Genomic DNA, 72089 nt, shown 5'->3' with positions numbered 1-72089 from the left:
CTGGGAAGATGAGTTTGCCCAAGACTAGATTGTGCTGTTTGGGGGAAACTGAAATGAGAGTGATGATTGCCTTCCACTGACCGGCTTTACAAATGGAGAGGCTGAGGCCAGAAAGGTTAACACCTGAGGGAGGTGGGAATGGTGGCCCAAGACTGGAACCAGGCCACCTGGCAATGGCTGCAGTGCCCTGCCTCCTCCTCACACACCTTCACAGCACCTTTTCTCCAAGCCATATTGTAAGTGAGAAGCGGAAGTTCATTTTTCCTTGGTCACAATCAAAATTGTACAAATATAACGAGCACTTTCAAGCACAGATGCTATTTCAACAAGTAATGAAAGACGGGGCTCCTGCCCTAGAAATTCTGACAGTGTAGTGGGGAAGCTATTGTAAAATTGTGAAGCTAGGATGCTATTATTCAACAGAGGAAGAAAGAATGATACGGGAGGAAACATGATTTACGCCCATTGAATAGCTAATTGGAGGAAGAGCTAAGACTAAACGCCAGGTCTCCTGACTCCCAGGCTGCTGTGTGTTCCATAGGATCCAACCGGCGCTATGTAACTACAATTGCAACAAGGAGAGACTGTCTATAGGGAAACATGGGTAGGGGCTTTGTGATGCTTCACCTCCGCTATCCCTAAAAGAAAAAGGTCTAAAATATGGCAAGCATCAGTGCAGATCCCAGGAGGAGGCAAGTCCTGAACAAGGATTTATAGGTCGGTTACATTCGGGGAGGGGAGGAGAGAGAGAGAGAGAGAGAGAGAGAGAGAGAGAGAGAGAATATGAAAAGACTTTAAGTGGCTGCTAAGGAGACTCACAAACCAGGAGTGGAAAAGCTTTGGAAGAGCAGACAAGTTGCCAAGAACTGTTGAGATCATCTCAGTAGTTCAACATGCACAACTGAACACCCACTGCCAGGCACTGTGCTAGTCATACTGCAGTATTCTTCCCACTCTGGCCACTAGATTCTTGTTTCTAGAAACCAAATAAAGTTTGTCAAGTCTATCCATAGAAATAAAACCCAATGGGAACTTTAACTAGGAATTTTATGAAGAAGACAGGAGGGTGTGATGAAAATAGCCGAAACCATGTTTTGTTTTAAAAAATGAGATACTTCTTGATCCATACATGGGAACATGGACCTCTTAAATATGTACTCTGATGCTGATGTTAGGTAGTGGCTCCTCCTAACCTAAGAGGAGGCAATCATCCTCGGCCCATAGAATTCAGGGAACATTAGAGCTAGCCATAACCAGTCTCTGTTCTGGGTCCCCTTGGCTCTGATCAGATCTGAGTGAAGATATTTGCTTCTTGTTTCAGAAACATGATTTCTAAGAGGTATTTTGCCCTTTAAAAATATGCATAACCCATGGACACAGACAATAATGTGGTGAAGGCCTGGGGGGGGGGGGGAGGTGAGTACGGGGTAGATAGGATCAATGGGGAAAGAGGAGACATCTGTAATACTTTCAACAATAAAGATAAAAAATGTTTTAAATGCATTTAAATGTTTATCAGTTGAATCCCTTCTCCCCAGATAGTCTGCACACTCTGGTTGTGTGTGTGGTATTGTAGTCATCCAACAGTATGTCTGTGCTCCTTCCTTAAGATACACCTTTTGTCCTGGAAGCCAGGGACTTCTTGAAGGAGTCTTGGGACTATCTGCTTCCTGGTAGGAGGGTTTTTGTTTGTTAATATTCTTTTTTAAATTTTAAATTCACTTCCTATCAGAGGATGAGATGGAAATGAATGCCATCATAGCCTTTTGCATCACCATTTAGCACCCACTTATGCCCAATAATATGTGGTGGACATTAGAAAACTCAGTTGAACCAGATAATTTGTTGGATGTGAGTGAGGGAGAAAAGATTGAAGTGATGGAAGAACTAAAAGTATATCTCCTGCTAGGTCCCCACACCATGCATATACTGAGTAGCATGACTTTCCTCTCCTCTTGCAAGCTCCACTTTCAAAAGCATTGGACATGTGCTACCTGAAGCCTGTCGGTAGCCACTCTGCACTCCCTTAGAAAGTGGCTGCCTTTGAGCTTATAAAAGTGCCCTCCTCAGGAACTCACAGCAGATGTTTTAGGTGATTATCTGAGCTCTCTACTTTCAAGTTAGAAAACTAAGGGTGCACCATAAGACAATCTATAAGGAGCAGAAACAGAAAATGTTTATTTTTAATATTTTTCTTTCCCTTTTTTTATTATAGAAAAATTGAAATATACAAAAAATTAACAGACTGGTCAAATGAACCCCATGTATACAAATATATTTTATTTTTATTTCACCATTTTGGTTCTATTTCATGAATTTTTATAATATAAATAATACATTGAGTAGCCCATGTATATAATATATAATATATGAATATGAACATAAATGTGAACATAAAACATAAATTTTGGGGAAGCATGCTTAAAAATGTTTTACAAGTAAGGATAGTACATCAAAAATGTTTGGAGATACTTCTGTTAATGATAGTCACAAGCCACTCCTAGGAATAATAATGAGAGTTAATATGGATTAATGCTTACCTGCTTCAGGCACAGTGCTAATGGCTACCCTATAAGAAATTTACACAGGGCCCATATTATACACTCTTCCTGTAATAACCATAACTGGAGTAGAAAATCTAAAACTGGTGGACCTCAAATCACACATTTGATTCTACCTCCAAAAAAAAAAAAAAAGGATCTTTCTAAAAACAAGTACCAAACCTTCCCAATATATTTTTAAATTTATGTTTATGTAGCATCTATTTTAAATAAGTACATATGCCCTTGGGGAAGTTGATATATTTTTTAGAAACTTTTATCATCTATAAATGTAAAGAAGTTAGAGGTTTGTGGTCTCTAATATTCCTTCTAGCCCAAACATTTTATGAGCCCTTTCTTTGAGGCTATAAATTGCTGAAATCAAAATCCAATCCAATTCATTATTTATGTGATGTCTGTTTTGATAGCTAGAGGGACACACGTTCAGCAGACTGTTATCTTTATCACAATCAACATTTATCAAGGACCTCTGCTCTGTGACAAATGTCATGGAGCGTTACAAGAAATGAATGTGAAGGAGGCCCACATTTTGCAGATTCCATTCATAACTCCATGACAATCTCAGATCTCACACAGTCTGCCAGTGCCTGATCATGTCACTGTCCTTCTGTCACCCTCTCCCCTTAGGAGATATCGCCTTGGTGTCTGGGAGTTGGCACCCAGCTCAGCTGGCCGCAGGGATACTTGTAGCCTTGCAGGGATGGGCGTGTGGAATTCCTTTCAGGAAAGTGATAGGCACGTCACATGCTGGTGTTCAGGCTCTGACATGCCACAGATTAGCAGGCATGCCTCTGTTAAAACGCATGTGGCCGGCCTTTCACTCTGTGTCCTCAAACCCTCGGATCCTCTCCTACATTCTGTACAAGTCGTTTCCACCCTGTTAGAGCCTATCTAGCTATTTTATTTTTAAAGATTCAAGTGCAAAAGAATGAAGCAGCAGTGAGTATGGCTCGCTTACTTTTATGGCTCACTGTTTTTCTACTTTTCTGTCAAAGATGGCTTGGAGAAGAGAAGCTATAGGGACTAGGAACCCTTAAGAAAATGAAAGGGTTCAACATGCTCACCTTAGAAGATATTAGAGTATAGTGATTTTTTTTAAAAAGTGCTTTGGTATCAGACAGACATGGACTTAATTCTCTTGTTTCTACCACCCCACTGGCCATATAACACAGGGCAAGCTTATTTATCATAAAATTAGATAAATACTTATGTTATAAGGATAATGACAGAATAATACATGTAAGTTGCTTGGGAGAGTATCTGGTATCTAGTAACACTAAAGAATTAGAATCAATTACTACTTCATTGGTAATGTCTTTACTGAGTTATAAAGCTAAAGAGCCCCCTGAATTTTTCAGTGGCCAGTTCATCTTCAAAACTAATTGATACAGCCCAGTCGGAGTGGTTCAGTTGGTTGAGTGTCATCCCAGACACCAAGAGATGGCCGGTTGATTCCCGGTCAGGTCACATGCCTGGGTTGCAGGCTCGATCTCCTAGTAGGGGGCTTGCAGGAGACCCCCAATCTGTCATCAATGTTTCTATCTCTCTCCCTCTCCCTTACTCTCTCTCTAAAAAAGTCAATTTAAAAAAAGCTTAAAAAAACACTAATTGATATAACCAAGAATTGCAGATTGAAGGGTTGGGTGTCAGATGCCTATGGCTTGTCCTGTTCAACTCTGAGCATGTCAGCAAAGAAGAACCACACTACCTACTCCAAATTAGGTTGACAATTTCTGAAGTTCCTATCCATCCCATTGATCTATATATTCCACAGAAATTTAATTAATTGGTATGATAATTCATTTAATATGTGATTCTTGTGGATTAGTTGGAAATACTGTAATCATAACTTATCATTCCAATACAAGGAAAACTAGTTACCCTTTTAATGTGACATCATTTTGATTTTGTGAAGTTCACCATTTTCTGTGTGTGTGTGTTTTACCATGAGGCACAGTCACTTCTGGCTTCCTTGGAGTTTCTCTTCAGAATAATTCCTACAGCATTTATTACTTTATGTGCTAATATCATCATAAGGCACTCTGTTCTTAATCTTTTGGCTAAAAACTGGTTCCCTAACTAGAATATGACCTAGTTATCACCATCTCGTATATATAAACAAATTCAATTTTTATTCTGTACTTTAAAGGAACTATGAACGAAAGTAATTATGCATCACATGAGGTCACTGCACATTCATGGAACAATGAAAATCACCAGCCTTTGTCTTTGACAAATGTTCTCTCATTCTGAGCCTTTCCCCTGACACCTTCCTCTTGCTCTCACATACTACTTGCAATCTCACCTTAAATGTCACTTATTCATAGAGCTATAGGTCCCCTGCTCTATGTTCTCATTATGTCTAATAGTTTTAATTATATAATTATTAGCTTAATGTTGATCTCTTTTGCTAGATTCTAAGTTCTGTGATGATGGTGACCATATTTGCTTTGCTCATTCCAGTATCCACAGGACCTAGCATATAGTAAAAGCTCCATAAATCTTGGTTGACTAAGCAACAGTTATTGGTATCTCCAACAAGGGAGGTTGCATAACATCAAGTTATGAGCTTGATTTAAAGTCAGAATGCCTCAGTCTAAATCTATCCATACCACTTATTTTCTGTATGACCTTGGGCACAAAAATAAATTTGTCAGTGCCTCAGTTTATTTATCTATAACATGGGGAGAACAGCATCTTATAGCATAAGCTTTTGCAAGGATTAAGGATACAATGTGGTCACAAGAACTCAATGAATGTCAACTGTTATCATCATGATTACCATTGGAGAGGAAGGTGCTTGAAATGAAATAAAGATAAGGCATTGAAAATGTTAAAAATCTCACTTCCTATCAAGTTCTTTCTTAGATTCTTTTAAGTGACTACAAAAAAAAAAATATCTTTTAACCCTAAACACAAAAGGAAACTTGAAGGAAATCATGTTTGACAACAATTCCTAATAGCATCAACTCTCCAGAAGGTAAGAAGAAGTAGACACACACGCTCTTCCTTTTAAATATATGGACTATTTATTCCTTTAGTCAAAAGTGCTTCCATTGAGAAAAAAAATTACACAATCACAAATGAACTTCTAACAATGCCAGCAAACTTTCTGACATAGCAGCTCATTTCTGGCAAAGAATTATAGGTAGGATGAGTAGGAAAAAAATGGGGGTGGAGAGGACAGTGGCTAACAGTAGCCTTGCATTTGCATACAAACCACTGGCCAGCAATGGCAGTCACCAGTCCTGACTCCACACCAAACGCCACGACCTGAGAAGTACCATCATCTTTGTCGCCATCATCAGCATCTTTACCACTTATATTTAACAGTAGTTGAGTGCCTGTCAGTTTAAACCTTACAATGAGTTTAGCCCTTGACTTACGAGCTGTTCTCTACCTGAAGGTATGCCTAATTGATATACCTGTGCTTGATACTGCAGTATTTCTGTGGGAAAGAAAAACTAACCAAAAACACACTCACTCTTCAACCATTAAAGGAGATGAGCCCCAGGATAAGCAACATTTAGTTAAAAACAAAACAAACAAAAAAAACTACCTCTTCTTTCACTTACCCTTTCATGACATCAAAATTCTTCAAAAACTAAAAGTAAAAAAATCTCTTGCTATATGCCTGAGAAGTCCTATCTCTCCCCTGCCCTCAAGATTCTTCCAGAAGCCTGACCTGATCCTGGAAGGAAGTCAGAGTGACTCAAACCCAGCACATACTCAGGAGACCCAGTGTTCCGTGTTGGCCTTGGTGCCTTATGCATTTCTTATAATCAACAGCTTCCGCATTCTAAAGTACAGGCAGCCAGGCCCCAAGCATCATTCTGCAACCAGGAAGGGTGCTACAGCAAACACAAATACACATGCAGCACCACAGAAGGGGGGAAGAGAGGCAGGCATTAGAAGAAGCTCCTGGCAAAACAGAAAGCTTCTTCAGAATAACAAGTACCCTGCCTTTGCTTAAAAGCGGGGAAAGCAGTTGGAATCATGGTGCAGCCAGGGAATAGGAAGCAGGACCTCCCTGCTGTTGTATTACCTTTTTTTGCACTTGGATTTGTATTTCAGCAGAATTCAAAATGGCTGGTGGCAAAGCTGAGGAGGCCTCCAGGTCAAGACAAAGGTGGTTTCTAGTTTAGGGCGCCTCGTTGAGTTCCCCCAGATGAAGTACTCACTGACCTCTGAAAACCAGATTGAGGGGTGACTGTCTCTCTACAAAGCAGCCGTCCCGAGGTACCTCAGAGCAGGCGCTTGAACTGGCAGCAAGCACATCTGTATAAATTAGGTGACAAGCATCAGCTTCCTCACTTGCAACCTGCTATTCCTGGAGATACTGATTTGGAGTCTCTCTAAGGCAACATTGCTGCCAATGGTGTAAGATGGTGTAAATCCACACATCAAAAAGTACTCTGATGGGGAGGAAAGGAGAACATAAGAAACTCTGATGCCTGGATTTCTTATTATCTCAGAACTCTAAGTATTTGAATGACTATCCAGAATCAATGATTTCAGTGAATTGCTTCATTATGAAGAAAAACCACAATTTTTACCTTTCTTTAACTTTATCAAAGCAAGTTAGAGGTTGAATAACCTTTTTACAAACCAATTTCTGCAGGTGGTGTTAATAGGTGTCATTGCAGCTTTGAAGAAGCTAGTGATTGATTCTGAAGTAGTGGGTTTTCATTGAGTTGACTGTTTTTGCATTGTGCAAAAGTTGTAGCAACAGACGCGTGGCTTTTACAGATTTATTTCCACTTTAGTGGTTAGCAAGCTCACATCCAAAACTTAGAGGAGGAGGAGAGGGAAGAAAATATAGAAAAGAGGAAGGGAGACCAGTGACGAAGGGGAGTCTATTTGAGAACAAGCTCCTGGGCATATCTTTTGGAAGGTAGGTGAAGGAAGTAATATTGTTGAGAAGGACAGAGACATTTCCAGGCGAGCTGGTGAGGACCATGAAGCTTCTGGAAGAGGAGTGGGTGGATTGATATGCATCTACTCCAAATATTAGAGCGAGCGTTCCTTTGGTCGTCTGTGGGCAGAGAAGCTGCTGAAGACCAGAGCGTGATGAAAAGCCCCCGCCAATAGCAATCCCAGTCAAGATGGTGATGTCTCTGGGCAAGAAGCTTTGCTTAATGTACCGAAACATCACCAGCACTCACTAAATGTTAAAGAACACAAATACTGGAATCACTTTTAAAACGTTTATCTAGCTGTTTCTCTTCAAATTTGGGTTGAATTTCCTTTCGCAATACGAACTAAGTTTCTGCCAGTTTTAAAGTTTGCAGCTCCAGCTGTTGGGGAGTTATGTAAGAGCAAAAGTGATAGAGAGTGGAAAATGAATTTTCCCCTCGGTTGCATAACTCCCTGAATGGAATGGGCGATGGGGTTGAAATATCATTTGCCCGCTCCTCCTGCCCCACACTGCTACCGCTATAAGCAAAAGGAATTTTTAAAAGGACATGAGAATGTTGTTGGACTCAAATTTAGTATGCCCAGGCATTTTTCAAAAGAAAGTTGCAAGTCACTAAAATAGGTTAAAGTAGAAAACAAATTCCCCTTAACTCAGGGGCTTTTCCTAAAAAAGATAAACTCAGTACATTAAAAATAGTGCTCATTATGGCTAGCATGGTATTCTAATCTCATAATGTTCTGAGTATCTCTCTTCCTATTGGTCTTTAGTCCTTTCAGGACATAAAATTTATCTTTTTGTCTTTTTTCCCCCACAGCAGGCATACAATAAAATCCAACAAATATTAAAAGCATGAATAAGGATTATAGGAAATGCACCTTTAGCTTGATATCTGCAGAAGCCTAGACATGATGCAATGACAGCTTTTGAGAGTAAGAGTCAGAGGCTTGATAAAGACCAAACAGGTGTCATTTGCCCAATTTCCCTTTTTCCTTGTGACTCCAAATACAAAAAGAATAGTAATAAAAACTAGGCAAGATCAGGTGACAGAAGTGGGCAAAGGTAGCAGTCTCAGTGAGCCCTTAGCAGCAACTTCAGAATGTCTTTGGGGTTTCAGATGCCAGTGGCCTGCCCTATCCATTTCTGGAAATGTCAGCTACCAGGCTGTATTAACGCTTCCCTAGAGTGCCCAGTGGCAATGACCGTGATGAGCCTGGGCCCAACTGACCCCATATTCACCTAAGAATGGCCCCATCACCACTTGACAAAGTATATTCTGAGATCTAGGATGTATTCAGTTGACAGTATGTTGTACCTATTTCAGAAATCTAAGAGATCCACCCTCAGGTAATAGATTCTACTCCAGTAGGGGGAAGGGGAAGCTAGAGAGAAATTCCAAAGAGTTAGCAAAAGGTGCTGGGAAAATGAGAGAGCAAGGATAGTCCTTGCTAACTTTAAAAAGGTACTTGTCTCTTCTTTGTGGTGAGACTAGCACTCATGGCACTCTTGGTGTTTCCTCTCCACCATCCCCATGTGGCCCTTCCATTTTTTCTGGTCTCCATCATCTATCAAAGAGAGCAAAGGAAGATTCATGCACTGAAAAAATGTTGAATTAGAGGGCCACTAAGACCCTTCTAGCCCTCTGACTTCTGGTCTATACATATTTTAATAACCTTCTCATGAGTCTCTACTCATACTTTTTCTCTTAAGAATATTCCCCACTGTATCGAAGCATCAGTTTGCTTTACTGTCCTGCTCAAAGGCTGAAAATATCCTCCCATCTTTCCTTAGCCTACTGAATGAAGGTCTGCAGGACTGAGCCTGACTTTCATCACCCATCCAACTGTGGTCTAAACCTTCCTCTTCTGCCTTATCTGTTCTCTTGCCTGGAAACACTGTCCCCTTCTCAATCAGTCCCATTTTTGACATCCAGTCAAAGTACTTTTTATCTAATTTCTCCAAGCCATGATAATGCCTCACTCCTCTGAAGTCCTGAAGAATATAAGGAGGCTCATGTACTCTCAGCTTTCCAAGCCTTGCTGGAACCCTGGGTTAACTATGTGTAGGACAGAGTAGCTCCTAGGTGTCACAAAACTTGAAAGGAGCTCTTGTGGCAAGAAGAATACTGAGATAGAGTCAAAGGCCCATGGCGGAGGGCCAATGTGGCCAGTTGATGGCTCTGTGGTCTTGCCCAAGTGATTAACAACCTGGTGTGGGAAAGGGTGGGAACACAACTCTGTAAGACATGCCAGAACCCTGGGATTGCAAGTTGTTTTAACCATGTATTCAATATTATAACTTTATGTTTTGGAACACAAATTATTTATGTAACAAAAATTATCGAAAGTAAGGTTTAACCAAATCTTGACTGAAGAGTGCCCATAGAAATTAATTCTATTTTATTAGGTATTGATTTTTTTTAAATCCTCACTGAGGATATGTTTTTATTGATTTTTTTAGAGTGAGCGAGAGAGAGACAGAGACGGAAACAGAGACAGAGACAGAGAGAAACATTGATCAATTGCTTCCCGTACACACCCTGACTGGCAATCAAACCCGCAACCTTTAAGTACAGGATAATGCTCCAACCAACCAAGCCACTCAACCAGGACAGGTATTGATGATTCTTAATTGAAGGTGAAAGGTTGCCTCCCACACACACAAACATAGGGGATGTGGTAGGTTAGAATTTCTGAGAGGCATGAAATTTTTGTGGTAAATGTGGTGAAAGGTTACAAAAACTAGCAGCTTGTTCTATCATAAATATTATTTTACGTAATATAGAGAAAACAAATTAATGATGGGGTTCTTGTGAAAGTTAAATGAGACAAGATCTGTGAAAGTGTTTGCAAACAGTAAAGTGCTGTTCAAATATAACATGTTTGAGTTTGTATATGAGATTCTTATTATCTGAGATTAATCAGTATTTTTTTATTAAAAAAAAAAAGCTTAAATTGAATCCATTTAAAACAGGGACCAAAGAGAACATAGGAAATGGTGGGTAGAGGAGGGCACATCAAAAGTTTGATTTTAACTTGTCTTAGAAAATTAAAACTAAGAATTATGAACACAACTCATTTACCTTATATTTAATAAGCTTTATTTCTTCAAAGAAGTCTTTTGCCCCTTTCTCTTCTCCTTAGGAGACCCCTATAATGTGAAAGATATTCTACTTAATGTTATCCCTTACATATCTTAAGCTATCTTCATTTTTTTTTTTAGTTCTTTTTTTTTTCTATTTCTTTCTGCTGCTCTGTTTAGGTGCGTTCCACTGCCCTTGTCTTGCAGGTTGCTGATCTGTTGTTCTGCTTCATCTAGTCTGTGTTGAATCTGGATATATTTTTCTAGTTCAGTTTTTATATTTTTCAGCTCTGTGACTTGTGTTTGGTATTTTCTTATATTTTCTATCTCTTCATTGAAGTTCTCATTGTATTCATCTGTATCTTATCTTGAGTTTGGTGAGCATCTTTATGATTATTACTTTGAGCTCTTTTTTTTTTTTTTTTGCTTGGATCATATTCCTTTATTTTCGCATTTTGCTTGACTCTCTGTGTTTGTTTCTATGTATTAGGGGTGAAAGCTATCTCTCCCAATCTTGAAGGAGTGGGCTTGTGTAGGAGATGAATCATATAGTTCAACCTGGCCCTAATTTATTCTTGCTAGGTCCCAGTTGCAGAGTATGTGCCAAGAACTGTCAGTATTCCAAAGGGAGGTATCTGAGCACCTACTTTCAGGCTAATTGGAAGCAAGACCTCCAAGCAGAAACTTCTAAAGTATGAAATTATATATTGTCAATATATATATATATATATATATATATATATATATATATATATATATATATAGTCCCGTGGGATGACAATTGCAAGACTTGCTGACCTCCAGACCAAAAGATCTGGAGGTATCCCCTGGGTGACAATTATAAAAACCGGAGCTCTGGATGAGTGTACAAGCTCCTTTCTGGTGGGTACCAATGAGTTGTGGTAAGGCCATGGGGGGGTGGGAGGGGCGCATAAATAAGGTATCTCTTTGCCTCCATTCCCTGAGAGTGGCCTCTGCAGCCTCCAGACCTGTGGTAAACCTAAAGTCTATCCTCAGGTTTAAGCTCCAGAACAATTAAGTGTGCCATTTTCACTAGCAGAGTGGGAGTGTGTTTCAGTTTGCTGTCTCTGCAGTGCCCTGGGGGTGGTAGGTAGCTTGCCCAGACTCTTTCCCATTGATATGGTCACATGGGGCTGGCCTGGGGATACAAGCCCACTGGCCAGCAGGGCATGTGATCAAAGGTGTTCCCTCCATAGACTGCCTTTGACTAGTGGCTTCAGCCAGGCTGCAGGAAAGCACTGAAGGCCAGGCAAGTCTGAAGCTGTATGGATGCAGGGGTAGAGTGCTGGAGCAGATACCTGCCTGAATCTCTAACAAGACTGGAAAGTGCAGGGGAGGGCTCCCACAGAAATAATCTCAGTGAAGTAGAATCAATACAACACCAGAAATGAAAGGAGGATTGAGACTTAGACCCAATTTCTCCATCTACAAAACAGAACTAATTTGTCCAAAGTTCATGATGAAAATGTTTATATTCTCATAAGACCTGTCTCTAGGAAGAGCTATACTAGTAAATATACTAAGAATATTTATTAAATGAATAATAATTGTAATAAAAACTGGCACCTACCCAGTATTGAACAATTTTGTACTAAAGGCCTTGTGAATATTATGGTCAAGATTCTCACATCAGGGAGTCCCAAGGGATCTACAAAACTATAGGATAAACATAGCTAATCATCTCACGACAAAATATGACTAAAATATGTGGAGAGAAGAATCATATTTTTGAGTAGAATACAAACCTGCCATACATTTTTAGAAAACTTGAGTTTTCCAAAAATCTTTACTTTTGCAGAAGGCCTAGAGGTGATGTCTACAGTAAGCACCCTGTCGCCCTTGCTTCATGTGCTCCCCACTTCAGTGGACAATTTTAGAAAGCTCTCCATCATTTTGCGTCATCCTCTCAACAACTCTAGGACACATGAATTATTATCTTTGTTTTGCACACGAAGAACTGAGCTACAGAGAAGCTATGAGTGAAAGCTTGCAAACCTGTTGACAGAATCCTGCTCTCCTCTAAGTACACCGTATGCAAGATGATCCTTCCTGGCCCCATGACTTTCTCCTCTTTGTACTTTTCTTTCCCTTTGACTGTGTCCTCTCTTCAGATGTTAGTCTGTACAAGGACTCATTACCTAGATTCCTAGGGAAAAACTCTCCAAGGATTTGTCTTCACATTTCAGGATTCTAACAGGGTTAGGTAATTCAGAGCAGTTGCATTTAAAAGAGAACTGCTTAGGGTAGAGCAATGCTTACCCAGAGAACTAAATTGCTCCTAGAGGAACTTCCCATCTGTCTCAGACCAATTAAAACAATACATTCGGTGTCAGTGCCTTTTCCTGTGCCCCTCAAATGATACTAAATGAGTGATTTCAGACATGCCAGGCCAGTTCTTTGTTAGGGGAAGTGGCCAAAAAGATTTCCATGAAGTATTGTCACAGCTCACCTTCCCAACGTTCCAGGTAGGAGTGGTGGGCGGGGAGTGACAACAGGTGAGGAGTCTTCTAGCAGCATAGAGAGTGGAATCTTGCTTCCTGCCTTATTCAAATTACAAATCTTGAGGTCCACTGGACAACAAACAAACACTCCTTTAACCACAGAGTGAAAAAGAGTGAATATGCAAAAGGATGAAGAATATTCTTAAATAGCTCTAAGGAAGATCTTATCCCTGAGGGGGAACTGAGATCCATTTCAGGAACTGGTGGTGGTCTGTTGTCACAATGTCCTACGAAACTAAAAATAGAGCTCTGTTCAGCATCTCTGCAGCACAGAAAACGAAGCCATTATCTTAAGATGTTGGTCTGTCTGTTAACATTTTAAAAGAATCTTTTGGCTCCTCAAAAGCACAGGAATTTATGGGTTGAAAACAGGCTTAGAACCTCCAGGATTGGCCCAGCACTCCAACTTGTGGATAAACCACAACAGGACATAATATTCTGTCCTGTGAAGCTCCTATATAATTCTGGTTTGAATATGTCCATGCTTGTGGTTTCTATCTCTGCCCTAGTTTTGCTTCCTAATCTTCAGAAAATGTGTTTCTCAACATATCTCTCTCTCTCTCTCTCTCTCTCTCTCTCTCTCTCTCTCTCTCTCTCTCATTCTCTCCCACATTATATTTTTGTATTGGGATTTTGTTTTACATGACAATTAGAAGATTGCCAGAGCTAGAAGCTAGAGGGCTAGAGGCCTTACCTAGTTAACCAGAGCCAACTAAGGAAAATATGATGGAATTTTTTTATCAGGATGGAGTTTGTCAAGATAATGGGATATGCAGGGACCTAGACAGATGCTATTAGATGAAGAACAAATTACAGTTTGTAAGAGGAACTTTGAGGAGAGGGCAAATTGATAAATAGCAATAATTTATACAGGGGTCCTCAAACTACGGCCCGTGGGCCACATGCGGCCCTCCGAAAACATTTATCCGGCCTGCCGGGTGTTTTTGCCACCGCTGTGTGCATAGGGATTTGTTCATAGTTTTTTTTTAAACTATAGTCTGGCCCTCCAACGGTCTGAGGGACAGTGAACTGGCCCCCTGTTTAAAAAGTTTGAGGACCCCTGATTTATGAGGTTCTGACTCAGTGGTTCTCAACCTTCCTAATGCCACAACCCTTTAATATAGTTCCTCATGTTGTGGTGACCCTCAACCATAAAATTATTTTTGTTGCTACTTCATAACTGTAATTTTGCTACTGTTCTGAATCATAATGTAAATATCTGATATGCAGGATGTATTTTCATTGTTTGCGACCCACAGGTTGAGAACTGCTGGAGATGATAGGCAAATTTAGATAACCCTCCCAATAAGCTCATTGTATGTGGAACTATTATCTTCCCTGTTGTAAAAAATGAAAAAGTTGAGACACAGAGAAGTTAAGTAATTTGCTTAACACACAGCTAATTAATGTAGAGGCAGAACTTGCACCCAGACATTTAGGCTGCCAAGTTTATGCTTATACTGCTCTACAGGGCTTCCCTTCTAATAACTGGTGAGACTCATCCAGCCTAAACCTCCGATTCTATTTTATTTTTCCTTTTCCCCTAATTCTTTTTCTTTCTTTCTCTCTATACTCCTACATGAAACTAGCCCTTTTTAAAGGCATTTGCCATGCTAAGATGACTTTGCAAATTGTTTCTCATTCATTCAGCAGATAAGAGAACACGTCCATTGATGATACTTGAAATAGAAATAGGAATTGCTTACTTAAAGCATGCACAGAAAATAAACATCTCTTTTTCTTCGTGTGTCTCAAAAGGGAACTTTTCTCCTGAGGATTAATTACAACATCCTTACTTTGCTTTTACTCTCTGGGTTGTAACAACATCCTTAAGATTTGGTCATTATCAGTCTTCTTCAACATTTTAAGGGCTTAAGTCCAATTCATATACATTGATTTGTGCCTATACTCAATCCAGGAGAAATACTGAAACCCACATATCACCCACTGAACTAAAACTATTGCTGGTTCTTTATTTTACCTCCTGACCTGTAGTCATTTCTATGTTAATTTTCTTATTTCCATCATATGATTTTTTGAGATTGTTTTTTAGTTTCTTATCAAACCAAAACCAGATTTATTATTTCCATTCTAGCCCATTTTGTTCTTTTAAGGTGAAAGTCAGCTATGAGATGAGGCTATTTTCCATCCCCTAGTAGATCATCAGCTACTAGGAAGGCTGGAACCAATAATAGCATCTTTGCATCCTGGTGCCTAACAATGCTGGTATGTGATAGGTGCTTAGTAAACAAATGAAACAATGAATACAGGAGTCCTTTTCCTATGTTGGCCATCTTCCTATTTCAAACTTACTCAATTACCCTCTAATTTTTTAAAATATATTTCTATTGATTTCAGAGAGGAATGGAGAGGGAAAGAGAGAGAGAAACATCAATGATGAGAGAGAATAATTGATTCGCTGCCTCCTGCATGCTTCACATTGGGGATCGAGCACACAACCTGGGCAGATGCCCTGACTGTGGCCTCCTGGTTCATAGGTCAACACTCAACTGCTGAGCCATGACAACAGGGCTACCCTCTAATTTTGTCAAGAATTCTTTTCCAAAGTATATTCCATTATTAAATTAGAAAATCCTGAACTGGGTAGCTGATGTAAGCCAAACAACTTTCTTATACTTTAACATATCCTCCGACAAACTATTAGGTCAAAACCCTGTCCTAAAATGTTGCTAACTGCTGAAGTTGGTGATGGGTACCTGGAGGTGTATTACATTATTTTCTCACTTTGTGTATGTTTGAAATTTTCCATAACTTTAAAAAATCTGCTTACATAAAATAGTGTGGTTAAATTAGGATAATAGTGATTTTTTAGAGAAGTGGTTAGTCTGAAGGAGTCCACTCATTTTCAAGGTATAATTGGCAAAGAAGCTATTTACATTTCTTTCGTCAATATTGGAATACTGATTTAAGAGCAATTTACTTAAAGCCAGCTTATGGAAGCATTTTAATTTAAAACTGGATTACTTCTTTGGAAACAATACTTATTCTTTATCTCTCTTATGGATTGCTTGTCTGGGAGACTCTCTTACCACAGAGTGATCTATCAGTTTTAAGATGCTAAAGGAATTTAGGTTGTAATGTGATGACATTGTCTAAGGACTTAAATAACAAATGGTACCAGTGAGACAATAAACTGGACACTTTAAACATTTATGATAATTCTCTGAGTGTGCATGTACATGGATATCTACTCTATATATAAAAGGCTAATATGCAAAGTGTCCCCTCGGGAGTTAGACTAGGAGTTTGATCAATCGCTATGATGTGTGCTGACCACCAGGGGCAGCGTGGAACATGGCAGGCAACCAGCGGTGGTGGTGGAGTGCTGAGGGAGCGAGGGAAGGAGAAGGCGAGGAGGTGGGGGGAGGGAGGGGAAACCATATGGTGGCTGTGCATGGGTGGTGAGGGAAGGAGGAGGCCAAGGCCTGGAGGCAGGGAGGCAGGGAACCTGATTGGCCCTGATAGCCAGCCAGTCCTAGGGACCCTACCCATGCATGAATTTCGTGCAACAGGCCTCTAGTATGTTAGATAAATATTTAGAGTAAAAGATCTTTCCACTTAAGGGAAACAGAAAAATGTTGGCTATAGGCATTAAAATTCCCAATACTGATGGTTCAGAAATGTTGAAAGAGTGGGTTCCTGTTTCTAGCCCTGCAATTAAACTTTTCTACTATACAATTGCGTTAATTGAATCAAACATTAAGATATTCTTCTCTTTGCTGATATATCCACTTTAAACAAACCGGACAATGACTTTTTATGGTGGCATCCATCCTCAGTTTTACTGGAATTTTTTTAAAAATTTAAATAATTTATATGAAGAAAGAAAGCAAACTTAAGCTAATGTTGGTTGGTGTTTGTGATTTTTAGAGGAAAGTAGGATCCATGGTACATACGCTGCGTTAGAACCTGTCTCAGTTTACACTACTTGCTCCCACAGTACACACTTCTGAAGTTCTCTGGTGTTGCAGTTTCCCACTCTGTTTAACGTGCAGAGATCATTAAATTTTGCATCAAAACCCATCAATTTAGAATTACAAAAATTGTTCTTACATTTCCCTTTGGGGCTTTTCCTCAACTATGCACCATCTGAAGAAATTAGTCCATATCCCTTGAGGAAAACAACAATAATACTTATTCCTACTTCAAATTTAATTTATTCTCTTTTGTTAAGAAGGCTGGTCTGTGTTTGATAGCTTTCTGTTGCCATATGGATTTCTTGGGTATTGTGAAGGTTTCAGAGCTACTGGAATTCACTATTAGCAGGATGCGTGTAGACCTACATACATAGGAAAACAGTGGCGTCAGAGGAGGGGAAATGGCAGAGCCTCAGGATTGTAACGGCCGGCAGGAATGCTGGTAAGATCAGCGGCCACTGCACGTAGCATCCATCCCTAACAAAGTATGCACATGAGGAGCCCATGGCCGTCTTAAAGGACAAAGAACGTTAATCCTCTCCAGAATGGGAGAGCTGCAAGGTTTTGGACCAGGCATCTGGCAATATGAATAGCTCATTTTCAGACACGGTACACATCTTATCTGATTTGAATCAATTCAGTATGGTTTCTCCAGAAGAATTTAAAACTGAGTAAATATTAAGCGGATCTCACTGCATGAGCCAAACCCAATTAATTTTGGTCAGTCTAACCCTAACAAACTAAGATGCTGCAAATGGAACATTCTGAAGTCCACTGCCACACTTTAGATGACAGCGTATGCAACGGGAGCCAATGCGTGACTTGTGGGGCACGGTGAGAATTATTTGGTTTAACGTTGCTTTACTACTTGTCTCCATGTAAGCCTATGCCCGGCTGTCTTTGGTCAGTAAGTCTGAAGCTGTAATTCGCTCAAGCACAGAGCATTCAACTGTTAGCCCTCGGAGGAGTACAGCCTTTGATCACAAATCCCTTTGGCCATCCACTCTCTGTTCCCAGATCAAAAATAGGGATATTTATTTCCTTTGGCATGGATCAGAAAATTATATCAACACATCACCCAGCACCAGGCCCAGAAGATGGGGCTCGGACAAGGATCCTCGTGCAGTCCCGGAGAAACAACTTTTATGGCACATAAAGTTTTTATTATGCATAAACCCTGAATTTATTTTTAATTTTCTTCAAGGCTGTCAGTGGGAGGATTGCTGGGCTAGAGCAAACTGCAGATTGTAAAAATCTTTCCACCATGAGGCAACATCTTTTTCCACAGGGACTGCAGTCCAGGTTCTCACAGCAGAATTCTTACCACAGTGGGTCACGGCCCGGTACCTTGGAGGTTAGGCAAATACATCTAGCGGAGGCATTCCTCAATGATACTTGTGTCGCGGCGTCCTTACCCATCTCCTCCCTGGGCCCCACACCATTGGCTCCTTTGCCACCGGGCCGGTGCGCTTCCTTCCCTTCTGCCCCACTTTCGCGCACAATGGCCAGCATTCTGCGCTGCTCTTGGCCCATGGTTTGGCCCATGCTCCCAGGGCCTTGGAATCGATGTAGCAGTGAGGCTCTCATAACTCAAACTTCCTGTGCAGACTTCAAACACACACACCAGCCCCAGGACCGGCTCTCATGGAGAGAAAACAACACAAAATACACAAGCCCTGTCCTCAAACCTGCCAGCAGCCTCCTAATAAATCCTCCCTGTTGCTCTGGGTGGAAGAAACACCTAAGGGATCACTTCTGTCCTTGTGGGATGAAGAATTCTCCAAACCCCAAAAATGTAGCCGAGATTCTTTGTACACAGCCTCTGTAGTGAGCTCCAGGTAGTAGCTTTCTGAAGATACTAACAAGATTCATTTTTTGTAAACACTCAGTGCTAGTTCTCCCCAGATGTGTTTGCTTTCTGCAAAAGCTTATACTGTGGTAGAGGAAATATACATAACACAAATACTCACACTGCGGACATACATAGTTGTATTGCACTTCACTTGATTGTGCATTTTTTACAAATCGAAGGCAAGAGCCTCCACCAGCAAAAAGATTACAACTCACTTTGTTGCGATACTCACCTTATTATGGTGGTCTGGAACTAAACCTCGATATCTCTGAGGTGTGTCTGTGTAAGACTTCTATGCATTTGATAATGAATAGATAGGACTCAGCTTTCTTCCAGCAAAGAGTTTGTGCAATTGCAATTGGATTTTCTGCTTGAGGGATGGAAAAGCTTCCTGGAGGAACTGACATTTAAATTCAACCCAAAAAGGGTGGATTCAGCCAGGATTGCTTCAGGAAAGCTCTTCCTCTCCCCTCTCAAACCTCCCAAGGGGAAAGGATGAACTTTGCAGACATTGTAGGAATCTGTAGCTGAAAGTCAGCCACTGGAGGAGGAGGGTAAACTCAGATCAGCAGACTTTGTAAAGCTAGTGCTTGACTGACCAAGACTTGACTGTGCTCACTCACCTCTCTCCTTCCCCACATACTTTTCAGCAGCAGCTCTGAGTTCCTTAACAGAAGCTCTGGTGAGTAGACCTAGACCAGGCTTCAGGCAAGGGAGGCCAAACAGAAGTCTTCGTTTTCAGTTGTCCTACTCTTGGTTCTGTTCATGGTGACTGGTATGTCAAGTCAAAGTAAATGTTATATGATTTTCCTTTGGCCCCTAGGGTCAAAAGATTCCTGCACTTTGTCCTTGGGTAGCAGGACCTCAAAACAGCACAGTATGCCACAGACCATCATGAGTCATATTTTCCATCAACAAAAAGTTCTTACAACTCAGTCTGTAAGGTAATTGGACAAAGATCATACAGAGCCAGACAATTAGAAGAGCACTGGCTCCCAGACACCGAGGATAACTGTAATAATTTGAATGCGTTTGAGCAAGTTTCTTAGCAGAATGCTGACCCAAGCACAGCTAGCACCTCGTTGGTGCCTTTAAGGCAATACAGAGTGTGTGTGTGTGTGTGTGTGTGTGTGTGTGTGTGTGTGTGTGTGTGTGTCTTGCTCAGGCCCAGAGGCCTCTAGGTAGTATGATTTGGAAAGACCTGATAAAAAAAGCCCTTTAGTGCTTCTACCAAGATGGATAAAATTCATGCCATCAGAGATTATTTGGGGGTTAGGATTTGGGTTATCCATCCATCTTTTTAAAACAAAATGAAAATAGTCCCAGAAGACAGAATGACATTAACATTAACAACCAATTGAAATGGCAAATCAGGAACTTCCCTAAGGACTAAAGGAATGAGCCAGAGGTTATACGTTTGGATGGGAGATTGTTTTGCACTGTGTCGGGTCAGATGGAGAGGAATCCTGGGTAACCCAAATTTTAACACAAGTAATAAATCTCTAATGGCATGATTTCTTCTTCCCCTGAAACTCTAATACCAAGGACTCAGATCTCCTCCAGCAAAGACTTTAGGTCATTTCAATTAGATTTTTTAAATTACATTTTATATACATGTTTTCATGATATGCAAGCCTGTAGTCTTCCCCCTTAAAAAAGATGTTTCCATCCTAGGACATCTGCCAGCTGTGCTGGAGGCACCTCAGCCATTACAGGCCTGTTCACAACAACTGCCCCAAACTCTTCATTTCACTGCCGGTTGAGCTCCTGTTCCTGCTTTCTTCCAATTCTGCTCACCCCTAACCCTCTGGCCACGTGATACTTTGCCTGTGGATTTTAAAAGCGAATTTTGTTTTTCTGACTATATTTCAGACCTGGCTTAAGCTCACCTTTTGACAATTTTGCTTCCTGAGCACTGGGTGAAATATCCACGAAATGCAATTACCTCCCGTTGCCTTGTGGTAGGGGGAGTGTGTGTGAAGCATTCTTGGGAGGCAGGTTTTAGGACTTCCTCGTACAGTGATGGCGAACCTTCTGAGCTCGGCGTGTCAGCATTTTGAAAAACCCTAACTTAACTCTGGTGCCGTGTCACATATAGAATTTTTTTGATATTTGCAACCATAGTAAAACAAAGACTTATATTTTTGATATTTATTTTATATATTTAAATGCCATTTTAACAAAGAAAAATCAACCAAAAAAATGAGTTTGTGTGTCACCTCTGACACGCGTGTCATAGGTTCACCTTCACTGTCCTAGTAGATGCCCTGCATTGTATGCTCATCACAGCTTCTCCCCGAGAAAGAATGATAGAATTCTTGGCTCCTGGCTAATGTGAGCCCTAAGAAGCTTAGAGGATTTTATAGCAAAGGAGGCTATAATAACATTGTAATGGCATTTATTTGTCTTTCTTTACCCTAACTATAAAACTAACATTTTATTTTGGGAAATTTGGGGGGAAATATAAGCAAAAGAGAATTTAAAATTATCCATAATCCTGTGACCCAACCATCTGTGTTAACATTTTGGTTTATAATCTTCCAATAATATCTTATACAGTACACATTTACATACCAAAATTAGAGTCACACTAGTCATTCTATTTTTTTCACCTAATTTCCTTTAATATATATATTGAACATTTTCTATGTATTTAAATGATTATATTGAATTTGAAAAATCTTTGATAAAGGCAAAATCCATGAATTCAATATAATGGGAAGCTGGCTATGGCTTATTATGATAGATATAAATAAAAAAGTGGGTCTGCTAGAGATAATTATAAAGTACAATCTAAGCATGACTCGTTGGTTCAGACTTACTCTTTTTGACACAGTATCATTTAGGGGTAGTGATCCTCAACAGACTAACTCAGACCATCAGACAGACAGAACTTTATGCTAGAGCATTGGACTTGGAGTCAAATACCCTAATTCAAGATGAAATCAATGGTACATTCTTCAACTTATCCCTTGGCCTTTCTTAGACTGTTTTCCAAACTATAAAACAAAATTCATAATCATACTACCTGGGGTTGTTGTGAGGATATAATGCTTTGTGAACTGCAAAGTACTAAGCAAGTAAAATGGTGCCTTGTTGTTGGACTGCAAGGTCAGCTACGAGTGCTGCCATTTTGTTTCCATTGTGTTCACCTCATTGCTTTATGGGGCTGTAGAGAAAGTTTCCCAAGAAAATCTCCAGGACTCTGAATTTTTTGTTTTCTAATATCAGCGTGGTAGACTTTTCCTAGCTTTGCTCTCCTTCTTTAAGGGCACCCTTCTAAGAAAAATAAAAACAAAGCAAACTCCCTAATTGAAATTTTTTATGTGGATTTTAAATAAAACTCTCTATCTGAAAACCTAACATAAATTTTATTGCAAGGCAAACTTTAGAAAATAACCTACAAGTCAGTGTCCCCTCCCACATTAATGTCAAACACTAGCCTCTTAATTGCCAATTATGTGTATTGGGAGGAGGGTATAAGAAATATTCAAAAATGAAAAGAGCTGTGACACTCCACTCAACCTAAAAGATCAAAAAACAAATCTAAGTGGGACTTTAGACTGTATCTCATAAACTAAAATGAATGCATTTACAATGACCAATCACCTGTGGTCTAGGGCTCTTCTCAGTTTCATGTGTTAATTTTACTCAGATTCTCAACTAGGTGATAAGTCTAGTGAGGACAGGATATACTTGGTACACTCTCCGGCCCCAAGACTTGTCACCGCAGAAGGAGTTCCTTAAAACTTACTGATACAAAATATACAAAGATTTTTTAAGTCAACAGTACAAAAACAACCCAATTAAAAAATGGGCAAGTGTTTGAGCGGGAAGATGGCTGAGCAGGTGCCTAAATCCGTGCTGTTTGTGTGTTTGGGTAACATCTGTCATTCACTCATTGCAGAGGCAGTTTTTAGAAAACTTGTAACTGATTCAAATGTTTCAAACAAGTGGGCCATTGACAGCGCCCTGAGGGAACGTGGGCCGGTCACCAGTTCCACGAGCTGTGAGCTACCTAAGAAATCATGGCATTGACACAGCCCACAAGCAAGACAGGTTGTTATAGAAAATGTTGCCACATCTGATTACATACTATGTATGGATGAAAGCAACCTGAGAGATTTGACTAGGAAAAGTAATCGAGTTAAGAACAACAAAGCTAAAGTTGAACTACTTGGGAGCTGTGATCCCCAGAGACAGCTTATTATTAAAGAACCTACTATGGGAATGAGTCCAACTTTGAGGCCATGGACCAGCCATGTGAGGTGCTACAGGGTCTTCCAGGAGAGGGCGGGCTAGCCGTGTCCATCAGCTGTGGCCCAGCTGGTACCTGACTCTGTGTCCCAACCAATTGTCATGTCCATAGCGCAAGGCCAGTGCTGGTACTTCCGTTCACCTACTGTTTCTTACCTTAGAAAATGATTGCAGATAGAAATCAGTGGTTAGCAAAAGAATAAATAAGTAGGAATAAATAAAAGCATGTCTGTGCCTTTCCCTTTCCTTTTCCCCTCTCCCTCACCCCTTACCCCCAGGGCTGTTACCATTAGCTTCCCCACTCCCAAGCTCCAAGGGCCCTTCCTTTACCTTCATAACTTGTTTCTGAAGCCCATTTATTAGGAATTACTTATTCTACCTCCAAAAAAGCAGAAGAAGTGGGAGGAGGGGGGGGAGGAGGAGGAGGAGGAGGTGGAGGAGGAGGAGGAGGAGGAAAGAAGAAGAAGAAGAAGAAGAAGAAGAAGAAGAAGAAGAAGAAGAAGAAGAAGAAGAAGAAGAAGAAGAAGAAGAAGAAGAAGAAATAAATATCTCTGATTCAGACAAAAAGATGGGCAAAATATCTGAACAAACACCTCACCAGAAAGATATACAGATGTCAAATAAGCACATGAAGAGATGCTCAATATCATATATCATTAGGGCATTACATATTAAAACAACGAGATACCACTGCACACCTACTAGAATTACTTAAATCTAAACCCCTGACCACAGCAAAAGCTGGTGAGAGTGTGGAGTAACAGGCACTCTTATTCATTGCTGGTGAAAATGTAAAATGGTGCAACCACTTTAAAAAAAAATGTTTGGCTAGTCCTTACAAAGTTAAACATATCCTTACCATATAATCCAGCAATTGCACTCCTTGATATTTACTCAAATAAGTGAAAAACTTAGGTCCACACAAAAACCAGCACACAAATGTTTACAGAAGCTCCATTCATAATTGCCAGAACTTAGAAGCAAACAAGATGTCCTTCAGTAGGTGAATGGATGAAGAAACTGGTACATCCATAAAGGAACATTATTTGGGTATAAAAAACAATGAGCTAGCAAGATATAAAAGGCCTGGAAGAATTTGAATGCATACAAATAAGTGAAAGGAGCCAGTTTAAAATACTATGTGCTGTATACTTTCAACTGTATAACATTCTGAAAAAGGCAAATCTAGAGAGAGAGTAAAAATATCAGTGGTTGCCAGGGGGCTTGGGAAAGGAGGGAGGGAAAGAGGGGGGGAATAGAAGAGCACAGGGGATATTTAGGGCAGTGAAACTATTTTGTATGATACCAGAATAGTGGATACACTTATTATACATTTGTTCGAACCCATAAAGCTATACAACATAAAGAGTGAATCCTAAGTTAAGTTATGGACATTAGGTAATATATCACTATTAATTATTTAATTATAAGAAATATACTTACTACTGCAGATATTAATAATAGAAAAATGGGGAGGGGGAAGGAGGGAATACACAGAGATCTCTGTACTTTCTGCTCAATGTTTCTGTAAACCTGCTCTAAATATTAGTCTACTAATTAATAATTTTTAGGACCCCTATTGATTGATTGGTTTCCGTTGATGGTGAGAAATGAATCCTCTAAGGATCTAGCTACTTTGTTCCTAACAGGAAATGCTACTGACAGAACTGTGAAGAGTCTTCCCACTGAATACTAAGTGTGAATACAATATGGAATATGAATTTATGGGGCTGCCTGCCAATTGAGCCTCTTTCTTCTTCAGAGCCTTGATCTTTTCTAAAATAAAATCTGCCAGAAATTTCACACGCTATGAAAGCACAATGGCTCCTCCCACAATCTCACGAGGGAAGTGCCCTTGTGGCCTTGAGCATAAACCCAGACAGGGAAAGGCAGATGAAATGGATCCCTTTCTCTTCTCCTGGGAGTCTGAGTTGCACAGAATTCTGAGTAACTTCCCAGCAAGCTGAAAAGGCCTTTCTACTAAGCTAAGGGCATTTTAATGTATTTGCTTTATTTATTAATCTTTGAATCCTCATTAAATGGCCCAGAGTTAAAGAAGAATATACTGGTCTATAAGGAGGAGAGAGAGAGAGAGAGAGAGAGAGAGAGAGAGAGAGAGAGAGAGAGAGAGAGAGAGAGATTGGGGAGAACAGAGAAAGAGATTACAGAGATAGAGGGAGAGAGAGAGAGGCAGAGAGAGAGAATAACAATATTTTCCCCAAAATTTTAAACCATAATTGTTTAAATGTATCCACACGACTTGAACTCTGAGTTTGCATGTGGACATATAGAGTCATCTGCTTACATGGGAAAAGACAGTTCATGAGAAGAACTGGTGTGTTATCCCATTGTCTCATGCCCACTATCTTGATTTTGCTCTTTTTCTCCCATCTCCTCTAAGCTAGTATGCTTTCTAATACTTTTCCCTGTAATCTCTGTAAACCTGTCTAATTAATTAGGAACCACCTTCCCTCCCCTAAACCCTTTCTCAGAGCTCACATCTTCCATAAAACCTTTCCAAAGAAGGACAGATTTCTATTTGATTCATTGTGACATTCAGGGTATCTAGCTAGTTGGCACTGGGCATCCAAAGCAGACACAGGGAATCAAAAATAAACCAGAATATTAAGGCCGGGAAGGAATTTAAAGCTTCCTCAGTGTCACATGGTGGCGGATTTATGATGAGGACCCCAGTTTCTCAGAATCTGTGTTCACTTATGTTTATGGAAGTATCCTTAAACTGAGCACAGATTTGTTTCAACCTTTTTCTAGTTTTAAAAAAAAACACATTATTTTATTACAAAGCAGCATTTATTTATTCATTCATTTATTCACTCTATAAATATGTTTGAAGGCACACTCTGTCCCAGCACTGGATTGACAGAAATCAGTGGGATAGACAGGAATGCTGTGCTAACAGACAATGTCTTTAAAAAAAATAAATGGGGGTGGGGGGGCAGTGGACAAAGACATAAATTGCACTCACAGATCTTGTTCTCACAGGATTCAGATCAATCAGAGAGCATGTAAAGGGTGCTGAGGAAAGAGAATGAAAGGTAGGAAAGAGGGGTTGGAACCAGACACTGAGAGTCTTAATTGCCCCATTCACAAAGGGTGGGTTTTATTCTGTCCATAGCCAGGAATCACTGGAGGATTTCTTGGCATAAGGATCTGAAGCCAGAGAGGCAAAGGGACTTTCCCAAGGTCCTGGCCCAGGTGTTCAAGTTATGCATGAGTTGCACAAGTTGATGGGCAGCCTGTTCAGAGTTTATCCCTCTGTGTAACCACCCTCCTATACACATGTTCTGACTTCCTTTTCCTTGATTTGTCTGACTTCATTTTGAAAAATAAAATAATATTATTCTTCAAAGCACCAAAGAAGCACATCCTGCTAGCAGCCTCCCCGGCAGACACACCCAGGTATCCGCAGGAGGCTGAGCATCCCCGAAGGGCCCCTCTGGCAGGAGCTTGACCAGCCGTGATATGCAGAAATACACATTGGTATTAATTTGTTCAGAAGCATCCATGCTTCTCTCCTACAACTGTCAGGATTAATTTGTCTATTACATTAAAATCTCAGTCTTCAGATAGGATTTCCAATACCATCCAAGCTAACTGAACTCTTATGTTTGCAGTAGAAACACCAATAAATTGTCCAAGCAACTATTAGGCCATGTTCATATCTGCTGGAATGAGGTGAAAACCAAACACTAGGGGAGCAATGCCAGGAACAGGAATATTCCCAATGACACCATTTCCTTTCTTCCACTTCCGTCTTTTCTTGAGGATTCCCATATTGCAACAAGGCCCCGGTGAGAATGAATAGGAATGCCATATGCTAGTCTTGAATTTGGATGTTCCAAATGAACTATGTAGCCTTGCATTGAACATTTCCCTTGAATGCAAGTCATAAAAATAAATTACACAGTGTCCATAAGGACTCATTCAGCAATGGTTCCCAGAGAGGTCAGATTAATGTTCTAACACTTAGCGTTATGTCCACTTGGCATCTTTGCATTTTAAATATTCTAAATTATTTTTTCTCATGTATATTGTGTTACATTACATAAAAAGATCATGAACCCTTCATTAGTCATTTCTGTCTGTTTCTATTATACTTCATATTTTTCTTGCTCTTCCTTTATCAGAATTAAGTCATCCACACAGCTGACCCAGGTTAGCATCAACTCTGTCCCAGAGGACTGGGCAATGCCAAAGGGTAAGCTCTCTTCTGGGCAAGAGATAGATGGTTTCAAAGGCCTATGGAGTAGGGAAGGGCCCTGGGTTTCTACTGCCTCACTTTGCTTGCTAGATGCCAGGCACTGCACTAAATTCTTTGTGTGAATGATCTCATTTAATCCTCCAAACTCTATGAGATAAGCATATAATTAATTCTATTTTATAGAAAGGGGTATTAAGACTTAGAGAGGTTAAATCAATAGCTCAAGTTGTCCAACTAGTAAATGGTGGCACCAAGGATTCCAGCTCATTTTGTCAGACAACAGAACTCACACTAAAACAGTATGCAAATCTTCCAATTTCCCAAATGACCCCAGTACAATATTTTCCAAAATGAAAATCAGATTCAATTATTCTTTTGCTCGGAACCCTTCAATGGCTTTCCATGTCTACAGGACTTTATTCAAAATGTACTTTCATAGAAGCGCATTTAAAAGTCTCGGCCCTCCCCACTTTCTTACCTTACATTTTCCCACCCATTGTCCTCCTGGTTTATGCCTTATGTACCAAGCTGCTTTCCTACAAATATGATGCCTTACTTCATTCACATTGCTTTGCTTGTACAGTGCTCTCTGCTTAAAGAACCCCCGCTCCCAATCTGCTTGGGAGATACCTACTCATTAGCATTTGGTGCATAGCCTTCGTCTCTTAAGATTTTTAAATAAACTTCCTCCCAGTTTCCTTCCTTCAACCCCAGTTCTACCTTTTGCAGATATTTGAAATGGTGACTAGAACACATCATTGTACTTCTTGGTTTATAAACAAGTCTAAACGCCTCTCTAAAGCAGAGCCAATTCTTATTTCTCTTTAGTGCCTATTGCATGCACATAGTAGGTGCTTAATCATAGCAACAACAAAGAGCTACCATTTGCTGAGCATCTTCCATGTGCCCAGTTTGCATATGTTTACTAATCATCTATGTCAGTATGTATGCCTGTGCATATGTATGTATATGTGTATGCATGTGTGTGTATGGTCATGGCATGTATTATTACTCCCTTATTGATCAGGAAGCTATTGAAACTTGATTGTTGTTTTGGAGAGGTTACAAAAGTGACAGAGCTAGAATTTGAACCCAAGTTTGACTGACTTCAAAGAGAAAAGAAAGGAGGGGAGGAAGATAGAAGGAAGCAATACATAATTTCAAATGAATGCAAATACTGTACAGGAGAAAGAACGGTTAAATTGCCCCCATCAAAAGATAAGCAGCATATTTTGAAAATGAGGATAGCAGGATGGGGGGAATCTTTCTTGGAAGCTCAACTGGTGGTAACCTTCATGGGGGAAAAGTCAAAGCAAACATGTCTGCTGCCCCAGAACCATTTGTACAATCCCACTTCCAAGAATAAGGCGAAGAGGAGGAGGAAAGGACCTTTAAAAATCACAGTGCTTGCTCTGGAAATGACCATCACCCTCTCAAAAAATAAACAAAAGCCCTTTATAGCAAATTAGAACTACTAAAGAAGTTTCTTAACCATTATAAAAACCAACTTGCCCTCAACTTGGTAAACAATTTCTTTAAATTATTATAATTTAAGTGTGCCATCTGTTTTCTGTCAGGACTCTGCCTGATACAGATAGGAATATATAATTCCCAGGAGAAGAAATCTGCATGGACAAAAAATATATGAATTTGTAAATGCACATTAAAACAACAAAGGGATAACGTGTCATAACTATCAGAATGGAAGCAATTTCCAAGTTTGATAGTACAGAGTTTTATAAGAATTTGGGAAAAGAGAAGTTGGCAGCTTTTGTTAGGAGCATTATTTGGCACACCTGCTTTGAAGAACAATTTGGCAATATAGAGTGAAGCTGAAACTGCTCCTCCTCTCCACTCAAGAAACTCCACCTCTGCAGGTATGCCTCAGGGAAGTTCTTGCACAGGTGCACAGGAAACATGCACAAAGTGTTTACAGCAGTATTATTTGTTATAATTTAAATGAAAACAATTTAAATGCCTAGCAGACAGGTAAATAACTAAATAAATTGTAAGATATCTATACTATGAAATTCTATATGACAGTTGAAATGAATATGTTAGAGCTATTACATGGATACCAGAATAGTAGTATGGATAAGTCTCAAAATTATAAATTTAAGATCAAGAAGCAAGTTCAGACTGATATAAACAGTTTGATACTATTTGTGTAAATTCTTAAAACACTTTTGCTGATGGATACATCTGCAGATAGATAGTGCATTATACCATGTACAGGTAGTAGTTACCTCTGAGGAGGGAGTAAGAAAACTATAATACTTTTTATTTTTAAAAACTCTGAAACAGATACTGCAAAATGTTAATATTTGTTAATTTGGAGTGATAAGTCCCTGGAGTTTTGCTATCCTATCTAATAAAAGACAAAAAGGGTAATTGACCGTACCTTCACTATGCTTCCCATTGGCTAATCAGGGTGATATGCAACAAAGATGGCGGTTAATTTGCATACGTAGGCTCCAAGTGGTGGAGCGAAGCCAAATGGCCCCGAAGCTGGCAGAGCAGCGAGGCCTCACAGCCCCGGGATCAGTGGAGCCGCGAGGCCTCATGGTCCCAGGACCAGTGGAGCCACGAGGCCTCACGCCCCCAGGATGAGCGGAGCCACGAGGTCTCCCGGCCTGGGATCAGCGGGTCCGTGATGCCTCACAGCCCCGGGATCAGCGGACCAGTGAAGCCTGATGGCTGGGGGCCGGCGGGGGGTGGGGGGGGGGTGGTCTCTGGCTGGAGCCCAGCCAGAGTGAAGGCCTGGGTCCCGGGTGCCAGAGGAAAACTGGTGCCAGCAGCCAAGGGAAGGGAAGGCCTAATGCATGAATCTCTTCGTGCAACAGGCCTCTAGTATTCAAATGTTTTATGTTCAATACACGTGAAAATTTTCAAAATGAAATTTTATTTAAATCTAATACATGAACTTAGCCCTCTAGGAAATCATATCAACGTGTGTGATACTAGCTGCAAAATGGGGTACAGTGCATTACAAACACAGGCTAGAGGAGTTCAAGGCTGCAGTAGGCATCCCACACTCACTGGCCAGGAACAGTAGAATCAGCCTTGGTTTATCTGTCTACCCTCACATCCTGATAATGAGCAGATGAAGGCCACCAGAGGCGATAAACTGCTAGTTTATGATTGAGTGGGGACCTAAGTCATATTAAATTAATTAAACAAGGAGGCCATAGACTGAGGTGCCTATAATGCCTCAGTCTTACAAAATTTGAACCTAAGAATAGCCAATCCCAAACAGCCAACTAGATGTTAAGCTATAGCCAATCAATAATTCTCTTGCTTTGTTTCTGCCTTTTCTCTATAAAAGTCTCTCCCGGAGCTCCTGCTGATGGAACGTTCCTACCACTTCTCATTTGGCTCTCTCCCCTCCATTCTAATCTACTTTTGCTCAGTAGACACAACATTTTTAATGTGACTCAGTTTAGCTTTTAATAGTCATATAATCTTGTGCCCCTTCTCATAATCAAAGTCAGGGAAGGTAAAATACTTAATGCTTGCCCAGTGAGAGCTCCTGGTGCGTTCCTCCTATCTCCTTATAAATATTACATTACTAGAGGCCCGGTGCACAAAATTCCTGCAAGAGTCGGCCTTCCTTCCCCCGGCTGCCAGCACTGGCTTCCCTCCGGCACCAAGGACCCAGGCTTCCCTCACAGAGGGAGGCCCCGCCCACCCACTGCAGCCCGCCAGTCAGTGGCCTGGGCCTCCCTCTGCAGGGTGATCGGGGTGATGGCCAGGCCCCGACCAATCGCACTGCACCTATCTTGGCTTGCCTGGAACCAGTGGGTGTCATAGCATGGTCCTGGGTGGTCATCCAGATGGTCATCCAGATAGTGTTTTCGCTGTTCAGCCGTAAGGTCAATTTGCATGTTATGCTTTTATTACATAGGATTGTTTATTTATTACTTTGTAATATTTGTATCAAAAGAAGATGGGAAGGAATACATTGAAATGAAACATTATTCCTGTTATCTGAAAGTGAAAAGAAGAAATTGGTATTTTTCAGAAAGCACTTCTGAACTGAACAACAAATCCCATTTCCCAAATCACCTTTCCCTTATGTTTCTTTCTAACTGATTTTGGAGGAGAAAAAATGGTTTGTAAAGCAACTAGGCCACTAAAAGGCATTTTCCATCATTTTTCTTACTGGTTTTCATATGCTAAAGTGTCAGGCCAACATTTCCAGTTTCTCCCCACCACACACAGGTAAGGCACACCTGAGAGGACCAGGGTTGCAGCCACAACTGTGACCATTCCCCTTCTACCCCCAGTATCTTCTCTGTGGTCTCTTCTCCCTGCATTGCCTCTTACTGGATGGCATTGGTTCTCCCCCACGCCCCTCTGTGTCCACATCTTAATTACCATCACAAAATGGGATTCTTTGCCAGCATGTAAGTGGAAGAGGGGCAGCCAAAGTCAGCTGTTGGTAGTGGTCATTGCCCCATCTGAGAGTGACCCAGAAGGCCATCTAGAAAGGTTTCATGTCTCTGCTGTGGGAGGGATGCTGTGAGTCATGCTGGGTCTTGGAAGAAAGCCAAGAAATGTGGCCCTCTAGGTGAGGAGGTCAGTGTGCAAAGGAGATTGTGAATGTTTGATGTGATCGGGGTGAGTGATGCCTGGGGAGTTGGTCAGAGATGGAAGGGGCAGTGTCATGAGTCTAGATGGTCCATCCACTTTGAAGCAGGACACCAGCCAGTGGCTGGAATACTGGGGACAAGTCTAGTCTCTCAGTGGATGAAAGAGCAGAAAGCTTATCGGGTGCCAAGCTGGCTTGGATTAACAACACTACTAAACCTCAAGGAGAAAAGGACTGGTTGCATCAGGAAACCAAGGTAGCTGTATGTACTAGGGCATGGCTTGCACTAAGAAGGTGCATTACAGAGCGATAGCTGTGGCCTGCCCAGAGGTCACCCCTGGTACATGGACTCTGGGCTCAGGGAAGGCAGACTATGTGCAGAGTCCAACCAGGGAAAGACGGAGGGAACTGATAATCCGCCACCTGGGTCAGGAACTGCTCAGCCACTGAGCAGGGCTGCACTTCCAGGGCAAAGCTTCCCAGAGCAGCAGCCTGAGAGCGGAGGAAGGGAACTACTGACCATCATGGTTCTGAGCATGAGAGACTGGGCTTCCTCCCTAGAATTGAAAAATAAACCTATCCTACCATGGAGGTAAAGCCGGGTATGACTATTCTAAATAAATATAAAACAACCCCAGACACCTTATGTTATAAAAGGTAGAAAGGACAGCCTGCTGCCACAATAATTTTTAGATGGACCTGTGAAACTGCCGTTTTTGTGTGTAAGAAATTTGCCATGTATCCGCAATTTCATATGATTCAACCTTAGTCAACATCTTCCCGGCCTTGCACAATGTGAACTCGTTTCATGGGAAACATGGTGACCTTTTCAGTTGTCACTGAGTGAACTTTCCTGGCTGACTCATTTCCTTCACTGTAAAGTGGAGATAGTGATCCACACTGCTCAGCCTTAAGCAGAATTGCTTTAAAACATAATAACTATCGTTGCCATTATCATCATCAGTCACTGAAAGAGAACATGAAATCAGGTTCTTCTCATGTCACATATTGTAACACTTGCGGGTGTCATCATGGTTGATAGTAGTGTTAATGGAGGCAAGCCACCATAGCCATGTCACTCCACCCCCTTCCCCAAATGTTCACCACCCAAATACCAAGGTGCCCTCCCTGCCAGGTGCACTTTTGGACAAGGGTTATTCAGAGCCAAAACTCTTTCCCTAGGGCCCCCTGTGTCTTGTATCTAGCCATCCTGGGCACGTGGCAGCCTTATGTAAAATTTCTGTATCAAAAGGACATGGGTATCAAAGGGGGAGTGACGTTTGAAAAAAGCCCCTCGAGCTTATTAGGCCTAGAATGAATCTCCCTTCCATGAAAGAGGGAACTTCTGTCCTTGTCTGCTTTCTTCCCTGCTTAGGATTCTCTAGGATCCAGGAAGGCCTTAGTCTGTGGCCCTGTGGGGGTTATGATCCCCAATTACATTATCCGTCTTCCAGAGGAGGAAGAGCGAGCAGGACAGCAGACAGTCCCTTCACTGCCCTTGCCTCTTCCGCTTTCCATGGGAAAACCAGTGACTGTTAGGGCTGCTATAAGCTTTCAGTTAAGTGGCAGCTCTGTTAAAATAACAGCAAAACTACATTATTCGAATGCAGATTTATCGTGTAGGTATCTCCTCAGGAATAGCCATGCTTCATGCACAGACCCACCTGGAGTCCCTCAGGCAGCAACCCAGAACATTCTGGGCAGCCCTTCCCCATCGTCTCCCTGAGTCGCTGCCACACTCAGGAGCAGGATCTCAGCCCAGGCTGGTAGGAAAGGTGGAGGTTCAGGCCAGAGGAGCGGGAAGACATTTTGATAAAGAAAAGGACTAGGCAATGCAACATCCCACGCCCCCAGACCCACAGACTCACACTCATACATACACTTGTCAACTGCCCTCATTGCAGGGCAATTAAAGACATCCCCAGATTCGAACGAGCAAGTCCTGAAAGGAATTAGGATTAATCTGGAACAAACAGATTCCCAAACTGAATTCCCAACATCTATAAAGCAAATCCAAATTCCCCAAACCAGCACCAAGCTTCTTTTCCCTATACCCCTGCTCCATTTTCCTGTTTTAACAACCTCCTCTGGCCAGCTGCATAGGGCTTGAAATATATCAGCTCCATTTCTTTCTCCCAACTTGTACTTTGCCACTCCTCCCAACCTTCTACAAAATATTCAGCCTCCCTCTCTAAATTTATTCAATATTGTTTTAGAAGTCCTAGCCACAACAATTAGGCAAGAAAAAAATAGGGGCTTTCAAATTGAATAGGAAGAAGTAAAATTATCACTCTTTGCCAATGGCATGACACTATATATATAGAAAACCCTAAAGCCTCCACCAAAAACTATTGGAAGTAAAAAATTAATTCAGTGAAGTCACAGGACACAAAATTAACATACAGAAATCAGTTGCATTTCTATACACTAACAAGCTATCAGAAAGAGAAATAAAAAATCCCATTTACAATTGCATTTGGAAGAATAAAATACCTAGGAATAAATTTAAGGAAGTAAAACACCTATACTCTGAAAACTATGGAATAGTGATGAAAGCAATTGAAGATGACATAAACAAATGGGAAAATAAACCATGCTTATTGATTGGAAGAATTATTATTATTAAAATGTCTATATTCCCAAAGGAACCTAAAGATAAACAAACAACTCAATTTAAAAAATGGGCAGAGGACTTGAATAGACATTTTTCCAAAAAGACATAAGATGGCCAACAGGCATGTGAAAATATGCTTGATATCACTAATAATCAGAGAACTGTAAATCAAACCGCAATGAGATATCACCTCATACCTGTCAGAATGGCTATTATCAAAAAGACAACAAAAAACAAATATTGACAAGGAAGTGTAGAAAAGGGTACCCCTGTATGGAGGGAATGCAAAATGGTGCACCCACAAGGAAAACAGAGTGGAGGCACCTCAAAAAATTAAAAATGGAACTACCAAATGACCCAACAAGCCCACTTCTGGGTACAAGCACACATCAGAAATATTGTGGGTTCAGTTCCAGACACCACAATAAAGCAGATATCATAATAAACTGAGTCACACAAACTTTTTGGTTTCCCAGTACAAATAAAATTTATGTTTATACTACACTGTAATCTATTAAGTATGCAAAAGCATTATGTGTAAACAGTCTACATACAAAAGTATTATGTGTAAACAATGTACATACCTTAATTAAAAAAACACTTTATTACTAAAAAATGCTAACCACCATCTGAACCATCAGCCTTTTGTTGGCGAGGGTCTGGCCCTGATATTGATAAAGCACAATATCTGTGCAGTGCAATAAAGCAAGGCGCAGTAAAAAGAGATATGCCTACATTTATCTGAAAAAGAAACAAAAACACTAACTCAAAGAGATATGTGAACCCTTATTTATATTCATTGCAGCCTCACAATAGTCAAGATATGGAATCACTGAAGTGTCTATTGATACATAAATGGATAAAGAAGATACAGCATATATGGCTATATATAGACATATACATACACAGTGAAATATTACTCATCATAGAAAGAATGAAATGTTGCCATTTCAGAAAATATATATAGACAGACCTAGCGGATATTATGCTAAGTAAAATAAGTCAGACAGAGAAAGACTGATACTGTCTGATTTCACTTATATGTGGGATCTAAAAAACAAAACAAATGAGCAAACAAAATAAAACAGAAACAGACTCATAGATACAAGAAAAACCTTGGAGAATTTCTTTAAAATTCAATAGCTATAAACCAGTAAAGCCCTCAAGACAACCCCCAGGGATAGTTGGTGCCTGCTTATCTAACTAAGGGTAGCTGGAATTCATGGTGAAATTCCCAATGTCCACATCCTCCTTGCAGTTCACAGTTCCCAATCCCTATTCCCGTGTGGCTGCAGTATTGTAGCCTCCTCTCCACGTAGACTAGGACCCAGAGGTCAAAGGAATTTCACCTTTTCCTTTCTTGTGGGTGTGCCAGAGAGCAACATCCCAGAACAGGCTGAGGTTGAATAATCAGCTTCTGAACGATGGCCTATGGAATGGGCCTTAAGAATCATTCCTAGCCCGACCAGCTTGACTCAGTGGTTGAGTGTCAACCTATGAACCAAGAGGTCAGGGCTCAATTCACAGTCAGGGCACATGCCTGGGTTGCAGGCTCAATCCCCAGTGGGGGGTGAGCAGGAGACAGCCAATCAATGATTCTCTCTCATCATTGATGTTCTCTCTCTCTCTCTCTCTCTCTCTCTCTCTCTCTCTCTCTCTCTCTCTCTCTCTCTCTCTCTCCCCCTTCCTCTCTGAAATCAATAAAAATACTTTTTTTAAAAAAAAGAATCATTCTTAAAATAAGATCTAATAGTACAGAGCATGTCTGCCCCTGGCATCCACCATGTTGTAGAAATAATGACTTCCTTGTCTATATATTTTTTAAAAAGTGAGAATGAAGTAACAGTTAATTTGGATCTAGAAACATATACTTACCATTCTATTAGGAAGTGCTTGGGTTCATGAGGAAGTATAGATGGAGGACTTGGTTGTAAGCTCCCTGAAGGCAAGGAGCCACCAAATCTGGCCCCTTAAATATCTCCAGCACTTGCACAGTGGTTAGCATGTAGATGTCATGTCCAATAAACATCTGCTGATTAGTAACTTCAATAAAATATTTTTCTTGGATTTTTGGTTTAACTTTGAGGTGGGATATAATAAAAATAAATTTACATTATAATTTAGAAATTATAATGTATTTTATAATATAAAATAGTATATTTATATTATAATCTTAATTTATATAATAAAATGTTCATAAATTGAATTTGTATTTAATCATATAATTTAATATAAAGGGAAGAAATCAACACCGAGCATCACTATATGTCAAGAACTCTACTAAGTTCTTTCTCTTATTTTATGTAGTTTAGATTTCTGTATATGTTCCCTATTAAATCCTAAAGATACATAAGAATAGCTATTGTTTACACCAAAAGAACAGCACAGTGAGTCAAAAAATCAGAGATTGATTTATTCAGTATCTATTCTTTAATTTATTCATTTAAAAAATTTATTTGACAATTGAATGCTTATCTAGCAGATACTCTCTATAAGCCTTTTTTTTTTTAAGATCTAGGGATACAATAAAGAATAAGACACAGCCCCTACCTTAAGAAGCTTGAAGTCTAGTGTAAAAGATAGAAACCGAAGCAGATCATTAGAATACATCGTGGTAAGTAACATGGATCTGTACAAAGTGTTACAGATGGCTAGAGCAAGATACCTAAATGAGCCAGGCACCGGAGAGACAATGTCAGGGCAGGTTAATGGTAGGAAAGGCAACTGAGTTGAGTCATTACAGTACAAAGAAAATTCACCGAAGAAAGGTAATGAGAGTGAGGAGAGTGTATGGTTTTCAGGCTGATGTGACTGCTAAATATAAAGGCATGGACTTTGGAGTAGAGGGGAGGGGTGGGGGAAGTGGGAAGAGATTAACTGAAGGACTTTTATACATATACTAGAGGCCCAGTGCACAAAAATTTGTGCACTCGGGGGGAAGGGGGCCTGGCCTGTGCCCTCTTGCAGTCTGGGACCCCTCGGGAGATAACGACCTGCTGGCTTAGGCCTTCTCCCGGGTGGCAGAAGGCAGGCCCAATCCCTAGGTGCAGCCCCTGGTCGGGATCAGAGCAGGGCCGATTGGGGAGTTGGGGCGCCGCCCCCTGTCATACACAGAGAAGGGCGATCGGGAGGTTGTGATTCCACCCTCAGTCATGCTCAGGGTAGGGCCGATTGGGGGTTTGGGGCACCATCCCCTATCACACTCAAGGCAGGGTCGATGGGGAGGTTGCGGCGCCATCCCCTGTCATGCACAGAGCAGGGCCAATCAGGGGGTTGGGGCATTTCCCCCTGTCACTCACAGAGCAGGGCCCATCAGGGGGGTTGGGGCTCTGTACTCTGTCACGCACAGAGCAGGGCCCATCAGGGGGTTGGGGCACCGCCCTCTATCACCCACAGAGCAGGGCCTATTAGGGGGTTGGGGTGCCGCCACTCTCACACTCAGGGCAGGGCCGATGGGGAGATTGTGGCTCTACCCCGTCACACACAGAGCAGGGCCCGTGGGGGGGGGGGGGATGGTTGGGGCGATGCAACCTGTCACACACACAGCCGCAGGGTGATCAGGGGGTTTGGGCGCTGCCCCCTGTCACGCTGATCCCGGTGCCGGGAGGCATATTACCCTTTTACTATATAGGGTAGAGGCCTGGTGCATGGGTGGGTGCTGGCTGGTTTTCCCTGAAGGGTATCCTGGATCAGGGTGGGGGTCCCAACTGGGGTGCCTGGCCAGCCTGGGTGAGGGGATGATGGCTGTTTGCAGCTGGTCACACACCCTTCAGGGTGGGGGTCCCCACTGGGGTGCCTGGCCAGTCTGGGTGAGAAGCTGAGGGCTGTTTTCAGGCTGGGGGTGACTGAAGCTCCCAACCGCTCCTTTTTTTCTTTTCTTTTCTTTTTTTTTTTTTTATTCTGGGCCAGCTTTAGCTTTGAGGCTTGGCTCCAGCTCTTAGGCCTCCACTGCTGAAAGTAGGTTTCTGGCCTTTGCTTACAATGTTGTGATCCTGCTGGCTGAAGCCCGGCAGGTTTCTGGGGTTTTGTTTAGCTTCTATGTTTGTTACATAGCTGCTTGCAGCTCAGGGGCCTGCAGGGGCAGGCGGGGAATGTTGGAGTCCTCCGTCACTGAAGTAAGCAAGCCTCATGTTAGTTTCAAGCTGCCTGGCTGCCGGCCGCCATCTTGGCTGACAGTTAATTTGCATATTGCCCTGATTAGCCAATGGGAAGGGTAGCAGTCGTATGCCAATTACCATGTTTCTCTTTTATTAGATAGGATGCATAGTCCTTGGTAAAGCCTGAGGTAGGGCAGGAGCTGGGTGGAAGGGGGCAGAGGTGGGGGAAAATGAGGGACATCTATAATAATGTCAACAATTTTTTAAAAAGTTAAAAAAAAATCTTAAAGGCAAGGACTCAAAAAATATGTGCAGGAGATTGCAAAAAGTTTGGAACTTCTGTGGCATTAGGTATCAGTCAGGATATGAGGAAAGGTGAGATGGAGAAGTAGAGATAAGGCCCAGACCTTGGGGGCATCTGGACTTTGTCCTGTGAGTGGAGGAGAAGCCGGGAGGGACAGGCTAGGTTTGTGTTTCCCAGTTCCCTTTGGCTGCAGTGTGGAAGGGAAGGGTCAGGCCTACCTAGGACAGAAGATCCCTGAGGAGGCCGGGGTGGGAGTCAAGTAAGAGGTGAGGAAGCCTGTAAATAGGCAGGTTTGGTAAAGATGGGGCGGAAGCCGTAGAGTCACAGAGACACTTGATATCGGGGCTAGTATTCTAGTCTATAAAGGCCCATGAAATTGCTTCTAGGAATCCATGAACCCCCTGACATTGAAGCATGTGTGTGTGTTTTTCTGGGGAGGGAGACCATCACTTCAACAGAGTCTCAAAATTTTGATTTCCAGGGAGAGTCTGGAACATGATTTGACCTCTGATACAAAGCTCCTGATTCTAGTCATCAAAATGGCATCTTCGTTCTGACAAGCCACCCGTGTCTGCTGATAGGTAGTGTTTAAGATTCTGCCAATCCCAGAAATTTGATTTTAATGTTGCCAAGGAAAATAGCCCTCTTCAGTGATACAGCAAAGCCTGATAACTGAGATTAGGATTCGTGAGCCGAATAATGGTCACTGCCCCTGGGCTCATTTCTCCTGTCTTTATAATGGGCAGACGTGATTTTCATCAAAGAAAAAATTCTGGGCACGTATGCCACTAATGCCACCTGCATTGTCAGGCCCAAATTAGAAATGTTATCTGCTGTTTGTTCTTGTGGTCTTTCATCCAGACACCCCGTCTCTAGTGAGAAATGCTCATCTGTTTATTTTGAATTATTTCAGTGAGTCTAGTCCAGTGGTTCTCAACCTGTGGGTCACGACCCCTTTGGCAATCGAACAACCTTTTCACAGGGGTCGCCTAAGACCATCCTGCATATCAGATATTTACATTACGATTCATAATAGTAGCAACATTACAGTTATGAAGTAGCAACGAAAATAATTTTATGGTTGGGTCACAACATGAGGAACTATATTTAAAGGGCCAGAAGGTTGAGAACCACTGGTCAGTTAACAGAGTTACTTATATGGCCCAATCGATTAGCGCTACCTTCTGTGATGTTCACCATGCAGATACAGACAAGGGCAGTGAGGAGTATTAAAAGGTGCTGTTTGGGAAAAAATGTTAGGGTATAACTTTTGGCTCATCTGGCAAGAATAATCTAATGAATCTGATTTCTGCTCTAAGGGGATATTGTATATTTTTCTTTCCACCTGTTTTCCATGAATGTTTTCTATACCACTTACACTAATGAATGCCAAACTGTGATAATGCGCCCAGATCAATAAACACACAGCCTTATAGCACCACTTCATTCTAATGGAAAGAGCCCACCCACTCTTGAGGAAGCCCTCTGCTAACTGAGGCAGAGCATTCCTCTGCACCATCTGGAAGAGAGGGAGACTCGAAAGGCAAACGGTGCTCCAGTCCATGTCTGGGAACAAGATGATACATCAGTAAGTCCCTTTTATTTGTTTTTAGTGAGAAATATATACAGCCCAGGCAAGTATATTTACATGAAAATCAAAGGCTATAAAATATAGACTGAAGGGATTTTGCTAACTGTTCCCTATGTAATCTCCGGTAGACTGTTGTATGTCACAGGAAGGAAATATGAGCCAGCACCAAGAGCCAAGGATACAGTTTGTTATTACCACCACGTCATGCTGCATGACCTTTGGCAGGGGGTATGACGAGGGTGGAAAAACTTGTTTAGAAAGTAACTCTATAACCTTCTTTATGCCCGGGACCTGCGTTATGCTGCACTCAGTCTTGCCCTAAGTGTTGTCTCAGGTTATCCCATCCTGGGCTTTCCCTGTTGACATCACCTGCAAAGTAATGGGAAATGACCACGTCCAACCTGATGTCTTCTGCACATGATAACAAATGTCTTACAAGCCATGAGTGGCTTACAAATCCCAAGTGTGGAGACAAAGAGAGATTCTGTGGGCGATTTTCAACGTTTTGTAGAATCACCTTTCGTTTATCACAACATTTGTAATGACTTCACTTCCAGGTTCAGAGTATTATGAAAATATTTTTAGAATAGTTATTGCATGTAGTTATTATTTCATATCATACTGAGAATGTGTATGCTTATATACAATACTAGAGGCCTGGTGCACAAAATTCGAGCATGGGGGGGGGGGGTCCCCTCAGCCCAGCCTGCACCCTCTCCAATCCGGGACCCCTGTGGGATCGGGCCTAAACCGGCAGTCAGACATTCCTCTCACAATCCGAGACCACTGGTTCCTAACTGCTCACCTGTACGCCTGCCTGGGGGGGGGAGGGGGTTGAGTTGAATATATGCCATAAAAGTTGAATATATGCCATAAAAGCAAGAAGAAACTTGTAGAGATCTCAGTAATGTTTCCAACCAGTCCATAAATAAAAATATTTATTTCTACACAATGCAAATTAACTGAATAATTGACAACACCCCCATCTATGGAGGCAATATTTTATTTACAAAGAATTAGATACTTTGCTGAATTGGGGGGAGAAATGAGACACAGTGTAATTTATGACCATGACAATGATCTTAATCTTTCTTTCTATTGACTCTGGGAGCCAAACCCAGCTCAAGTGGGAAGGCCTGTCATTTAGAGTGTAACCTTTCAGAGTGACTTGTGCATTCCTACATGTCTGAGAGTAAACCTGTTTGACATGGTACCTGGACCTGGAGTGCCTTGAAATTTAACTCTAAAGTTTGCATACTAAATGAGACTTTTTTATGGTAGGAATTGTCTTTATGTAAAAATAGCAGTTCCCTATTAGAAAGATCTTCAGATGATGTCATTGCCATATATTGCACTGCAATTTGAGAGGATCAGGTTCAAGTCTCAAATTCTCAGACGCTGGGTAAAGAGAGGCTAAGAATGTGACAGAAATGATAAGCTTGGTCTGCCCATCTTACTTTTAAGCACCTTTTGTTGGTGGATTTTATCCCCTTAATATCAGAATCAAAAAAGCTATCTACCTCTCAAAGACTGAGGGTGGTAAATAAAAAGGAAATCCTAAGTATCTGAAAATGGTAATTGGCTGATCCATAAATACTATTGCACAATCCATTTCTAGGAAGAAGTGTGCATTTATTCTCTTTGCATAGGATACATGCAGCGGGGAACTGACTGCTAGTAAGAGGATTCAGTAGTTGAGTACTTCAATCTTGGTGAAATGGATATTGGTCTAAAGCACAATATTTCAGCACTGATTAGACAGTAGGAAAACAAAGTGTGACAGAGAGGGCAAGAGATTCAAGAACAATACTTTGAAAGGCTTGACAGGAGAAGCCACCAATTTCTTATTTTTATCTTTATGAAGCAGAATTCCTCACAGGGGCTCCACATTCCTCAGGCTCAGACATGATTAAACACCATACCTTTTAAAATGTTTTACTATTCCAAGATGAGGAATATATAAATAACCCCTTTCCAGCTACCACTCCTCAGCCTGGAATTTAAGCCAAGTGCCTTCTGGGCTTCAGTCTGCTCTGACCAGACTCCACAAAAGAACAACAACAAATAAAGCTGCCTTGTGAGCAGACTGGGAGTCTGGATGTAGAAGAAATGAAGTAGGCATTGAACAGCAATGCAGGTGCTGGGAGGAGCAGTCAGCAAAATGCCGTCCATGCTGTTTCTTGCTTTGGCTATTTCAAGAAGCAATGATGAAGTTGTAGCCATGTGGTGACCTAATGGAAGTTTGAACCTACTCAGATCTAGGACAAAAGTTCTAAAAGTCCTCCGAGTACTGAGAAGGGCATGGGGCTTTTCTGAGCAAAGCCTTGTGTGTCTGCTAAGTTGGAGTGATTCAGAATTAACATCTAAAATGAGAACCCCCACCCAAACTGTGTTCCCTATGGCGAAGTTCATATGCCAAGGTTCTCTGATTGGGGAGGCTGGGCTGGGACCTGGCTTGCATGAACTAGCCCCAAACTGCCTCTCTATCTTGCCTCTCACTACCCTTTATATATGTATATATAAATGGCATCTAGATTCCTACTTCTATTTTCTTGCAGTAAAAGTGCACAATTGTGCTACCATTCTCTCTCTCTTTCCTCCTCTCCCTCTTCTCCCTCTCTCAATCTCTCTAGCTCTCATTTAAGTATTGCTCTCCCCTCAAATCCCAGTTCAAGTGTCACTCCCTTCCAAAACCATTTCCCTGTAAACCATGGACAATATTTTTTGAAATACAGTCTTTAAACTGTCTGCCTCCCAATAAAATACCAACTTCTGAGCCCCCACCTCAGACTCATAGAATAAAGAATTTGGGGTGATGAAGCTGATAACCTGCATTTCAACAAGGTCCCCAGGTGAGTCCAAAGTTTGAGAACCACTTCTGCAGCCACATGGCACACCCCTGTAGCAGACACTGCCACTATCCCAATAGTATCTTACAGCAATGGGCAAGTCTTGGTGCTTTTTGAACTATAGGTTGTTACCGGAGGTGATGGACATAGTGGTGATACTGGTTGATTCACTTTATGTCCTTAAGCTTCTGGGATTTTAATTCTCTTTTGGGGCCAGCTTCATGGGTAAGCATCCTGGGCAGTAGCACGGGGCCCCATGAATTTGGTTTAATGCTCCCCTGTCGTATAACTGAACTTTTTACTAACTTTTGGACAATAGACCCACATTTTCGTTTTGCACTATGCCTGGCAAATTAGGTAGCCGGTCTGGTCTTACAGATTCACTCGTTTCAGATGTGTCCTTTTCTCCATCTTCTGCCAGTATCCACTCTGGCCCCAAATGTTATATCAGACCCAGGCGACTACATCATTCTTTGCCTTTCCTCTAATTGTTCCTCTCCACAATGTGCTCAGCATCCCAACTAGTTGCCCTGAAACAAGTGATTAATTTTCATGTGCTATGAAACGTAATAGAGGACATGGGTAGTGGGACTATATAAATCAAGACAGCCTCTCCCTCTATGCAGACAACTGGCAACTTGTGTAAAGTTTTTAAATTCATATATTGTTATGGACTAAATAGTTGCATGCTCCCAAAATTTATATGCTGAAACCCTAGGCTCCAGTGCAGTGGTGTTAGGAGGTGAGGCCTTTGGGAAATCATTAGGATTATATGAGGTCATGGGAGTGTAGCTTTCATGAATGGGATTAATGCCTTTATAAGAGTTACAGGAGAGCTTGCCTCCTGTCTGCTCTCTGCCATGAGAGAATACAACCAGAGGCCAGCAGTCTACAACCTGGAAAAGGGTCCTCACCAGAATCGGACCAGACTGGCACCCTGCTCTCAGACTGTCAGCCTCCAGAACTATAAGGAATACATTTCTGTTGTTTATAGGCAACCTAATCCAGACTAGGAATTCATCCTGTAGAAGCAAATTGCTTAAGGCTGTGAATACAAAGATGTTCCTTGCATTGTCTATAATAGCACAAGAATACAAGCAAATCAAATGTCCATAAATTAAAAATTGGTTACATACATACATACATACATGTAAATATGCTCTCAGTATGCATAGAACACTTCTAGAATGTCCATAATTCTGTTCACAATAGTCCCAAACTGGAAATTACCCAAATGCCCATCAATAATAGAATGGATAAATATATTGGGGTGAATCCACACAAAGGAAAACTATACAACAATGACAATGAATTCTCTACTACCAAACTGCATAAATATCTATTAATTTTTATTTCATCTCCTTTATATAGAGGCAGTGTATAATTTTTTATTTTGTGTTATATATTACTTTTTTAATCACAAAATTAAATTATATTTTAAAGATGTATTAGGTCTTGGTTGTTTTCAGAAACATGAAAGAAGTCAGACATAAAAGAATATATACCATATGATTCCATTTATATAAAAGGTAAAATAAGAGCCAAGTCTATATGCTGTTAAAAGACTAAATAGCTATTACCCTGGAGGGGAGAGAGTAACTTGAGGAAACATGAAGGGGATTCCAGGGGAGATAGTGTTGACTTGTTCCTTTGTCTGGATACTGATTACAGAGGTGTGTTCAGCATGTAAAAAATCAGGCTGTACACTTATATGTGTAATTCTCTGTATATACTACATGAAATTTTTGAAAGACCCAAGATGAAAGACACAGATATGTGCATGTAAGAATGTGTGTGTTCCATCAGAGGTTGAGCATCAACCTATGAACCAGGAGGTCACGGTTGGATTCCCTGTCAGAGCACATGCCTGGGTTGCAGGCTGTATCCCAGTAGGGGACGTACAGGAGGCACCCAATCAATGATTCTCTCTCATCATCGATGTTTCAATCTCTCTCTCCCTCTCCCTTCCACTCTCTCTAAAAAAAGTCAATAAAAACATTTTTTAAAAGGTATGTGTGTGTTCCTACATATCACACAAGCACAGAACACTGTTCTTATGGAAGGCTTCATTCGCTTTCAGCAGAAACATTTTAAAGCTGAGCACTGAAATTCCTGCGTTCCTTGTGCTGACTTGTCCTTTCTTACAATTTTATTTGAAGTTGCACAAAGTTTGGTATTTAGGCATTTCAGCAGATTTCTCTTCTCCCAGTGAAGGAAAAAATGGAAATGTCACATGACTTATATACCTCAGATGCAGTTCTGCAAAATGTTCTTAATCATTCCATTTTCATCTCTAAGCCAGTCTTTTGGACTTAGAGGGCTTATTTTTAGATAGCTGTGCAGTTGATAGTTTAGAATCCAGCCACTCCACCCACCTCCTCCCCTTTCTCTGCCAAACCCTGTTCAGTTGAAAATTTACGTTTCCAGCGGTCCCAGAGGGTTGTAATGATGTTGGGAATGAGCCCATGTGGAAAGCACAGCCATAGAATTGGACAAAAACTGGTGTTTGCTATGGAACATTGAAAAACTAATGGCCATTTAATTTAAAACTGAGGCATCAAGAATTAGAAATGAGCTATGAAACTTTTATGTCCAGATCCCTGGGTCAAAATATAATTCTAACCCCTAAAAGATATTAGCCCCAAAAGTAAAGAAATGGAGCAAGAATGGAATGTGCAGAACAGAAGTCAAACCAGCGACTCAAACACCATCTGGATACTCTCTCTCTCTCTCTCTCTCTCTCTCTCTCTCTCTCTCTCTCTCTCTCTCTCTCTCTCATCTCTGCTTCTGTTTTTGTTAGCAGCACCCCTCCTCCCCACCACCACCACCCCCCCCCTCTATCTCTCTCTCACAATTTTTTTAGTGAGTTCTCATTCATGGATTGTTCTCCATTCTGCTGCACTTCATTTTTTCCTTGGGGCTCTATCACCACCACTATCATTGTCCTGAGAAGTTAACAGTCCACTTTAAACTCCTGGTTAAGCTCAGACAAAACCTTTAACAAAGATGAGGTGCCAACCTATTGGAGAACAACATGAAAATAAGTAAAATTAGCAGAAATGACATTGATTCTGAGGCTCACCAAAAGGGTTCTCTTCCTTCCTATTTGTGGGACCCTAAAAAAAGCCATCTATGCTCTTTTAGCCTCTTTATCCACTTCTATAAAATGAAATTGACAATACCTATATCATAGGCTTATACTGGGGGTTAAATAAGACTTATTAACTCAACAAGTATCTCCTGAATGCCTATTAGGTGTCAGACACTGTTTTAAATAAAACAGTGACAGACACACAAAATCATACCCTCACAGAACTTACATTTTACTAGAAGACGAACAATAAGCAAATCAGTAAGAAGATATGGGCTGTATACATTGTATATAATGAGATAATATATGTGTAGGCAAGTCTATAAAGGAAAAATAAAATAAAATTACCATCTGAAAGTTACCTACTATACAGTTTGTACCTGTTGCTCAAGAATGTACTTGTTGCCCTACCTGGTTTGGCTCAGTGGATAGAGCATCGGCCTGTGGACTGAAGGGTCCCAGGTTCCATTCCGGTCAAGGGCATGTACTTTGGTTGCGGGCACACCCCCAGTGGGGGGGGGGGGGGCGGGGGGGGTGAGCAGGAGTAGCTGATTGATGATGTTTGTCTCTCATCAATGTTTCTTTTTCTTTTCTTTTTTTATTAAGGTATTACATATGTGTCCTTATCCCACCATAACCCCCCCTGACCTCCCCATCATCAACGTTTCTAACTATCTAGCCCTCTCCCTTGCTCTCTATAAAAATCAATAAAATATATATTTTTTAAAAAAGAATGTACTCGTAGAGGAAGTTGGCTCATTTGTCTTGAAACACTATTTCAAGGGGACATTTAGCTATCCAAAGGAAAAGCCAAATCTCATTTCACAATTAACTCTGGAGATTAAACAGCTCCAGAGAAATAGGGGCTAGACATCTATGCACGATAAAATGGAAGGCCAGTCTGGGACAATGAGACAGGTTGAAAGAAACTAAGGTGAGTGAGTACAGAGTCAGATGGGAAGGTGTGGGCTGGCCCTTACCTGGGTGGCAGCCTGGGCCTCAGAAGGAAACAACCAAACAGCTGGTTTCTGTGAAGAAGCTCAGGTCACAGTTTCCAGGAGCAGGAAGATCTGGTATCTGGTCTGAATTTTGCACCCTGGTATTGCAATTGCCTTCTATTATTTTCAAGCCATTGGTAAAGTTCTGTCCTACACTAAAACTAGGTGGTAGGTGTGCTTTCTGGGCAAAAGAGAAGGGCCCTTGTGCCCCTTGGAGAGAAGACAACAGGGGTTGACAAAAGGCAAGAAGCATGTAGAAAAATGCCTGAAGAACAGGCCAGGGTGAGGAGTGATGAGAGTCAGATTAGAGGATGGAGGGTGCACTCTGGCACGTCTCAGAATTATCAAGAAAGAAGAAACTCACGAAGATTAGATCGGTAGGGATGCAGCCTCAGGTTACATTTGTTGAGCATTCAAGGGTAGCCTCCAAGGCAGGAGAATTTGGAAGCTGTTGAGCACATGTAATATTCTGGACACATAGTAGATACTCTACATGTCCATTTCCTTGTCATTTCTTTTCATAATAAAATGATAGAAAAAAAAATAAAAATAAATGTGAGAACTTGCTCACCCAACAAGGAATATTTTGTGGTGCTTCCAGAGTTAATTTGCCTACCAGGCAATATTGTTCCAAAATGCTTATACAACTTTTCAAAGCTCCTTGCTTCCCGTTTTCTGACCTGTTGCCACATGACGGATCCCATATTGGTACCCAGATCACCTGTTTGCATTCCTATTGAGGCTTAAGGGACTTTTCCCTGAACAACCACTTTAAGACCCAGGTCAGTCCTGGTTCCTGGTTATAAGTGTATCCCCCTCCCCCACCCCCCAACCCCCAGCCCCCTCACCCCCCCACCCCACCCCCGCCCCGCCATATAATTGAGGAAAGTGTTATACTTGATGACATGCATAGTCTCATCTCTAAACACAGTCTTATTCTCCAAATACAGGGTGGCCTGGCCATATGTCTCCATCCAAAGAACACTTCAGTAGACACAGCTAAGATGCCAAAAACACTGTGTTGTTCTATTTTCAGTGTAGTGATGATTATATTTCCTTTCCTGGTGCCTCTCTTTGCTCTTTATTCCTTGTTTAAATGCTTCTCATGAAAGCAGCATGTAGTTTGTTTTTCTCTCTTCTCCAGTATTTCTTTTTCTGATCCCTTTGCTTGAGAGTTACTGTTTACAGGTAAGCTTGGAAAGAGAGTTTGGTTGTAGCTACACAATTTCATCTGTTTAGCCTCCTCATGAGTCATGCTGGAAAGATCTTGAGGCTGGTGAACCTTTTGTAGGCTAGTAAATATCTTGTGGGCACTTTAATTTACTTTATAGCTTTTTTCCAAGGCTGGTCTGCAGTGGAAGAGTCAGCTCTTCCCTTAAGTGACAGAAGTAAGCCGTTTTCAAAGAAAAGGAACACATATTTAAATTTATGATAGCTGAGCTTGGCTGCAACAGCCACATTCTTGTTCTACTTTGAGCGTGGCAGGCCATTCTAATATTTCTGCTTGGTCTGTAAATGTGAGATCTCTTTTATTTTCATTTGTTGGGATCTTCAAAAGCTCATGAATATTTTTTTTATTTGAGACTTTTATAAAATATAGAACGATTATGTGAACAGTCGAGCTTTGCCCAGGCTGACGAACCACTAGCCAGTGTATTTCCAGCATGTTTTCATTTCACTGCCATGTACTGCGATGTGTGGCTGGCCACTTTCTTTATGCAGAGGTGAACTTTCCGTCAGATCCTCATAGCACATCATTCTATTCTCAACTACCTGCTCAATTTAGCAACCTCTCTAAGTCTCAGTTTTCGTATCTGTGAAGTGGGGAAATAATAAGACCTGCCCCACAGGTAATTGTCATAGTCAATGATCAAAAGTAAAGTGCCTAACACAAATCCTAGCACAAAGTAGCATAAATAATAAATGTTAGTTTTTATTTTTAGTATTCATAAATCATGAATGGATCCCAGGTTATTAAACGCTTTTAGGAAATGGGAACTTTTAAATATTTAAGCCCCTTGATATTTTCCCCTGAAAAAATACACATATACTGCCGGGGTCCAACCCCAGCAGGTCCAGGGGTTCCCAAAGGCGTAGACGGAGTTGGCGAAGAAGGAAGGACACGGAGACAGTGTTCAGTTGATCAGCAGCCTAGCCAGGATCTCTAGCCAGGATCTCCAGCCAAGTTCTGGTCTGGATCTCCAGAGAGGTTCTGCTGTTTATTGTCTTGTTACATCCGTATTTATACCAGTTGATTTTAATCCTGTCAATTTCTATTACAAAGGTTAGGGTGTTTCTTATCTCCATTCCAGGGAGTAAAGATTATGTAGTTTAAGCATGATTGTTTGTAGTGATTAACTACCCGCCTGGCACTTAGTTAAGGAGTTTCATCCCCTCCCTGACTTCAGGGAAAAATTCCTACCTGGGGAAACAACCTTTCTAGGAGAGGCATCCCCTCCCTGACTTCAGGGAAAAATTCCTACCTGGGGAAACAACCTTTCTCGGAGAGGTGACCTTGGTTAAAACACACAGCGCTAAGGGGAGCAAACATATTAAGAACAGTATGCTATATACGCCAGGTCCCTTGAAACATATGCTGTGCAGATGTTTCTTTCCTGCAGCGACTGTGTCAAGCAGCAAGGATGGACCGGCTTCCGGCAATATACAAAATTTTTGCATCTAATTTTAAAGGAACCACGGAAGCCCTGTAGGCCTTCCTCCATCTCAGGTTAAAATGCCCCAGTAGAGCAAGTATCTCAGCCTGCAAAGAGTAGATGAGCTTTTGAGGGACGAAATCATGTCTTCCAGTTTCTCTACTCCCCATAACACCTACAATGATGCCTATGACTTGGAAAAACTCCACACATATTTGAAGATTTGTTGATGCCAAATTTTAATTCTCCACTAAATGTTGAAATCAAGTGCTAAAATGTTGGATTAATTCTTTTTTAATGGAGGAAGAAATGAATTTTGCTTTCATGCTCTTAAGAGGACTTGATGAAAGTACTACTTTTGTCCAAATTGGACTCTCAGTTTCCAAAGTTCTGTGGTCAGTTTCAAGGACGGACATTCATGCCCCTAAGCCAAGTCATACTAGCTGGGAAGAGAGCATGTTCTCAGCCAGCACCTGCACCGGAAGTTCCTCACATCTGTGCTGACAGCCAGATGTCATGGTGGCCTGTTGCAGTGGCTTCCATTCAGTCAAGTTTGCAGCATGTCAATTTAGAGCAAGCCTAACTTTTGTTACATGGGCTAGACATTGAGCCAAAATTTAATAATAAACTCTGACAATAATTAACTCATATTACTGAACACCTTTGTTAATGTCGGCACACTGTAAACACATGTTCCTTTATCCAAAAGAATTGATAAAAGGGATGATTGTCAAGGTGCAAATGCACAGGACATGGCCTACTCTTTATGTTCCTCCTTCCCTCTTGCCCATCCTTTCAGGATTTGGTTGTTTCTCTTCCCCTTTGCTCACCTCCACAGACTAGTTGTAGCACATTTAGAGGAAAGAAGATACTAACTACAAATAGCCTATCATTTTTAGTTCTGTTATTGAAATTGGTTTCTACATTTCTTGAAGTCATCTATTAATTGTGCATCCTAACACTTAATAATACTGCTAATTGAAAATGCAGTAATATAATACTTAAAGAAAATAAAAGAAAAAGTAAAGTATTTCTGTAGATACTGTCAGAATGAAAGCTCAGACTTCAACATTCTTTTTCCCTTTTGTTTTCCCAATACATGTGACAGGTCCTAAGTAGGTTCTGTTTTTCAAACCTCCGTGTTCTTCAGACTCTGGCACCCTGCACACAAGAATGCAAAGCGAGCTAGTGAGCAAGCGCTGACTTGTTTCAAACGTTACTGAGCACATTAGGAGGGGCGAGATGAGGAGTCATGAGCAGACTTTGCTAAGTTTGACATTCTGTTCTGCATGATCTTCTAGCTTAGGGGGAAAGAAGTACAAAGTCATGTTTTATGGCCTTGCATGGCAAGGGGGAAATAACTAGCTAGTAGACTTTCAGCACAGACTCCTTACAATGACCTTAAAACACAGAAATTAATACAAGTCAAGCCTCTAGTCTTCCACAGGGCATCATGTACACATGCACTGTCACACACACACATGCATACACACATGTGCAGGTATGCACACATGCACAGACAGACTTCAGTATATGAAAGTTTTACATATACAGTGTTTATAAAACATACTTTAATTTTTAAAATTCTTGAGCTCCAATGCTTGGTTTCTGCACTCCCACCAATAGGCTAATTCCCTCTATCTTAGTTCCTTAGGGCTCTTGTCTGTGAGCAGAAGTCAAGAAGCCCCTCAGGATTCCAGCTTCCTCTGAACAGCAGAAGTGTTCAGGCCAGCCATCCAGCTGCCCTGAATCTTTCTTCCCGGGCCCCGGTGCATGCTCCTCCTCCTTGAATGCCAGCAAGAACACCAGTGCTTTCTCCAGGTGGTTCCTTTCCTCCTGACTTGTAGTGACCCCTGAGGCCTGCTCTAGCCTCTGGTGACTTTCTGCCTTCTTATCCAGCCCCACCCCTTAATAATCTTGCTAACATATAACTTATCTTTGGAGAGAGAGATAAGAAAACCCAATCAGTAAAAACTTGTGTTTAGAACAAAGCTTTGACTTAACTACAACCAGGAGCATGTTAGATGAAATGAGAATTTGACTTAGACCAAAGTCTGGAGCCCCTATTGGGGCAAAGTGAGTGGGTTCAATGTGGTGGAGTCAGGGTAGGCAAATGGAGGAAATCAACCCTGACCTCACTCCCACTGGGATAGTTGAACTCTCCACTATGCATTCCTTGAATAGCACTAACAAGCAACTTGAAGCTTGGCCAGAGCCTTCCAGACCTGGAGCATTCACTCAGCAAATCAAGGTACCATTTTTTTTTCCTGTTTCACAGTATCTCCATGTTTCTAAATATAAACTTCCCTTCTTCAAAACCATGGGAATCAAATTATCTAATTCAGTGGGTCAGATGTTTAATACCTTAACAGGCCAGGATAGTTTTGGTTTTTGATATCCTAAATGATGCTACCTTTTTATCCTTTGAAGGTGGATTTGTGTTTGAAGGCAACCAAAAGTCATTATGATTCAAATCTGAAGACTACACTTGGTCATCAAGTTGGTTATCTATAGGCAACCAAATGGCCCCTGGTAATCCCTGTCTCCTGGTATTCACATCCTATGTAAAAGGTGAACTCATTTTTAAGAACTAGAATATAGCTCATTTCCAAGATTAGGTTACAGGAAGTCTGTGACTTCCATCTTGCTCACACTGCCTTCCTATCTATTACCCTTTGTTCGCTCTCTGTGGGAAGCTCTGCCATGCTGAGAGCTGCCCTCTGACAGGCAGGAAACTGATGTGTTCAGCCAACAGCCAGAAATGACCAAAAGTCGCTAACAGCCAGTGAGTGAGCTTGGAGCAGATCTTCCCCCATTCAAACCTTGAGACATTGATACCCCAGCCAGCACCATGGTTGCAGTTTTGTGAGAGATCCTGGGCCAGAGGACCCATAGAAAGAGCATACAGATTTCTGACTCACAGAAATTATGAGATAATAAGAGCTTGTTAGTTTTAAGCTGCTATGTTTTGGGGTCAACCTGTTATATAGCAGTAGGTACTAATACAGATTTGTTAGAATTAAATAAGAATGTGTCTGGTAAGCAAGAAGAATGGTTTCTATTAGCATCTCAGAATTGAGCACTCCAAATTAATTGTCACCTTGTCTCAACTGGGGTGAAGGTGTGACTCCCAGGTCTCCCAGATGGTTTTTTGTGGCCTTTTCACTGCTTGTGTCTTTGTTTGACCTTGTCTTTGGTGTGTAGATCAGTGTGATATAGCTGTCTCCAAGGCAGATTCGAGTAGAAGGCTACCCAGTAGGGTACTTAGGGGATGCCCAGTTATGTCCTTCTATTCTTCTCCTTCCTATTCTCCTCAGATTTCTACCTTATCCTCCTATCCTGCTGAGGATGGGAAAGCAGTGTTTCAGGTACCAGAGAGTTGAAACTGCTCAGAACTGTTATCACAGTATATCCTCATTTTGACTTGTATCATCTAGATCCTCTACAGAACTCTGGGTGGCCTACTTTTAAGTGTCTCTACTTTTCTTTAAGTGGGGGAAAAACACTTCTTTAAAATCTGTAATCATTATTCTATAAACAATAAAATGCTGTTTCAAAAACACAGACTGTAATTTCCATGGTAACCCCTCTGGCCAAGGGGTCAATTCTAACTTTCTATCATAAATGTTGAGATTATATTGCTGATTTTCTAATAATATAAATGACTTCTAGGCTCAGATTTTAGGGCAATAAATTGAAGTTTGGGTCCTTTTTAATGATATTTGTATACCTATACAAAAAAAGTGCATAAAATCTTTTAATATGATGATTTTTTTGCCTAATTTAAAGACTACTTGTCCAACTTTCTCTTCCTTTTGATACCACCAGCATACCTCTCATCTGGAACCTTTCTTTTGCATACTGGCATCAGGGGCCTGAACAGTGTTTGCTAAGCTGCCACCCAGCTGAAAGGACAGTTGGGAGAACCAACAAGGTGTTCTCCCTGGGCTGAGGGAAGCAGTTCTTACAGAGGTAAACAATAAAAATAAATTTGAGGTGCCCCTGAAGCTAAGGGTTTCCCTTCTTCCTGGCCCCAGAGAATGCATGGTTCTTTCCAGTGAAAATTAGGAATGTTGTGTCTACGTGTTTCTCTCCCGTGGTGATGAGTAAATTCTAAATGGAAATGAAACTTCTCTGATTTCATCCTTGTCTCTTTTCGTCATTCTTCTGAATCAGCAATCCCACACCTATAAGAGGAAATCATGTATTTAAGATTTGTTTTGAATGTATGAATTGTGAAGAGGAGGTAGATTTTGAGAATTCATTGTATGTATTGGAGGCTTGCTCAGGTGTCTGCCTGGGGCATACCTATCAGCCTACCAGCAAGGTATAGGAATGGTATGTTGGAAGCCAGCATCAGGCCCAGAGAGAGATTTAATGGCAAAGATCCTTCAAATCCCATCGCCTTTCTACTTCTAACCCCATTAGCAACACTTCCCATCTGGTTTTCTGAGGCAGCACAGGCTGGATGACACTTGCATAACCCCTGTCTTGGGTACTCAGGGCACTAACAAGCAAAGGCTCTATGCTGTGATTCCCTTCATCAAGAAAGCGTTGTGTTGGTGAGTTAGGATGATGTTATTAAGAGGTTAACATTAAATCTGATACTATATATGCTATATAATAAAAGCCTAATATGCAAATAGACCGAACAACTGGTCGCTATGATGTGCACTGACCACCAGGGGGCAGATGCTCAGCCAGAAACCGGGCTCATGGCTGGTGACTGCAGCAGTGGTGGCAGGAGCCTCTCCCACCTCCACAGCAGCACTAAGGAGCAGTGAGTCGAGTAGTATGAAGCAGTGAGTAGGCGGGCAGTAAGAAGCGAGGGCTCCCAGACTGTAAGAGGCATGTACGACTGGCAGCTTAGGTCTGCTCCCCATGGACATCCCCCAAGGGGTCCTGGACTGCAAGAGGGCATAGGCTGGGATGAGGGGCCCCCCCTCCCCAGTGCATGAATTTTGTGCACTGGGCCTCTAGTATATGTGTATATGTGTGATATATAGTCGTCACCCAAGGATTTTTTTCCATTGATTTTAGAGAGAGTACTAGTAGAAGGTGGAGGGAGAGAGAGAAACAGTGATGTGAGAGAAACACATTGATTGGTTGCCTCCTGCACACACCCTGACCAGGGTCAGGGATCAAACTTACAACCAGGTACATACCCTTGACTGTGGGGTGCATGGACAGACACTCTAACCCAGCCGTGGGCAAACTACGGCCTGCGGGCCAGATCCCGCCCGTTTGAAATGAATAGAACTATTGAAAAAAAAGACCGTACCCTTTTATGTAATGATGTTTACTTTGAATGTATATTAGTTCACGCAAACACTCCATCCATGCTTTTGTTCCGGCCCTCCAGTCCAGTTTAAGAACCCACTGTGGCCCTCGAGTCAAAAAGTTTGCCCACCCCTGCTAACCACTGAGAAGTACTGGCCAGGGCTATCATTTATATTATAAAAATATATATAAACATTTTATTTACTTAAAAAGTAAAATATATAAACCATTTACACATGTCAGTTTTTCCAAATGCTAGTAGCCACTTGCCTGCCCCACCTCTCATCAGATGGTGGAATAAAGCAGTAGTCAGCAAACTGCGGCTCGGCAAACCACGGCTTGCGAGCCACATGCGGCTCTTTGGCCCCTTGAGTGTGGCTCTTCCACAAAATACCGGCTCTTCCACAAAATACCGACTTCTGTGCATGGGCCACGACGTTTCGATCGCACTGTATGTGCGCGCCCGCACGTGGTATTTTGTGGAAGAGCCACACTCGAGGGGCCAAAGAGCCGCATGTGGCTCGCGAGCTGCAGTTTGCCAACCACTGTCTTAGACAATCTCCCTGTAAACTAAGATTAAGCACATGTGCCGAGCTCAGAGGTTGACAAACTATAGCCCATGGACCAAATTCAACCCACCTGTCTTTGCAAATAAAGTCTACAGAACTCACTACCTTACATTTTGTCTCTAGCTGCTTTCAAGCTATAGCAGCACAGTTGAGTACTCATGGCAAGAGACTGTATGGTCTGCAAAACCCTAAAATACTTACTCTCTAGTGCTTTGCAGGAGAAGTTTTCCAACCATTGGTCTAGTCTGCTGTGAGACACTAATGATATCCCAGCAGGGCTTGTATGGATACACTTTTGTCAACTACATAATTTGTGGGACCCATTGCAAAATGAAAATGCAGTCCACCCTGTTTCAACATGACTAAGGAATTCTAGAGAGTGACAGCACACCAGTAAATGAAGCACAGAGCCCTCCCGAGTGTGGCGCCCTGTGACTGCAGAGGCGGCGCACCACGAAGGCAGCCCTGCCTCCCTTTCTCAGGACTTCACTCTCTAGTCTAAACCTCTTTTCATTTTCATCCCCAAAGGACTTCTGAAGCAAAGTCTAGAACAAGAAAGGGAAGCATTACCAAGTTATGTCATAAAATAGTTCCAGGTACATGGGGCTTAGAGTTATTATTAAAGGCATAACTGTTCATTTGAACAGTTTGAACTCCCTTTCTTCACATGGCACAACATTTTCCTCTCTGTTCTTTGTATTAAATTATTGACCTGGATTTGCTCTAGTTTTTTTAATGTTATTTAACTAACCATGATACTATTACTCTATCAATCTTGGTTAGCCGACCCAAGGAGAGGTGTCATATTTGATGTTTGGAGTCTGACAATGATTAATGCATTGTTCCTTGAACAAAAAAGAAACTAGAAAATGTGCCCTAAAGGCCAGAATAGCAACTATGAGCTTGTTAGATACAAAAAATTCAAAACAGAGTAAAAATATTCAAGATGTCTTTTTCTCATCTTTTCTATAAATTATTACCTCCCCAGGTTGCTAATTTACAATCTTTTAAAAATAAAAATAGCCCGGCCGGTATTGCTCAGTAGTTCAGCATCAACCTATGAACCAGGAGGTCATGGTTGGATTTCCGATCAGGGCACATGCCCAGGTTGCAGGTTTGATCCCCAGTTGGGAGGCGTGCAGGAAGCAGCCAATCAATGATTCTCTCTCATCATTATTGTTTGTATCTCTATCTCCCTCTCCCTCCTTCTCTGAAATCAATAAAAATATGTATAAAAAATAATGGAAATTTTATAGGTTTTTAAAAAATGTTTGTACATAAAGCACTTAAAGATTTCTGTTCCATCAAAGTCAAGATTAAAGAAGGCTCCGTGATTCAGGATCAGCTAGGAAATAATCTTGTCTCCTTTACTTGTTGATCATACTGATGGAGGAGGATCAGACCATCTCCCTCTTCTTTGTGTCATTTATACTATAACATGGGAGATAAGACACAGGAGAATAAAAAGAAAATAAAATTGAACAGACCCTCATTAGATCAGCATCCTTTCTAGACTCATGTTTTGTCTCTGGGATAAGCAGAGATAACAAAACCAATGGTGGAGCAAAGAGTAGATTTCTTTGGGGGGCAATCCTTCCTATGTCATAAGCTTTCCAAGGCCAAAAACAGGAACAAGTTTATCTGAATATTAACTAAGAGACAAGACCTATTGTCTCAGCCCCTCCTCTGTTTTGTATCTCTCTAGACCCCCACTCTCAAATGGGTTGTTTTCAGCCCTTTGAAGTCAGGGAATTTTATGTGAACTTACCACAGTCAATAACGCTTTCATATTATCATCTCTACATCTCCGCATGACCCTCCAGCTTCCATAGATAAATGGCCTACTCTCGGCAAATCAGACCATCAGACCTTGTAAAGACAGTGGCCTTAAGATGCAGAAGGAGTAATGCACTTGAGACCAGCAGTGTCCTGGCCACACCTGGCCATGGTGGTGTCCGTGAGACATTCTCCCACAGCCCTGTCTTGAGGACATCTTTGCTCTGGCTTCATGGAGTCCAGCTCATTCTCCTTTTTCTCTAGCCTTCCCATCCATTTCAAGAGATCCCTGGTATCCTTCTAGTCAATAACTTTGCAGCTTCAGTTCACTAGAATTGGCTTCTGTGTTTTGTAACCAGGAGTTCTGACTGATACAGCTGCTCTTTAAGAAGCTGGGTGGAGAGATAAGGAAAGTGGTAGCCCAATAGTTTAAATGGGCTCACACCCCTATTGGAGTTGAGAGGCATCTGTGCTGGCTTGGCATCCCATCACATTACCTGCTTCTCTGGCCTCTAGAGGGTCCTGGGCTCAGTGCTATGAGGCAAACAGGCCGGTCCCCTCCTTCTGTCAGGCTCCCAGGCCTAGCAGGCAGGACTCAGCTATCTTAAACTAGAGATCAGGGTGAAGGAGGGTTTAAGATGGAGGGGAATTGTCTGATCACACCCTACTGAGCTTCACACAGCTTCACCCTCCCCTTCCCACAATAGTCACTACCACATGCAAAATGAATTCAGAATCAAGAAGAAAACGTTTCTGGGGTAAAAATAATCATTCCTTTTCATCTTTCCTTCTTCGGGGTAGGAATCTGTAGTCGTTACAAGGAAGGCTTTAAAGATACATGGCCTGGGTTCAAAGCCCAGCTCCACTATTCACTGCCCTGTGATTCTCCCCAAGCTCCCTTTCCTCACCAGTGAAGTGAGAGTAAAAGTGGCACCTACCTCATACGTGTTGTGAGAATTCAAAGAGCTCCATGTCAAGCCTTCAGAGCAGTGACTGGTACATAATGACGCTCATCAAATGCTAATTGTTGTTATTGGTATTATTGCATGATTTCAATCTCGGCACAGTGCTTGCTACTAGGTATTTTCCTAATGGGGTGGGTTACATGAGAGGGAAAAGCAACAGATGTTTTTTTTTAATGTGCAGATGAAATACACTTTTAATGCCATAACAGAATTTCAATTTGCTCAGAAGCCCCAAGAGAACATAACCAACTGTTCTGGAAAGTGGTTTTGGGAGTTTTAACTCAGTCTCATCAGCAACATGAAGCAAGGCCTTCATTTCAATGGGCTCACTAGGCATGTCATATGCTGCTGTGGCCTCCTGGTTCCAAGTGCAGTTTAATCTGCCATTTTGGGATCAAATAGAGATCGCTGACTTATCTAAATAGACATATTCTTTTGTTTTAAACAGGTTTTAGTGCATTTTTGGTAAAAGCAAGGGAGGTTTTAGGGACATGTGCTTTCTGGGAGCGAGGTGGACAGTTTCTAGAACTGCTGGCTTTGAGACTGAAATCTGTTGAGAAATCACATGACCGCAGTCAGGGGAACTCTATGACCCCTGCAAGGAGAAGTGACTTAGAAATGAAGTTTTGTTCTAAGAAGAAATGTAGATTACCTGGCTCTTTCTGTCATATGAACAATCCTATATCACATGACGACCCCGCCATTCTGGAAGTGAGGTTTTCCTCTGGAAAATACAGACTTGGGGTCGCAGCCCTGTGGTCAGGGAAGCATGTGGCCCTGTGTGTGCCCTGGGAAATGTACACGGGTTTTCTGGCAGACTTCCCCTGTGAACAAAAGCAGAAATCCACCAAGAGGACAAGGAAGTTAGATTCAGGGCCTGCATGGAGAAGACTGACCCTGAGATGTGTGCATGTGAAAAGGATGTTGTCACACAAGTGGAAAGAAAAGGTCAGATGCAGGGGAGGCCAGAGTCAAGGGTGAGATGGGACCGTGGGGTTAGACTGCCAGGGTTTGAATCCTGGCTTCGATATTTATAAGTGTGTAACCTCAAGGAAATTAGTTGAATTATCTCTGCTTTATTTACCTCAATTGCAAAATGTGAATGAAGATAATAGTATCTATCTTATAAGGATGATGTGTGGATTAAACAGTTAATATATGTAAAGTGCTTAGAAAAATGCCTAAGCACTTTACATATATATAATTCTATATGTGTTAGCTGTGATTATCAGGACTTGCTATTATAACCATGTTGAAAAGCTTTGCCACTGCCGGGAGCCGGTCCATCCTTGCTGTTTCAAGGGACCTGGCATATATGGCATACGGTTCTTAATATGTTTGCTCACCTTCTTGGCGCTGTGTTTTAACCAAAGTCACCTCTCCGAGAAAGGTTGAATCCCCAGGTAGGGATTTCCCCTGAAGTTAGGGAGGGAATAAAACCCCTCAACTAAGTGCCGGGCGGGTAATTAATCCCTTTAACTACGAACAATCATGCTTAAACTACATAATCTTTTCTCCCTGGAATGGAGATAAGAAACGCCCTAACCTTTGTAATAGAGATTGATAGGATTGAATCAACTGGTATAAATACAGTTGTAACAAGACAGAAAGACTCAGAACTTAGAACAGAATCAAGAAGACAGAACCTACACGGAGCCTAGAGACAGAAGAACTTTGCTGGAGAGAGCATGCCGGAGGATCCTGGAGAGGGACTGGCCTCAGAGCCTAGAGACAGAGCCTAGCGGGAGAACATGGCAAGGGATCCTGGACTGAACCTGACTACAGAGATTGGCAGGAGAACCTGACTGGAACCTGGACACTGAACCTGACTGGAGAGCCTGGACAGAACCTGGCTGGAGAACCTAGCGAGGGAACATGGCTACAGAACCTCGCTGGAGATCCGAAGCAGAACCTCTCTGGAGTTCCAGACCAGAACTTGGCTGGAGATCCGGGCTAGAGATCCTGGCTAGGCTGCTGATCAACTGAACGCTGTCTCCGTGTCATTCCTTCTTCGCCGACTCCGTCCACACCTTTGGGGACCCCTGGACCTGCTGGGGTTGGACCCCGGCATGCCACGTATGAAGCAATATACAAATGTAAGGCATTATGCGGCATGGATCCGTGTATTAGTTTGCTAGGTCTACCATAACAAAGTACCACAGACTGGGTGGCTTAAATGACTGAAATGTGTTTTCTCACAGTTCTAAAAGCTGGAAGTCTGAGATCAAAGTGTTGGCAAGGTAGATTTCTTCTGGGATCTCTCTCCTTGGCTTGTAGAAGGCTGTCTTCTCCTCCCTTCACGTGGTCTTTCCTCTGTGCCTGTCTGTATCCTAATTTCCTCTTCTCATACAAATACCAGTTACATTGGATTGAGCCCAACCTAGTGACTTCATTTAACCTTAATTACTTCTTTGAAGACCCTGTCTCCAAAGACAGTCACATTCTCAGGTGTTGTGGTCTAGGGCTTGAACATATAAATTTGTTGGGGGAAGGGTGACAGACATAATTCTGTCCATAATAATCAGTTATCAATTGGATTAAGCTGGAGGACAGGATAGTTGGTAGAAGTGACAGACAGATGCAGAGATGCCAGGGAGACCAGCTTATCCTGGCTCTCCTCTGCTCCCCAACATTTTTCCAGATTGCTGGTCCTACAGACCAACAGTGAGTCCAAGCCATGCCACGTACAAAGCTGAAGACCCATAGGCTTTGCCCATTCCCTTCATGACATTACTTCAGTGGCTGAACATGCTTGACTTTGAGGCTGACTAGCTGGTAAATCCTCTGATCTTTCACAATTATGTAAAATCTAATTACAAAGTAAATCTTTTTGCCTATTATACTCATAGTGACCCTGCTTGCATGACTGAACCCTGATATAATAATAATAACAATGATGTTATTTTTATTATTTCTTCTGGACATACTGTCACTAACTAGGAAAAGAGCTTATGTCTCACTCATTAGCATGCATTTGAAATTCTAATAATCTCAAGCCTGAGCTCACTCAAAAGTCCGCTGAATTAGTCTTCTCACTTCCATCCCTCCTGGCTCCAATATGTCCCACAAAAGGCCGCCAGATAAAGTTTCTTGACCCACATTTATGTCATCAAGTGATAGTCAAAGGAAGTCCCCAGATGACAGCTGAGTGCAGGGCTTGAGAACAACAGGTTCAGATTAGAGCAAAAGGATAGAAGTTTCCCAGAGGGAGGCCTCCAGGGGGAAAAAAATGAAATGGATGCAAAGTATGGGAAATATTAAGAGGGCAGTTTATAATACCATTGGGTCACTGGGACAAAAATAATAATGGGGCACAGAAAATAAAGCAAATTTAAAAAATTAATTATTAATTCCAGAACATACAAAAAAACCTTACAAGAAAAATAAATACTCAAAATTACACTACTATATTCAAGGGAGGAACCTTTGTAGGCACCGTAATGTAATATAAGTACATGTAATATCATGATGATTGGTATAACATTAGGTTGTGAAGTAAGCATATGGAAAGAATAAGAAAGAAATGACATGGTGGGTCAGGAGCCACACTGGAGCATGTTGAAGGGTGTGCCAAGATAATTCCTTACAGAGTTCAGCCTGTGATGGTGAGCTGAGAAATGGAGCCAGAACTAGAGGGGTATATGGGGCAAAGGAAGAATTTAGGGGGATACAAGAGGGTATTTGTATGCTTTGGGAGTGACCTAAGAGAAAAGAGGGATGATAGCAGAAGAGGAGATAACAGAGAAGAATATTTGAGAGGTGAAAAGGGATGGATTCAGAGCCCAGATGGAGGAGATCTGGGCTTTGCTAAGAGCAGGGACACACCCTTCACTGTTTCCGGTGGGAAGAAGACACATTCTAATGCAAGAGGGTTTGTGTAGCTGGGTCAAGAAGATGAGGATGTCTTCCTTCTTTTGCCTTCTCTCCACCTTCACTTCCTCAGATGTGAAGTCTCAGTGCACTTTCCTAGAGCTGCCTCCTGTCCCTACATATTGAGAGAAAGCTGCCCAGAGAGGAGGGGGTTGTAACCCAAGATAGAGATGAGCAAACTTGTTGGAGTTACACAGCTAATTAGTGAGAAAGCCACGACTAGAATCAAACTGGCTCCTCGCCTAGTTCTCTTTCACTACGAAATTACCATGTAATATTGAACATATGGAAGTGATTAAGGTTTAGGACCATTATAAAGGCTAACAACCCTAGAGTTACATGAAATAAGGAACCCAGTAGATATACAGTGGAGGGATTGAAACCTCACTTCACAGGAAGGGGTAATTTTACCCACTGTGAGGCCATGATTGAAGTAAATTGTAAACTTTTAAAAAGCACTGCCTTCAGCAATCTCTAACCCAGCTGGGCTGGGAGAAGCCCTTGCTCCGTGAGGTGGATTCAGCAAAAGGACTGAGATAAATGTCAGCCAATACTATTTGTCAGCTTGAACCCAAATTAGCTCTTTCAATTATACTGATCCTCTAACAATCTTTGCTCTACTCCATTCAGAAGCACTTATTAAATATGCTGAAAGGTAGAAAGTGCTAAAAAATAACAGATATGGGGGCCCTGGCATTCATAACTTTAATTATAAGAGGTTCTTTCTCAAAATATTCTCTCCTAAACTTCTTCATCCATTCATGTGTCTCTTGTTCTATATGCCTTTGTTGTCCTGTATTTAAAGTTCCAACCTATCTTGGACCCTGGTGTTTATTTTTATTGACATTGGGTTATTCATCATGCCATATTATTTCTCCCTCAACATCACTTAATGTGATGAATGTTGAATTATGAATGCTGGCATTGGTCAGGCAAGTTGATCTTGCTATTACATAAGTCTATGTGCGTCAATGCCCATTTTGTCAAGTCACCATCAAATTATGCTAACTCATAGACCCCTTTGTTTAAAGTTCTTCTGATTTGATATTTAGAGTTTAGACTCAATAGTGATTTCTAAGGACTCCATCAATATCTCCTATTTCCCCTAATATTGAACCCCAGTGCCCTAACCTCCAGCCCAGTGTTCTTTTATGCCCCAAGCCCAAGGCCGAACTCTTGAACTAGGGGAGACCTGGAAGAATTCTATTGGTTGCCAGATTGCCACAGGCAACAGATATATATTTCCTATTAAAACTCCAAGTGCCAGAAACTATGCCTTGCTGAGGGTAGGTCCTAAATAAATACTAATTGGATTGATGGATGGATGGATGAAAAGCAACATGCTCTCTTCTCTAGGCACTCTGGACTACCTGCTGCTCATCAATTATGCCAAGCATGCTCCCACAACCTTAGCACCTGCTGTTCCACTGCCTTGGTGTTTTCCCCCAGACCTCCATGTGGCCTCCTCCCTCATCTCTTTCAGGGTTTTACTGAAATGCCATCTTCTAAGAAAGGCCCTCTCTGACCACTTTATTTTAAATCACACCAACTCCTCTTCTACCATTTTCCATTCCTCTCCTCTGCTCTAATTTTTTCTCCACAGCACTATTACCACCTATTTTTATTTTTTGTTATATTGACTGTCTCCCCACATTATTGTGCAAACTCCATTAGGACAGGAAGTTTTGTCTTTTTTGTTTATTTCCAGCATCTAAAACAATGCCTACCACATGGCAGGCAATCAATGAATATTTGCTGACTCAAAGAAAAAGCCATCCTGAACCAATTTGTTAATTATTTCTAGTATCCTAATAGAAGCAGCCTAGAATCACCTCATTCTCCCAAACACAGTTGTCTAAGCCAAAGGAATAACTCTAACGGAGACTTATCAGAGGGCTTTGTGGTACCCCTCAAATTACACTGCATTGTGGGCTGCTGTATTAAAATAACCTGGAAGTGATAGGCCACATGCTCCATATGAGTCACATAAAAGATGCAATTGTTGACTTCATTGATGAATATGTTTTAATGGCTATCATAGTCCCATTGTTTTCTGATCTAGTCAGACCACATTGGAAATATTGGGAGTTATTTTTCAATAGGTATTTTGTTCAGAGAAAATCAGCCAAGATAGTGAAGTATCTCACATGGTATATACAAAAATTGAAGGGACCAAGAATGCTCAATAATTGCATTACATTTAAGGACACATTCTAACAATGTGAACCATCTGTGCCAACACTCCCTTTTCCTTGGAGCATGGCAGATATTAGTAATCAATTATGATTCTCTTTCCTACAGCATGTGCCACCTCATAGCCCTGCAGACAGCCACAATCTAATCTATATTATTTATTCTGACTGTATAGAAGGTATGATTTTTTCTCTGAGATATATTTGAAGATCTGTGATATGAAAAACAAAACTAACTACATTAGTACCATCTACTTCCAGAGGATAAAACTAGAATTTATGAGCAATAAAAATTCAGGGTAGAGAAGAACATTCTAATGGTAATAATTATCCAAATGTGAGGTCTTGGAAGGTAGAGTCTGGAGGACCACCTGCCAAGGGTTAGTAGAGGCAATCTCCTTGTTGGGTGGGAGATTAAGCTGAATAACCTCTAAATTTCATCCATCCCTAAAGTTCCCGACCTTTTTCTACTTGGCTCTGCTAGGCAGGGCCAGGGAGGGAGGTTGGTAAAGAAAATTTGCAAAGCAAAACCATTCACCTTTAAATTGAAGCCATTTCAATGAGAAAAATAACAGAAAACAGAACCAAAAAAAAAAAAAAAAGCAATGGGTTAAGCACAAAGAAATAAAGTGACTATTTCTAAGCTTAATAATAATAGCAAAAATATTTTTAAAAAACTTTTGGACACTCTTCAACTTCCATTTATCTTAGTTGTTCTTGGTTCCCACATACTTTAACCCTATCTTTTTGCTTAGAAGCCAATTAACTTTGTTAAAAACAGTTGATGCCAGAAGCGACCCTTGCTGTGTTCCAAGACTTGGAAATTCCTCCCCTAATGACATAGTAGAAACTCTGTCGCCACAGTAAGAGCAGGCTAGAGACAATTACTATATTTAAGTCATGCTTTGCAGGTTATCATACCCACATCTGCAAACTATTCCCTTTTGTAAAGCATTTGGAGTTATTTGCCACAAAAAAAAACAACTCATTGGAAAGTGCCAGCAACTGCATGAGGACCTATGACTGAGATGATTCCACATGGCACCAGCAGACAGACACATAACTTTCTTTTCAGCAGCTCCACGCCCACCCCTTGGAGCCAGGCTCTTCTTATCAAGACAGGAAATCTATACTTGGGGTGGAATGAAGGGTTGGTAAGGAACAAATCTTCCAGCAGCCACCCACCCACTAGCCTGTGAAAAGAGAGGGGCCAATCCAGAGACTCGGTCAGCCTGAGTGCTACCCTCTGAACAATTGCCCTGGCATTTATAAGGGAAAGAAAATGAAAGGGTAGGACTTCTGCACAGGATGGTACTTTCTAACAGAAATCAGCAACATTCTGGGTCCCACTGAACACTGGACTGCTAGCATCTGTGGCCTTGAGCACGTGACAACTGCTCTGAGCCTTGGCTCCTACACCTATAAAAAAGGGACCACAGTACCTAACTTTCATGCCCTGGGGACCGGAAAGGTTAAAGTAAATAGTACACGAGAAAGGCTTTGCAAAGGGTTTTTAAGCATTATCCTAATGTCAGGATTATTATTCTGATCATTCTTTTGAGTCTGTGATGATAATTACCTATAAGATTTCCTACACTGATGATTATCCTCATGCTTAGATGAAATTAAGACTTGTGTGGCTCTAATGTCCTGGCCTGGGACCTTTCATTGAGTCCATCTTTTCTGGGTTCATCCCTTTCTGAGTTTATCCAGAACATTTAGCCCTTGAGTGGAGCTCTTGAGCTCTTCCAATTGTCACCTAAAATCTGAGGGTCAGTTATTGTTTGAAGGCCTCTGCCAGTCATGTGGGCTGTGTGCTCATGCACAGTCCTCTTAGAAAAATCACACTTTTGTCTGTTGGCCAGGGGGCACCCCTTTAAATTCTGCCCCATCCTGACCTGTGTCTCATCCCACTCACCCCATCCTGCCTCCCCAGTAAGTTAGACTTAATTGGATCTATCCATGTCCTGTCACTGCTACCAAACATGTACATTTGCAAGGTATATAGACAGCTCTGTTTTTTATGGGCTAATTATTCTGGAAGTTCATTTTAACTTTTTTAAAATATATTTTTATTGATTTCAGAGAGGAAGTGAGAAGGAGAGAGACATAGAAACATCAATGAGAGAGAATCATTGATGGGCTGCCTCCTACACACCCCACACTGGGGATCGAGCCCTCAACCCCAGCATGGGCCCTGACCAGAATTGAACCGTAACTTCCAGATTCATAGGTCGATGCTCAACCACTGAGCCACTCTGGCTGGGCTCATTTTTTCTTTTAATCCATGTCCTTTACATCTCATTTGCTTCTATCTGGCTGACTTTTAAAATTGTACCCCAAAGACAGAACCAAAATAGAAAGAGAGAGAGAGAGAGAGAGAGAGGAGAAATTAGCTTTCTTAAAAACTATCTAACAACTACTTAGAAAAATATAGGGGGTAGTATGTAGGAAGGGAAAAGCAGTGAATAAGTAGGATTGCATCACTGGTTAAAATGAGGTTTTCAGATACCATTTTGTGTAGTATTGGTGTCTCCAGTTACCACCCATAATGCTGCCTAAATCTGTGGCAAGGCAACTGTTCTCAGAGATTTTCCAAGACTTATCAATAAGATTACATAACTAATTTAGAGCATGATTGGTGTGATGCCCATAAGATAGAGGCCTGCAATATTTGTTAAGCACCAAGCCCTGTAAATGTTATATTCACCATGTTCATGAAATTCTAAGACCAAATAAAACTAATCACCAGCACATTTCCTAAATGAGCTTAACAACTAACAAATGACAAAATGTGGCATTATCTTCAGTCACATAAGCTAACTCTAGATTCCACTCCATAGAACCAAGTATAGTATATAATTCTAATCTGTGTTGGATTGAATGTATCATAAGAATATATATATATACTAATATATTTTATTACAATAAGTCAGAAGACAAAAACTTGAATCAGACCCAGCCAGTAGACAAATAAATTCACCACATCTAATCTAAATGTCACTTTAAACCTTCTTTTACTTCCCTTTGCAAATATGATTGGCCTGTACTTTGCTTTGACAATGTAAGGTTATGACAAATGTATCTTTGTGCCTTCACATTGATTACTCTATGTAGCAAATAAATCGCACAGCATTAAACCAGAAGAGACAAAACCTTAGAAGGTACAGACTGAGATGCATATATATTAAAGGGTTGTGGCTCCAGCAACCACTCAATAAATATCCATGGTTTCTTTTCATGTTCTTGCGTACCCCTTCAGATCCCTCATTCAGGAGCTTAAAACTTATGGGAATTCTATAAATAGCTAGTCTCAGGTCCACTGAAGTCCATAAATGTGGTAATAGAGACACAAACTATTTTTAAGATTTCAAAAATCCTAATAGATCTCATCCATTTCTTGTGCTAAATAAAATGCCAATTTTCTTTCTGTAGGTTACAATTAGCTTAATTTGGTTAGCCTATGCTGATTAGATCTAAGTGGCAATTGTACATGTCTTTTGTGAATAAAATATGCAAAACAAGCAGTTACTTCTCAGGAAATGCAGTTAGATAAATGTGTGAAAAGATAGAGTCTATATACATGGAAATGCAATAGCAAAGGAAAATATTCCTAAAACAGTTTTGGGTTGGTGGTGAAAATTTTGGACATCCGCCAGTAGTAACTTCTTGGGAGTAAGTTGTGGAGCAAAAAAGATACAAGAATTATTTCCGGCTGATATGACCTCTTTATAGACAAGGAATTTCTATTTTCCTGATAAGATTATTAATGTACTTCCTTAATTCTTTCTTATTCTCATCCAGGAGCACACTCAATGGTAGTAACCATTATAAATAAAATGATAGTCTCCACATTAAAAAAGCACACACAGAGACACACACGAGCTGTAAATTTCAGTGGAAATCTAAAGAATGTGGAAATGAGAATGATCATATCTTGCCTGATATGAAACATGAGCCTTTGGTATGTGGTACATAGAACAGACTGAAAATCTTAGCAATAAACCATTACTGAAGTGATGGTTCCGAGGAGCAGGTCGCTGAAGAGCTCTGTTAAAAGTTATGTACCCCTTATCATATTTGAAGGATCCAGGATGTTCTTTGCAGAGGAAAAAAAATAGCAGGCCAAGGTGGCTGAGGGAAAAGTGAGAACCAGGCCCTAAAAGCAAACCAAAGAAGCTACCAGTTCAGACTTCTAACTGAGGCCCAGACAAATTCACTTGATGGACATTGATACCCATTTCTGGTGTTAATAGCCTACCCTTATTTTCTTCATTTGTTTACTTACTCTTTTATTTATTCACTTATTTTCTTTTTTATATAATATATAGCAAGTATTTTGGAGCACCAATCATGTTCTGATAGCAGTTATAGAACTATAAAGATGAATATGGTGTAGTCCATACAGCCAAAGAGCTTTCAGTGTAACAGAGGATTCGGTAAAATAAATACGGTTGACCAACCAACTATTCTGGGTGCTGGGACACAGCAGGTCTAAGGAGATGCAAACACAAGCTCTGGTGCAGCTTGTCTTATGGTATGGAAATTGCTATGGTAAAGATATGCCCAGGGTGCTATGGGAATAAACGGTTCAACAAACCAAGCCAGGTTTGGAGTCTGGCACTAGAGTAGATGGATTTTGTGATATCTGTTGCTTCTAAAGCACAATGCTACCCCAGCATAAAGCTCCAACCTGGGGAAACACCATAGAGACTTTTAGAAAAATAGTTATGGTGAATAACATTTATGTGTTGTGAATATTACAACATACGTTGAAGTAATGGATAACATTAGGTTGAGAAATCATTATTTACCTTTGTTGCCTCAGCAGATACTGTTTCATCCACCCAATCAAAGTAATCTTTTCCTGAGTGTCTAGAAAACCAAGATATGAAAATTCATTAATTCTCACCAATCTCATCTTCCTGGAGGAAAAAGATGACCTCAGATGTGTCATTAAGCCATAATTTCCTATAAAATCAGAGATATTGGAAAGACGATGGCTTGATTGTTTCAAGGGCATACATCTTGACCTGTTCATGGACTGTTTATGTTTAAATTAGATTTCAAAGGGCATATAGCATAATTTGTTTATATGTCCAAAAATTTGTGTGTGCATTTTATATACATATTCATGTAAATTAATTAAATATAATTGGGGAGATACATATATGATATCATTGGCAGTGGTTGGCTCTGGCATATGGAAAAAAAGATTGGGAGAGGCAGGAGAGAGACATTCTGTAATGTTTAAATTCGAAAATAATTACATAGTTATATGTTATTTGTATAATTTTAAAACAGATAATATGCATTTGAAGGGAATTATCTCTGTAAAAATAATATTACTAGTAGTTAATTTACTTACCCAAACCTCTAAATTTTGGTTTAATTATTTAATGGCCTTTTTATTTTCAACTGAGAAAAATGTGCCATCTATTATCATTTACTCAGAGATTTTTCTGATGATAAAATACAAAAACATTTCTAGGAGCTTTGGGCTCTGAGTTTTGTTAGAGGTAGTGAAGGTGGGAGGTGGGAGAGTAGGGGTTGATGACAGGATCTCTTTTTCACCCATTCAAGTTTGCTCTGTATTTTCTAGTTTGAATAGTCATATGCAAAGGACGTCAGAAAAAAATATTTTTAAAAATTAAAATTATAGAGCTAGAAGAAACTTCGTAGGTATTTTTTTTTTTTTAATCTCTAAGGAAAATTAGGCCTAAAAAGGTTAAGTGACTTATGCGTCAGCCTTTGGCTAAGTGATAGGGTGACATTGGAAGCCAGGTCTTTTTTGTGACATGTTCTTTCTATTGAACCTTTTTGTCTTTTAATATCCAAGAGCCCCTTGAAGTCTAATTTAAACAGCTTTAAAATGCAAGGTTTACTAAACACAACTGCAGCATTTTATGAGTTGGACACCAAGTCATGAGATGGTCTGCCCATCATCACTAACATTTCACCCCAGATTCACCAAAAAATAGCTTTTTTAACATTTCTCTGGAGGTCCAGGTAACATTTCAAATCCAGGCAGTTCTCTTTCCTGAAGAGCCCACTTTGCGTGTCAATGTCTATCTTTCAGTCCTACTCAACTTGAGGACAGCCAGGTCTGCGCCTGCATACCTTCCTGCCACAGTAGGCTTTGGCCTGAAGAAGTCAATGCCCTCCTCTCTTTTCCTTCCTTCTACCTTCTCTCCAAAATGCAGAAGGGACAAACACAAAACTTTAATCCCATGGCCTTAGAGAACCGTTTTAGATTACTTTCACCCCTTGCCCAATTATTTAAGGGTTGAATTCTACAACTGTGCTCCAAAAGTGAGATCTAGAGACAAAAACATGTAGTAAATTAAATTCAGAAGTAACAACAGAAAGGAGACCAAATGTTTTTATAGAAGATGTTTGTCAGTGTAGGGTGTGGTAAAAGAGACTAGGATTATTCAAGATCCTTTGCCACAGGCCCGATTTGGGGAACAGACATTTAGTAATAAATTTGGTGTTGCAAAGAACAGTAAGATGCACCCAGTTTTCATCGGGCGCTCTGGCTCAGCACTGCACATATTTTCTAATGTCATTTGTCAGAGCCCTTAAAGCCGATGCTGTTAACGGCAGGAGGGTCCCTGAGTCACAGCTTGGGTCTGCAGCAGAATGCCACGTACATTACAAGCTACATAGACCTAATTGAACTGAAATTCAGAAGCTACGCATTGACCTCTGAAGCTAGTTCATTGGTTGTCTTTTTGGAGTTGACTCTCAGTTAACAAAGATATGAATCTGGACTAATTCACATGCTCATTTCTTTGAGTTCACTCAGGCAAAGACTTTTTTAATGGTCATGAACAACACCCATTGAGGAATGTCCTGAGATCAGCTGGGAGGCCTGAGGGGCTATTTTCTAAAGTCCTCTCAGTGTCACTCATTCTTTATATCTAGTCAACCAAACATAATTTCCCTGAGCCCTCTGGGGATCGTAGGGTTGATACTTAATTGTTTGCCATACTTGCATCCTGCAGATGGTTGCAAGATGGAAGATCTGGATACATCTATTCCCCAAATGGAATTTATTTTAATACCAAGTGAAAACATTTAAAAACTGAAGAAGGCTGCAAAAATGACATATTCAGTTATACTATTCTCCAAGAGGTATTTCATACTTGGAGCTTTTGTCTATGCATCTGTAATGAAGTGAATACTAGTTATGTGGAGAAGCTAAAACTTACTATCTACAGCTTTATCTACTTAAAAATGAACAAAGTCTAAACACAAAGAATTTATTTACAGTACAATTGTCACATTTAGTTTTCTA

This window comes from Myotis daubentonii, chromosome 4 (genome assembly GCF_963259705.1).
Source record: "Myotis daubentonii chromosome 4, mMyoDau2.1, whole genome shotgun sequence".
Taxonomy (NCBI): domain Eukaryota; kingdom Metazoa; phylum Chordata; class Mammalia; order Chiroptera; family Vespertilionidae; genus Myotis; species Myotis daubentonii.
The sequence above is the reverse complement of the archived record's forward strand: the minus strand, read 5'-3'. Positions refer to the sequence as shown.